The sequence below is a fragment of the Zingiber officinale genome, chromosome 5A (assembly GCF_018446385.1).
Source record: "Zingiber officinale cultivar Zhangliang chromosome 5A, Zo_v1.1, whole genome shotgun sequence".
Classification (NCBI taxonomy): Eukaryota; Viridiplantae; Streptophyta; class Magnoliopsida; order Zingiberales; family Zingiberaceae; genus Zingiber; species Zingiber officinale.
Window position 1 is genome coordinate 133,360,189 of NC_055994.1, and position 71,833 is coordinate 133,432,021.

At 37.9% G+C, this 71,833-nt stretch overlaps 5 protein-coding genes across 5 annotated transcripts; 3 read left to right on the forward strand and 2 right to left on the reverse strand.

Annotated features, from left to right (window-relative positions):
- Positions 1-19,596: 19,596 nt before the first annotated feature.
- LOC121981914 (RING-box protein 1a-like) lies at positions 19,597-23,773 on the forward strand. The gene is made up of 5 exons (XM_042534696.1): positions 19,597-19,829; positions 19,955-20,005; positions 20,144-20,203; positions 23,304-23,375; positions 23,474-23,773. Exons 1-5 carry the CDS (start codon positions 19,673-19,675, stop codon positions 23,509-23,511), a joined length of 378 nt encoding a protein of 125 aa, XP_042390630.1. The 5' UTR covers positions 19,597-19,672; the 3' UTR covers positions 23,512-23,773.
- Positions 23,774-25,712: 1,939 nt separating this feature from the next.
- On the forward strand, positions 25,713-26,525 carry LOC121980040. The gene has a single exon (XM_042532012.1). It carries the CDS (start codon positions 25,713-25,715, stop codon positions 26,523-26,525), a length of 813 nt encoding a protein of 270 aa, XP_042387946.1.
- A 2,266-nt stretch (positions 26,526-28,791) lies between these two features.
- On the reverse strand, positions 28,792-37,134 carry LOC121981915 (1-deoxy-D-xylulose 5-phosphate reductoisomerase, chloroplastic-like). Its single transcript, XM_042534698.1, has 13 exons — positions 37,012-37,134; positions 36,807-36,925; positions 36,127-36,311; positions 35,685-35,771; positions 35,479-35,604; positions 35,350-35,412; positions 34,353-34,502; positions 34,143-34,210; positions 33,804-33,915; positions 33,609-33,713; positions 33,336-33,457; positions 29,253-29,399; positions 28,792-29,128 (listed from the first exon to the last, which is right to left on the reverse strand). The coding sequence occupies exons 2-13, from the start codon at positions 36,889-36,891 to the stop codon at positions 28,960-28,962; spliced, it is 1,419 nt and encodes a 472-aa protein (XP_042390632.1). The 5' UTR covers positions 36,892-36,925; positions 37,012-37,134; the 3' UTR covers positions 28,792-28,959.
- A 928-nt stretch (positions 37,135-38,062) lies between these two features.
- Positions 38,063-41,527, reverse strand: LOC121981916 (serine/threonine/tyrosine-protein kinase HT1-like). The gene is made up of 4 exons (XM_042534699.1): positions 41,084-41,527; positions 40,565-40,930; positions 38,663-39,118; positions 38,063-38,510 (listed from the first exon to the last, which is right to left on the reverse strand). Exons 2-4 carry the CDS (start codon positions 40,928-40,930, stop codon positions 38,286-38,288), a joined length of 1,047 nt encoding a protein of 348 aa, XP_042390633.1. The 5' UTR covers positions 41,084-41,527; the 3' UTR covers positions 38,063-38,285.
- A 16,714-nt stretch (positions 41,528-58,241) lies between these two features.
- Positions 58,242-60,049, forward strand: LOC121983258 (formate dehydrogenase, mitochondrial-like). Its single transcript, XM_042536208.1, has 6 exons — positions 58,242-58,403; positions 58,492-58,663; positions 58,755-59,295; positions 59,385-59,509; positions 59,604-59,716; positions 59,819-60,049. Exons 1-6 carry the CDS (start codon positions 58,311-58,313, stop codon positions 59,930-59,932), a joined length of 1,158 nt encoding a protein of 385 aa, XP_042392142.1. The 5' UTR covers positions 58,242-58,310; the 3' UTR covers positions 59,933-60,049.
- Positions 60,050-71,833: the final 11,784 nt, after the last annotated feature.

Here is a 71,833-nt window from a genome sequence, read left to right on the forward strand (position 1 = left end):
TTTGTGTGATCCTATGACTATCCAGACAAGAGGTAGTATTGAATATTTCATCTATTTTATAGACAACTATTCAAGATACAAATAAATTTACTTAATGTACCACAAGACTAAGTACTTTGATTAGTTCAAAGAGTACAAGGCTGATGCGGAGAAATGTTAAAGTAAATGTCACTATGGTAAGATCGTAGTGGCAAGTACCTCTTGGGAGAATTTAGGAGTCACTTATCAAAAGTAGGGATTCAATCCCAACTAACTGCACCTGGTACACCCCAACAGAATGGTGTAGTAGAAAGAAGGTAAAGGACTCTTATGAAATAATTAGATAGATGATGAGTTATTTAGAAAATTACCAAATTTGTTTTAAGGATAAACTCTGATAACTAAAGTGAACATAGTACCTTCCAAGTTAGAACTCTCTACTCATATAGAATTGCTGAATAGGTGAAAACCTATTTTGAAGCATATTCGGATTCGGGTAATCCAGCACATATGTTAAAGAGAGACAATGATAAGTTGGATAGGAGTTCACTTGTTTGTAAGTTATCCTAGATAAACAAAAGTAGGTTTATAGTCTTAAAAATCAGAAGGTCATTGTTAGCATCAATGACTGATTTTTTAGAAAAGAACTATATAATGAACCACGTGCTCATAAGTAAATTTGTTCTTAAGGAAATAATAAAGGACATGTCTAACCTAGTACCAACTGTACAAGATGAGATACCACAAGAAAACTGCAACACATATCACAAATTGATACACAATTACAGAAAGTGTCTTATTGTAGTGGGAGGGTTGTTATGCAACCTAAATAGGTTCATGTTTTGGGAGAGTTTTTGGACTCGATCCCTGGAGGGCATGAACCTGATCTCCGGTCATATGATGAAGCACTCCAAGATAAAGATGCAGCATCTTGGCAAAGAGTAATGAATAAAAGAATTAGAATATATGTATTCTAATAAAATCTGGAAGCTTGTAGAATCACCAAATGGTGTAAAAGTCGTTGGGTATAAAAAGGTCTATAATAGGAAAAGAGGGATAGACAGGAAGGTAGTAACTTTCAAAGCAAGGCTTGATGAAAAAGGAAACTTTTTCACTGGTAGTCATGCTTAAGTCTATCTGGATTCTTTTATCTATTTGGCAAGAGGATGTCAAGACAACATTCCTTAATGGAAGTTTTGAAGAAAGCATCCATATAAAGCAACCAGAAGGGTTCATTGCAAAGGGCTAAGAGCATCTTGTGTAAGCTCAATCAGTCTATGGACTGAGGCAAAGCTTCAAGGTCTTAGAACATCCGGTTTATCAAAGTAATCCAGATCTATGGATTTATTTAGTAACTGGATAAGTCTTGTGTATACAAAAGGTGTGATGGAAGCGTGGTGGTATTTCTTGTACTATACGTAGATAACATTTTTGGTAGTTGGAAACAATATCAAAATGTTGTCAGAAGTAAGGGTATGGTTGTCCAAATAATTCGATATAAAGGACTTGGGAGAATGTATATATTTTTGAGATCAAAATAATAAGGGATCGAAAGAAAAATATATTTTACTTATCCCAAGCTTGATACATCGGAAAATCCTTGCTCGTTTTAAGCATGCAAAACTCCTCGAAAGGTTTCTTACTTTTTAAGGATGGAGTAACTTTATCTAAAGATATGTCTCTGTAGACATCAAAGGAGATAAAGGAAATAAAGGCAGTTCTTTATGCTACGGCTGTTGGAAGCCTAATGTATGCTATGTACGAGATCAGAAATCTGTTTTGCCAAAGGCATAGTTAGCAGATATCAAAGTAACCCTGGACAAGGACAGTGGACTGCAGTAAAGCATATATTGTAGTACCTTAGAGGCACTAGAGATTATATGCTAGCTTACAAGACAGTTAATTTGGTCCTTGTGGGTTGCATGGATTTTGACTTCCAATCGGATAGGGACAATAATAAGTCAACCTCGGGGTTTTGTGTTTACTTTAGGAGGTAAAGTCATAACTATGGAAGAGTGATAAGCATAGGTGTTTTTCTGGACTCCACCATAGAAGCTTAGTATATGGCAAGCCTCTGAGGTAGCTATAAAAGCTGAATGACTTAATAATCTCAAGATAGACTTAGATATGATTTCTGGTTTGTCCAAAGATTATTACAATTTATTGTAATAATATTGGTGCAGTAGCAAACTCGAAGAAACCATAAGTCTATAAAGGCAAGTAAACACAATAGAGCGCAAGTACCACCCAATACAAGAAATCGTATAAACGAGGAGAAGTTGTTGCTGCCTAGATTGCATCAGGTGATGACCTATAGATCCTTCCACCGAGGTCCTTAAGGCAAGAGCTTTTGATGGACATGTTGAAGGGTTAGGAATCAGATGTATGGCAGATATGGCAGCTTAGTCTTTTAGTATAAGTGGGAGATTGTTAGGGTGTATACTAAAAGCCTAGCTTTTGGTATAAACATTTATCTAGTAATAAGAATCACATTGGTCAAATATCTACATTTATGATAAATGTAGTTGTTCAATTAATTTATATTGTAGATAACATGGTGTGTGGTATCACACACAGAGGATCATGTTATCAGTACCTTATAAATTATAAACAGTAGCTCACGACCAAAATGGAAAGGAACAAACCATTAGAAGGTCGTAGTGTAATTAGGTATCAGTTTATCTTGACTGTATAATTACACTAGTACACTTAGAGTGTATTGAGAAGGACCATTTGAGGTCGTTTCTTTTATACTGATTTTATAAAGAAACAAAGACCTCGGTTATTATGGAAGTGTGTGCTCTTAATCCTAATATAATAACAAGCACATATATTTGATATTTATTTCTTTAATTTATCAATGGGTGAGATTTAGTTCGATGAATCAATAAGCCCGATAAGTTGGGAAATGGTATCACTTATAGTGTGTGTTGTTGATTATATAAGGAAACTGTGTCCTAGAGATACTAGGTTGATAATGTCCTCAAGAGGAGCTCATAAGGATTGTCATGTTAAACCCTGCAGGTGGACCTAGTCCGACATGATGATAAGGTTGAGTGGTACTACTCTTAGACTAAGATATTAATTAAATGAGTTGTCAGTAACTCACTTAATTAGTGGACATTCGATATCTTAAACACAGGGAGACTAACACACTCATGATAAGAAGGAGCCCAAAATGTAATTTGGGATTGGTGCGGTAGTTAAATAATAGTTCTCTAGTGGAATGAATTATTATTGATAAAATTAAGTTATGTGTTCGGGGTGAGCACGGGATGCTTAATTTTATCGGGAGACCAAAACCAATTCCTCCTCTCGGTCCCTATCGTAGCCTCTTGTATATAGAGATTTATACCCACCACATACCCACCTTCTTACCCAACCAATAGGGGCCGGCCAAGCTAAGCTTGAAGCTCAAGCTTAGGGTCGGCCAAGCCTAAAGGTTGGCCTTAAGGTGGCCGGCCAATAGCTTGGAGCCCAAGCTTAGGTGGCCGGCCACATCATATTAAAAAGGATTTTTTATTAAAATTATTTCTTATGTGGATATCATAGTTTTAAAAGAGAATTTAAAAATTAAATCTTTCCTTTTAAAAGCTTTCTACAAAAGATTAAGAAAAGATTTGAAATCTTTCCTTATTTGTAGATTGAAAGGAGATTTTATTTTTAAGAAAACTTTCCTTTTAACCATGATAATAATTTAAAAGAAGTTTAAAATTAAATATTCTCTTTTATTAGTTTTTACAAAAGATTAAGAAAAGATTTGATATCTTTCCTTATTTGTAGATTGAAAAGAGATTTTAATTTTAAGAGATAACTTTCCTTTTTGGAAATTATCCACATGTTTAAAGAAGAATTTTAATTTATAAAATTTCCTTTTTATTAACCACCATGAAGGGAAAATTATTGGAGAAATTTTTATAAATTTGGAGACAAATTAGGAAGTTTTAATTAATTAAAACTCTCCTTGTTTATAGCTTGATGGTGGCCGGCCATGTAAATTGAGAATAGGAAAATTATTTTTAATTAAATAAATTTTTCTTTTTCATGGCAAAAGAATTAAGGAAGTTTTTAATTAAATTTCCTTATTTGCCAAGACCAAGGATTATAAAAGAGGGGGTAGAGGTGCCTTCATGGGTGATCAACTCTATTATTCTTCTCCTCTCTTTTCCTCCTTGATGGCCGGCCCTTAGCTTCTTCCTCTTCTCTTCTTCTTATGGCCGGCGGCAACCTCTCTTGGAGCTCTTGATGGTGGCCGGTTCTAGCTAGGAGAAGAAGGAGAGAAAGGTGATTTGGGTCGAACGTGTTAAGTTCCGCAGGAGACCCAAGTCAAAACCTAAAAGAACGAATAGATTAAGTTTTGGATCAAACGTGTTAAGTTCCGCAGGCGATCCAAAATTTAATTTAAAAGAACACATGGTAGCTAGGAAAAGGTTCAGACCTTTGTACAAAATTTTTGTACAGTGGAACCTCTAGGTTTTCCGAGTAGCAACCAACAAAGTTGTTGCTCAACTTCAGAGACAAGTAGCGAGCAACAGCAAGTGATTGCCAATCTAATGGTCAATCAGAAGCCAGCTCCTTCCACTCCCCCAACCATTAATGTGGAGACCCCAGTGGTGACTGAAGTCCTATCGGTTGCCCTAGAAGTCGCCACAACACCTAGAAGACAAGAAGCATACCTCATCCAGTGACTGAAACTGAAACCAGAAAGATTCTCAAGCACGATTGAGCTCTGGGGTGCCCAGGCTTGGTTCAAGACACTTGAGAGCACAATGGAGCTTCTTGACTGACCAGAAGTCGAGAAGGGTAAGTGTGCCTCTTTCTGCCTATCTGGAAGTGCTTGTATGAGATGGGAGCGAGTTAAGAGTAAGAGAGCAGTCAGCCAGATGAGCTGGGTTGACTTTGAGACAGAGTTTTTTTCGAAGACGTCCTCTGTCAACGGATCACCAATAAATAGTATGAGGAGCTTATGGAATTCAGATAAGGTGACCTACCAGTAGAAGAAGCGGTCAAAAGATTTAATAGGCTAGCTCATCTTTGCCTAGAGTTAGTAAGTACAGTGAAAGAACGAGTCAGACTGATGCTCCTAATGCTGAGACCAGAAATAACACCTAATGTGAGTAGTGAAACTCACCGACCATAGATTGGTGAAGAGCTGGTCAGCAGGGCATTAGTGAGCACTATCTGAACAGCATCAAGACACAACAAACGCAACATAAGTCAGTCAAGATCGAAGACAAGACAGTGGGAAAACAGGGACCCCAGTCAAGAAATCAGAACTGGAAGGACAAAGATAACAAGAAAGACCCAAGCAGGAAGACGTTCGGGTAGTCTGTGTATTTCCAGAGGTATTTCTAGAAGAGCTACCTGGACTACCTCCCAACAGAGAAGCGGAGTTTGAAATTGAATTGGTTCCTGACGCCAGCCCAATTTCAAAAGCTCTGTACCAAATTTCTCTAGTAGAGATGAAAGAGTTACAAGAACAACTTCAGAAGCTGCTTGACAAAGGCCTCATCCGCCCTAGTCATTCACCATAGGGAGCTCCTGTGTTGTTTGTTAAGAAGAAAGACGGATCCGTGCTAATGTGCATTGATTTTAGAGTGTTGAGCGAAGTGACAGTTAAGAACAAGTACCCTCTTCCCAGAATAGATGATCTATTTGATCAGTTAAAGGGGGCAACAGTATTCTCGAAGATAGACCTGCGCTCTTGGTACCATCAGCTGAAGGTGTAAGAAAGAGACATACCCAGAACAACTTTCAGAACCAGATACGGACACTACGAGTTTGTAGTCATGCCTTTTGGTGTGACTAATGCACCAGCGGTCTTCATGGACTTAATGAACAGAGTGTTCAGATAATACCTTAACAAATTTGTCATCGTATTCATCGACGACATCCTGGTCTATTCAAGGACTCCAGAGGAGCATGACACGCACTTGAGGATAGTATTGTAGACCCTTCAGCAAAAGCAGCTGTATGCTAAATTCTCAAAGTGCGAGTTCTGGTTAGATCAAGTGGCATTTCTAGGTCACATAATTTCTAAAGAAGGTATTCAAGTGGACCCAACCAAAATAGAGGCGGTCAACAAATGGCATAGACCCAAGAACGCCAGGGAGATCAGAAGTTTCCTTAGTTTAGCTGGGTACTACAGGAAATTCGTGGAGGACTTTTCCAGGATAGCCTCTCCACTAACAGCCCTCACCAGGAAGAACAAGAAGTTTGAATGGTCAGATAAATGTGAGCAGAGTTTTCAAGAGTTCAAGAAGAGACTGACCAGTGCTCCTATCCTGACAGTTCCAGAGAGTGACAAGAGTTTTGACATCTACAGTGATGCTTCCAAGATGGGCTTAGGAGCTGTACTCATGCAAGAACGAAAAGTCATAGTCTATGCTTCCAAACAACTCAAAGACTACGAAAAGAACTATCCCACTCACGATCTTGAGCTGGCAGATGTGGTTTTTGCACTGAAACTCTAGCGACATTATTTGTATGGAGTTCAGTGTAGAATCTTCACAGATCATCAAAGTCTTAAGTACTTCTTCACTCAGAAGGATTTAAACATAAGACAGCGCAGGTGGCTGGAGTTAGTCCAAAATGGGCTTTATTAGTAGATGCTTTTTATATATCTAAAGACTTAGAAATTATTTCCTTAGAAGAATTATTTTCCACATTTGAAGTGCATGAATCGAGATGTGCAGGTACGAAGGAGACGAAGCACAATGTCACCCTCAAAGCATTGAGAGACAAAACTGAGTCAAAGTCTTCTCTCGATGATGAGGAACTGGTAATGATGGTAAGACACTTTAAAAAATTATGTAAATCTAGAAAAATTAACCATCCACAGGGTACAAATAAAAGGATGATTCGATACTACCACTACAATGAAGAAGGGCACGTCAAGGACAACTGCCCCAAGCTAAGAAACAAGGACAAAGGAAAGAAGTCTATCTAACCGAACAAATTCAAGACACTAAAAGTGACGTGGGATGATACATCGTCCGAATCGGAAGTCGAAGCTTTTTCCAGACTTGCATTAATGGCAAGTCATCAAGACGAGGACTACGATTCAAGATTATTCGAAATGAGCATCGAGAGCATCGATGAAGGGGGAGCTACGTTGGAAGAAAACAACAGTTCAGGGGGAGACACGAATAACGAGATCGACAAGGTAAGTCATGTACGATCTCTTCCTCTCAATAAATTATTTAAGTTCGTTAAATTATTAACTAAAGATTGCTACAAATTTGAAAAAGAGATTAAAAATTTAAAATTAATTCTAGCTAAATCTTGCCCATTAGAAGAGTTAGACAAAATAAAATTAGAAAAGACAAGTAGATAACTTGAAAAAGCATACATGTTCATCAAATACAAGCTTTAGAAAATTCACTAATTTAAATTGATATTATAGATATCATAACAGAAAAATTAGGAATATTTCAAAGAAATATGCCCCCAAAATGTTCTTAGCTAATCCAGTTTGTTGGAACCTATATTGGGTTCCAAAGTCTTGTCTACTTAAACTTTAATTAGACTTAGAGTTTTTAGCGAGAAAATTAAACATTTAATTTCTTTATGAGACTTTGTCTAGAAAGTGATTGTTGCTCCAATAACCAAGAAGGTCTAGTGTCTCGCCACTGCTTGAAAGTCAAGTACTAAAATAAAAAGTTTAATTGACTAACTGAAAAACATAAAATTGAAATTCAATAATGTTTTAAAGAGTTACTCAATTCGTTTGTAAATTTTCAAAAATATTTATGCTTACAAAAATTTATAAATTTTTTTCTAGAATATTTTTTGCAAAATTGTCTAAACTTAGGATTTTTTAACTTAGAATTTTTTTAAAAATTTTCTTTTACTTTGAAAGTTTTTTTCTAAAAAGTATTGAAATAAATTTCAAAATTATTACCCTTAGATTTTTTCTTGGTACCCCAATGTTTATGTGATCAAAGGGGGAGAAGGAAAAGGTTAAGTCTAGGGGAGGTATATTACAATTTTTTATTTTCTTGCACTTTATTGCAATATTAGTTGTTTTACTTTTATGTCTTTTTTCCCTAACTTAACTTAGGTTGCTCATATCAAAAATGGGGAGATTATTGGAACCCCAAGGTTGTTTTGATGTGATCAACAAGTTAAGTTAAGTCCTGTGGTGTTTTAACCTTGTGTCTAAGTGTACAAAAACTTAAGAACATAGGGAGTCGAGCAAAAGACGCAGGTAGCAAGAAGGATGACACAGGAGAGAGCCGACGGGCTTGGTGCGTCCGAGGGATGAGGCGCTGCTGAAGAGTACGCGGACGGACGAGAAGGAGGCGTGCAGCATTTCCGAGGGATGAGAAGCCAGAGTGGAAGGTGTTGGAACCCCTAGGTGTTTTGATGTGATCAAACAAATTAAGTTAGGTCCTGTTTTGTCTAACCTTTGTGTCTAAGTGTACAGGAGCTTAGGAACACAAGAAGTCGAGCGGAAGACGAGGCTAGCGAGAAGGACGGCACGGGGAGAGAGCCGACGAGCTCGGTGCGTCCAAGGGACAAAGTGATGGTGGAAGAGTACACCGGTGGACGAGAAGAACGTACGCGACGTTTGAGGGACGAGAAACTGGGAAGGAAGGCTGCTCGAGGAAAAGGCCGGAAGTTGGGTTCGGGTAAGCCCTATTTCGGATGGCCGAAATCACTCAAGCTAGCGGAGCCGGAGTTGAAGACCCGGACCGAGATGAGCTGAACCGAAGCAGAGCTAACGGACGGAAAAAGTTGACTTTTGGGTCTGGGGCACCCGGACCGAAGATTTTGACTAGATTGAGTTTTGACTCGATCTAATCGTTGGGGGATAAAATTTTATCCCCCCTAGGGCGCCCGGACCCTTCAGGGCGCCCCGAACAGTGCTATAAATATAACACTGATCTGCACAGTCTTTTCAATCAACTTGTAATCCATTTTCTCTGTGCTTTACTATTTTTTTATGTTGTCAACGCTGTAAGAGACTACTCCGCCCAGAGGAGATCATTAGATAGTGTGTCATCCTTTCCTTGGATTAGCAATCCTCTGATTGCAAATCAAGTAAACCCTCTGTGTCTGAGTTTGTTTTTAATTAGTCTCTTTTATTTAAAGTTACAAGTTTTATTATTAAGTTGAAAATCCGAGAAATGTGTGATTTATTTTTGTTGGGCAATTCACCCCTCCCCTCTTGCCGGCCTCCAAAGGGACCAACAAGTGGTATCAGAGCAAGGCGCTTCAGGAGGACTAACCGCTGATCGAAGCAACGAGATGGTCGGACCAAGCATTATTCCACAAAAATTCAAGGGGGACTTCACACACTGGAAGCGTCGTATGGAGGTATTCCTGAAAACTGATTTCGAAATTCGGTTAATTATAAAGTATGACTTTGTAGCTCCGATGAATCAGAATGGAGAAGAAAAAGAAGAGAGCCAGTGGACAAAGAAGGAGCAGAGTGATTTTGTAGCGAACAACCATACAGAATATCACCTGCTGAGCGTATTGCCGCCTCAAGAAGTCAACCGTATCGGAAGCTACTCGTCGGCCAAAGAACTCTGGGAGAAGTTCCTGGAACTCCACGAAGGGACATCCGAAGCAAAACTGGCTAGAAGAGACATCCTCCGGAACAAACTGATGAACATTCGTTTGGAAAAAGGTGAGAAGGTAGCCGATCTACACGCGAAGGTAAAGGAATTGATTACTGGTCTCGAGCACCTTGGTGAAACGGTAACAAACCGGGACACCATACGCTACGCACTCAATGCGTTTCCTAAAACTCCAAAATGGACGTCAATCATTGACACCTATTACATTTCAAAGGACCTGGAGGTAAGTACCTTAGAAGAATTGTTTTCCACTCTTGAATTACATGAAACCAGGTGTGCAGGGACAACTAAGGAATCAAGTCAAATAATGACACTAAACGTAACCAAGAAGGATGAACCCGAGTCAGACTCAGAAGAGGATCAGGAAGCGTATATGGTAAGAAATTTCAAAAAGTTCTTTAGATCTAATAAGTTTAAAGAAATGCAGAATAAGAAAAATCAAAGAAATAGAAGAATGGTTCATTGCTACCAGTGTCAAAAAGAAGGACACTTAAAAGAAGATTGCCCAGAACTCAAGAAGGGCAAGGTCAAGATACCCAAGAAGCACAAGAACCTAAAAGTCACTTGGGACAACACTTCAACATCTGAGTCCGAGATTCAAGAATATGTCGGGATAGCACTGATGACAAGCTATGAGGGGCAAAGTACATCAGAACCCAGCATCGATGAAGGGGGAGCGACCTCAGATGAATGCAGCAAAGTGGGGAGAATCAGACTTCAAGTTTGATATGGTAAGTGAGGTATGCCTCTTACCTCCTGATCAGCTTTACTTTGGCATTAAGGCTATGGCAAAATCCATGTATTTAAATTAGAAAATAAAAATACCAAATTAAAAAATAAAATTCTAGAAACAAAAAGAATTTTGGCAAAATCATGTTTAATAGAGGATTTTGATAAATTGAAACTTGAAAATGAAAAATTAAAAGAAGAAATAGAAAGATTGAGAAAGTCTAACGGTTCAAATATTTCTGCTTTTAAAAATTATAGAGGATTAAACTGGTACTATAGGTTTCACCAAAATCAAATCAGAAAAATATCAAAAGCCTATGTGCCTAGAAAATACATGACTAACCCTGTAGGAAGGAACCTCTATTAGGTTCCAAAAACTTGTTTAACTTAAAAATTAAAATTAGACTTAGTATTTTCAGCAAAAGAATTAAACATATAATTTCTTTATGCGACTTTGTCTAGAAAGTGGTTGTTGCTCCAATAACCAAGAAGGCCTAGTGCCTCGCCACTGCCTGGAAGCCAAGTATCGAAATGAAAAGTTTAATTGACTAACTGAAAAAGCATTAATTTAAATTACTTAATGCTTTAAAAGGGTTATTCAATTTGTTTTAAAAAACAGTTTCAAAAATATTCATGTTTAAAAAAAAATGGGAAAATTATATATTTTTTTTAAATTAGAATTTTTTCCCTATGTTTTTAACTTAGAAATTTTGAAAGTTTTCCATTGCATAAAATTTTTTTTGCTTAGGAATTTTTAAAAAAAAAATTGATTTTTTTTTTAAATTATGTTTTCAAAAACTTTGAAAATTTTTCTAGTGCAATTTGCCTTAGAATTTTTTATCACTTAAAATTTTTTTGAATTTGCCTTAGACTTGTTAGAAAGAACCACGTTTTTTTAGAAAATTAAAGTTTGAAATTTTCTTACTTGGAACTTTTTTTTGCAGATCCTTAAAAAAAATTTTTTAACTTCGATTAAGAAAGTGTTTAAAATCTTATTGCTTAAGGATTTTTTTTTAACCTTACACTTGTGTAGGAACCCCAATTTTTTATGTGATCAAAGGAGGAGGAGTATGTTAAGTGTTGTGCAAAGAGAGGGCAATACCTCTCAACCTTTCTGAACCGCGGAAGAAGAGGAAGAGAGAAAAGAGATCGCGCGGAACAACAAGACAAAGACGCACAAAAGAGAGCAAACACCAGGAAGGAGAAGAAGAAGAGAAAGAAAGAGAGTTACCGTGGTTCGGGGACTTGCCTACTCCACAAAACGGCCGAAGCTTTATTAGAATTCTCTTCTACACAAGAGAATCACATCTAATGATTCTTGTGTTGTCTAATCTACAATGGGTTTACAATGATCCCTATAAATACTGTTAAACCCCCAGACCCGGTAAAAACGTAACAGAATTTGTTATGAAAAACATAACAAAATTCTGTTATATAAAATCTTAACAGAATTTTATTACGAAAAATCTTAACAGATTTTTCTTCCATGACATCCCTTCATCCAAATATGTGTCACTCGTTAACAATCTCCACCTTGGCGAATATTCACCCCTTCGAAGAATACGAATATCTGGACAAAACTCCATCTGGATCTCTGGGTCTGGGCTTCCTTCCTCTAGCATCTAAAGATATGGATCAAGTTCAAGCAATGCTTAAACTTCTCTGTGGTCACTGGCTTTGTCAGCATATCTGCAGCATTGTCTGCAGTGTGAACCTTCTCAAGTTGAATTTCCCCGGAATCAATCAACTCTCTGATCTTGTGAAACCTCACATCAATGTGTTTGGTTCTCGCATGATACACCTGATTCTTCGCCAAATAGATAGCACTCTGACTATCGCATAACAACTTGACTCCACCTTGCTGAACACCCAGTTCTCTGACCAACCCTGTAAGCCATAAAGCTTCCTTCGCTGCTTCAGCTGCTGCCATGTACTCGGATTCCGTAGTAGACAATGCAACAATAGATTGTATCATAGATTTCCAACAAATAGGTCCTCCTGCCACAGTGAATACGTATCCTGTAGTAGACCTCCTGTTATCTAAATCTCCTGCATAGTCTGCATCTACGTACCCAGCAACTAAAGGATCTTCCGGTTGTCTACTGAACATGATGCCATAATTAGTTGTATTTCTCAAGTATCTGAAAATCCATTTCACTGCATCCCAATGTGGTCGACCAGGATTTGAGAGAAACTTGCTTACCATACTAACTGCTTGCGCCAAATCTGGTCTCGTGCAAACCATGGCATACATCAGACAACCAACTGCACTGGCATAAGGAACCTTTGACATCTCTTGGATCTCGTCATCCGTCTTTGGACACTGTGTACTGGATAACTTGAAGTGATGCGCCAGGGGTGTGCTCACCGACTTTGCATTCTTCATGTTGAACCTATCCAACACCTTCTCCACATAGCTACGTTGAGACAACCATAATCTCCCTGCAACTCTATTCCTATGAATCTCCATCCCAAGAATCTTCTTGGCCTCTCCCAAATCTTTCATGTCAAATTCCTTGCTCAGTAGCCTCTTCAATTTGTCAACCTCTCTCATCTTCTTCGCAACAATGAGCATGTCATCTACGTATAGTAGTAAGAAAATCAGTGATTCATCTTCAAGACCCTTCACATATATGCAGTAGTCATACTCGCATCTCCTATATCCGTTTTGAATCATGTATGAATCAAAACGTTTGTACCATTGCCTAGGAGATTGCTTCAGTCCATAGAGCGATTTCTTCAACTTACAAACCAACTGCTCATGTCCGGACTGACTAAATCCCTCAGGTTGTGACATAAAAATCTGCTCCTCCAAATTTCCATGAAGAAATGCCGTCTTCACATCCATTTGCTCCAAATACAAATCGTGATGTGCCACCAAAGCCAATACCGCTCTAATTGACGTATGTCTTACCACTGGAGAGAAAATTTCTTCATAGTCAATCCCCTTTCTTTGTGAATACCCCTTTGCTACCAACCGAACCTTAAACTTCACTTCTTCTCTCTCTGACATTGCTTCTTTCTTCTTGAATATCCACTTGCACCCTATAGCTTTCTCTCCTTCAGGAAGTTCCACTAGATCCCACGTTTGGTTCTTATGCAACGACTCCATCTCCTCTGCCATAGCACCCGTCCACCTGTCCTTCTCAGAGCTATGTATTGCCTCCTGAAAAGATGTAGGGTCTCCGCTACTAGTGGTAAGTGCATAAGATACCAAGTCTTCGAATCCGTATCTAGTGGGTGGTTTTACGACTCGTCTCGTTCTACCACTAGCTATAGTGCGATGCTCCATGTGCTCTGAGCTAGAATCATCGAAGTCATGAGTCTCTAGCTCCACCTGCACAATATCTTTCTCTTTGTTGCTTTGTGGTGTTTCCTTTCCTTCTTCCTGAGTACGTTGTAACATAGCTTTCTCGTCAAACACCACATCTCTGCTGATCACCACCTTGTTTGCCTTAGGATCCCAAAACTTGAAGCCTTTAACTCCTTTCTAATAGCCCAGAAAAATGCATTGCTTTGACTTTGCATCCAGCTTTGATCTTTCCTCACTAGATATGTGCATATAGGCTGGACATCCAAAAACTCGAAGATGAGAGTATTCTACTTGATTCCCTGTCCATACTTCCTCTGATACTTTGCCTTCTAGTGCTACCCTTGGTGATCTATTAATGAGATAACATGCCATGTTAACTGCTTCCGCCCAGAAATTCTTTGCAAGCCCTGCATTCAGCCTGAGACATCTTGCCTTCTCAATGATTGTCTTGTTCAACCTTTCCGCTACCCCATTCTGCTGAGGTGTCCTGCGAACCAAAATTCCTGAAACTTTGAATCTGTGTACTCAGTCCCATTATCGACCTAAGGCATTTGATCTTCCTTCCAGTCTGGTTCTCTACTTCAGTTTTCCACAATTTAAACTTTGCAAAAGTTTCGACTTGTGACGCATAAAGTATACCCATACCTTTCGTGAGAAATCATCAGAAAACTCACAAAATACAAGTGTCCTCCACGTGATGCTACACTGGCGGTCCCCAGAGATCCGTATGCACGTAGTCCGTAATCCCTCCGTCTTGTTTGTTGCCGTCTTAAATTGCACTTTGCTCTGTTTCCCAAGAACACAGAATTTATAGAATTCAAACTTGCACGTCTTGACACCCTTCAACAAATATCTCTTGTGAAGTTCTAGCATCCCACTCTCACCCATATGCCCTAGCCACATATGCCACATGATAGTACTATCTGATTCAGACTCCACTGAGGCGGCTCCACTTACAACTGTAGTCCCTATCAACTTGTAGATGTTTCTGCAACCTTTTGTCCTTTTATTACCGTTAGAGCTTCCTTGCTGACCTTCATTGCCCCTATTACTGATTTGTAATTGCAACAAATACCATCCAGTGTGGCTAGTGAGATCAAGTTCTTCCTTAGCTTTGGTATATATCTATCACATAAAGTTCTGATCACACCATCAAATATCTTGATTTTGATGTCCTCTATGTCGATAACTTTGCATGACACATCGTTTTCCATCAACACTGAACTAGAATCTACTGCCCTATAAGTGTCAAACCAATCCTTATTTGGAGTCATGTGATATGAACATGCAGAGTCTAAAATCCATGCATCCGTCAGCTGCTCCGAACTTGACATAACTGATAGCATATCTCCATCACCGCTTTCAATTTTCTTCTTCAACTATGTTTGCAGACTTTCTCAAACTACCTTTATTCTTTGCAGTATATTTCTTTATCTTTAGACAATCTCTCTTGATATGATATTTGCCTCCACATTTATAACACGTGATTACCTTCTTCCTTCTCGACTTAGAACAAATCTTGTTGTTGTCACCAGATCTGTCGAGATTTGCTCCTACCACGCTCTTGGTTGCTATTTACCACAAGTCCTTCTCCTTGAGAAATTTCATCGCTTGTTTTCTTCCTTTGGTGAAAACCTAGCAACGCACTTGTGATCTCCTCCAATTTGAGAGTTTCCTTACCCCACATCAAAGTAGTAACCAAATTCTCGTACGTAGGAGATGAAGGTAGAGAATTCAACAACATCAGCGCCTTGTCTTCGTCTTCGATCTTCACATCAATCCGCTTCAGATCACTTACAATCTGGTTGAATACGTTGATGTGCTGGCTCAGATCGGTTCCTTCTGTCATCTTCAGACCGAATAATTTCTGCTTGAGATACAGCTTGTTTGTCAATGATTTTGACATGTACCGGCTTTCCAGCTTTTGTCAAACTGTCACCGGTGACTCCTCGTCCATGACATGGTACATCACGTCATCCGTAAGACAAAGCCTGATTGTTGCTACTGCCTTCGCCTGAAGTTCTTCCCAATCTGATTTCTCCATGCTTTCCGGTTTTCTTTCTCCTAGCGCCTTCACCATGCCTTGTTGCACCAACAAGTCCTTGACCCTTCTCTGCCATAATCCAAAGTTTCCGGTTCCGTCAAACTTCACCATATCAAACTTCGCAGAAGTCGTCCCCGACATGTTGAAGAAATCTGCCAAAAACCTGGAGCTCTGATACCAATTGTTGTGCAAAGAGAGGGCAATACCTCTCAACCTTTCTGAACCGCGGAAGAAGAGGAAGAGAGAAAAGAGATCGCGCGGAACAACAAGACAAAGACACACAAAAGAGAGCAAACACCAGGAAGGAGAAGAAGAAGAGAAATAAAGAGAGTTACCGTGGTTCGGCGACTTGCCTACTCCACAAAACGGCCGAAGCTTTATTAGAATTCTCTTCTACACAAGAGAATCACATCTAATGATTCTTGTATTGTCTAATCTACAATGGGTTTACAATGATCCCTATAAATACTGCTAAACCCCCAGACCCGGTAAAAACGTAACAGAATTTGTTATGAAAAACATAACAAAATTCTGTTATATAAAATCCTAACAGAATTTTATTACGAAAAATCTTAACAGATTTTTCTTCCATCACATCCCTTCATCCAAATATGAGTCACTCGTCAACATTAAGTCTAGGGGGAGATATATAATTTTTGAATTGACAAATCTTTGGACTCATTTGCAAAATTATTTGTTTTTATTGCATTTGTTTACCCTAGCTTAACTTGGGTTGCTCACATCAAAAAGGGGAAAATTGTTGGAACCCCAAGGTGTTTTGATGTGATCAAACAAGTTAAGTTAGGTCCTGTTTTGTCTAACCCTTGTGTTTAAGTGTACAGGAGCTTAGGAACACAGGAAGTCGAGCGGAAGACGTGGCTAGCGAGAAGGACGACACCGGGAAAGAGTCGACGGGCTCGGTGCATTAGAGGGACGAGGTGACCGCAGAAGAGTACACCGGTGGACGAGAAGAACGTACACGAGGTTCGAGGGACGAGAAACCGTGAAGGAAGGCTGCTTGAGGAAAAAGCCAGAAGTTCGGTTCGGGTAAGCCCTATTCCGGATGGCCGAAATCACCCAAGCTAGCGGAGCCGGAGTTGAAGACATAGACCGAGACGAGTTGAACCGAAGCAGAGCTAACGGATGGAAAAAGTCAACCAAAGTTGACTTTTGGGTCCGGGGCACTCGGAGCTGACCGGGGCGCACGGACCCCTCTGGGGTGCCCGAAACATACCGGGGCGCCCGAACCGAAGATTTTGACCAAATCGAGTTTTGACTCGATCTGATCGTTGAGGGATAAAATTTTATCCCCCCAGGGCGCCCCGGACCCTTTAGGGCCCCCCGAACAGTGCTATAAATATAACACTGATATGCACAGTCTTTTCAATCAACTTGTCATCCATTTTCTCTGTGCTTTACTATTCTTTTGTGCTCTCAACACTGTAAGAGGCTACTCTGCCTAGAGGAGATCATCAGATAGTGCGTCATCCTTTCCTTGGATTAGCAATCGTCTGATTGCAAACCAAGTAAACCCTCTATGTCTGAGTTTGTTTTTAATTAGTCTCTTTTATTTAAAGTTACAAGTTTTATTATTAAGTTGAAAATCCGAGAAAGGTGTGATTTATTTTTGTAGGGCAATTCACCCGTCCCCTCTTGCCGACCTCCAAAAGGACCAACAGAAGGTTGCTCGAGAAGGCCAAAAGTCGGGTTCAGGTGAGCCCTATTCAAGATGACCGAGATCACCCCAAGCGAGCGGAGTCGGAGTGGAAGATCCAGACCGAGGCGAGTTGAACCGGAGCAGAGGGCCCAAACCAAAAAAGTCAATGAGGTCGACTTTAAGGGTCCGGGTGCTCTGAACCTCAAGTTTATCAATATCGATGTGGGCGTTGACGTTGCGTTGGAGATAAAGTTTTATCCCCTCCCGAGCGCCTGGAACCCTTCCAGATGCCCCGACCAAGACTATAAATATAGCCTTGGTCCTGAAGCTTCAAAATAGAACAAGAATTAGCAATACAATACTTCTGAGCTTCCATTTTTAGTTTAGTTTCTCTTTTTGTGTTGTCATTACTGTAAGAGGCTTCTCCGCCTGAAGGAGATCTTTTTAGTGTACGATTCATTCCTTTGATTAACAACCTCCCCGGTTATAACCAAATCAAGTTTGTGAGCCTCTTCTTTTAGTTTATTGCTTTCAATTTTATGCAAGCATTTAAGTTATAAATTTGAGAAGGGTATTTCATGTTTGTATTTTTTTAGGGTTATTCAACCCCCCTTCAATGTCCTTTTATAAAGGGTTTACCACTCAATGTCTTCTATGAGCATACCACTCATATGAGTGTTATTTAATTTGGTGAAGTCTAGATCTAGTGGGAGTTTATGCTATATATATTTGGTTATATTGCTAAAACTTATGTATTTACAGATTTTCTGATCAGATATAAAGTTCAATATTTACTTGATTATACTTTGTGTAACTTAAGTTAAAGTTTTGATCTCACTTTTATTAAGGAGGACCAGTTGAAAATTCACATGAAGAGATCACCTTGCATGTAATTTTCATGTCACATATTCATAATTGATCTATGTCATTTGATTATATTGATATATGTGACCATTGATGTTTTAGTTATGATAGATACAACAAAGACTACATTGATTCTACGTCTATATAATCAGTGAACGAGATTGTTAGGGAAACCTTATGGTTATGATGACAAAAGTTATGAGATCATTAAGGTTAACACATTTATAAGTTTATACATATGGTCCAGTAGGAGATTATTAGAATTGTAGGACTATAATTATAATTATAAATATCTAATGTCATCATCTAGATAAGTCATAAATTAATATGGTCAAATTTAGAATTAAGCAATATGACTTAAGGACTTAATTGTTATGAATATATCACATATATAATTTCTAATTTGTTGAGGAGTCAAATTAGAAATAGATAAACTTAGACTTATATAAATAAGGGTTATCGTCTCACTTTATAGGAATGATATATTTTGTTTTCCATAAGTAAAACTTGATATTAGGAAATCTGTAAATTGAATATCATTTCTAAATTAGATAGTAAATTATAAATTTTGGTATGCTTCTTTAATTCTAATAATTATGTTTATGATTTATTAAGATTTTATGTTGAACCATATTTTTCCGTCATCTGAAAGATGATGTTCCATTTACTGTGATTTCTCTTGAGAAGTTTTAGAGTTAATATCAACTCTTATTAGTTTCAGCTAGTCGCTTAAAATAATTTATTTATTTATTTATCATAAATCTCTTAGTTTTAATAATTACATTTTTTTAGTAGGAAAAATATTTTTTGAATTAAAAGCAGACACGACAGGGTTTTACAAATAATTTTTATATGGATTTCATAGTAAATACATTGCTCTCTTTATTTGTTCAAAATAATTAAGTTTTATACCTAAAAGAAAAAAAAATTTTGTACATGAATTTCACAATACGACGGTTTCTTTATTTTTTTTTTTTTGAAAGAATAACTAAGTATGATACATAAGAAATACAAATTTTTTTACATGGATCTCATAATGCAGCGGTTTCTTTATTTATACAGATTATAAAAAGAAAGAGGACCATATAAATAGTTATCAAGGAATTTTAACTAAAACTTTATAATGATTCAAAATAACTCATATGTTATTTATATAATTTTTATTTCATGAATTAAATGATATTTTTATTGAAAAGGATAATAAACTTTTGACTTAAGAAAATTTAGGAAAAAGAAAAGGTAATTTTATAAAGTTAGGAAATAAGAAACCAAAATAAAAAAAGCTACTATCAACTATTTTTTAATCACAATTTCCCTAAAGTTTTTTAAAAAAAAAAATCAACCTAACTAATAGACCAAGTCTAGATATGCTATTTTTTTTAAAAAAAAAAAATAATTAAATCCAACTTAAATTTCCCAAATCAAGCAGCTTATAAATAATTAGGGCAGCGCCCAAACTCCGCCTCGCTGCTTCCGGTTGTCCATCCTCCTCCGGATCCATGGCTTCTCTTGATACCGACGTCGACATGGTTCAAGGCGGTGAAGGTTCAATCGTCGCCGACGTTGTGTCGCCGTCTTCCATCGCTTCCTCCTCTAGTAAAAAGCCAAAGAGGTTCGAGATTAAGAAATGGAACGCTGTCGCCCTCTGGGCCTGGGGTAAGCGCTCAAGTATCACGTTTTCGTGAAATCCATTAAGGATTCTCGGCTTTTTACGCTTTAGTTTATTTTATTTTCTATGTTTGTCTCCCGGATCGATAGATATATTTGATGTTGTTTTGCAGATATCGTGGTGGACAACTGCGCTATTTGTAGGAATCACATCATGGATCTCTGTGAGTTCTCTCGATTTCCTTGATTTATTGGTTTTCATCAGCCCTTCTTTTAGTGTTTCTTCAGGTTAAGTTTGTACGATTAGGGTTTTGATTACTTGTTCACTGTTTGACTTTGTTGACTCTGTGATCTTTTTATAGGCATCGAGTGTCAGGCTAACCAGGCAAGTGCGACTAGTGAAGAGTGCACAGTGGCTTGGGGTATGCTTCTTGTTTCACTAGCTCTAGCAACAAATTGAAGGACTTTTTAGAGCATGGCACAACCTATAATTTTAGTAGTTTACAACGTTCTTTAAATTTTGGTTTAGTTTTATTTTTTGATTGCTTAAAAATAGCTTGAGGCAACAACTAAGCCTACAGATTGACCACGAATCATTCTGTCTCTCATATTATTATAAAGTTGAGCAAGTACCTCAGAGTGCAATTTGAGGAGAATTTTATCTGATTTAAGGGTGTATTGCTTGCAGTTGGATATGGAAAGAGTTAGAATTATCACTTCTAGTATTATGGCATACTGTATGTAGTGTATGCTGGGGGGATGATTTGGCGATCTAACTGATAATAAAAGTGCACAATAACATACAAGATGATTCCCCAGACTGCCTGATGCTTGAATAAGTTATGAGTAGAAATATAATGTCTCAATGAAATTTTCTAGGAAAGGGAAAGAAACATAAATATAGCTAAATCCTCCCTTTATGAGTAAATTTAGAGTATCTGATTTGGTATAGATGTTAATGATGGCTGCATCTGGATCTAAAAGGAGTCCTAGAGCTATGTAGAGTAGAGGGTGTTTTTCTGTTTTGTGTTCTCAACGCCTGTGGAACAAACATCTGATAGGAGCATTGTTTCGGACAGCATCTTAGATAGGTATTGGAGCTTGAATGAACTCTCGCTGTTTTATAATCTATTTATGGTTGGAATTTAAAAAATGATTGCAGTTTGATATGGTTGAGATAATTCGTACTTGAAGGGTCTACTCTCTCAGGGCCTTAGACTTCTTTTTTACAGGTAAAAGGCATTATATTTACAGTTTTCTGATAGGAAAAATCACATAAGTACAATGATTTTGACCTTTCTGTTAAAAATTCTTAGTTGTCAAGCTAATTATTAATAAATTAGCAACATCTGTTTACCAACTCAGACTTGGTGTTCCCCTTGAGTTGTCAACAACCATTGATTTTGCCCAACTATAGTTAGAATTTTAAAGGAATATCTTTATTCAGATGTCATAGAACTAAATTATAAATGGTATCTGATTCTTTCCCCATGATTTATCAACCAATTGTGGTATCCTTTGCGTCACTTTATGAGTTACACTATATAATTGTTTAGACTAACAAATTCAGTAGTTAAATTTTGTTGGCTGTACCGATATGTCATGGTTAAATATATGGTTTTATCCTTGCTACTGAGTGATTCTCATTGCATAGTATCTTCATCTTCCAATTTTCCAGTAAAGTGACTCTTCTAATTAACCTATGATTTTCTTTAAAAAGGAGTTATGATGCCTCACTAATGTTCTTGTTTCATGCTTTATATAGTAATAGGTGTTTCTAAAATGGTGTTTATGAAATCACGATGAAAGAACAATTTTACCATTATTTTCTTGCTCATCATTTATTTTCTTGCTCAGCATTGAAGGAGCTATGGAATATGGTTGAATCTAAGTTTTGTTTTGTTGAAAATTATTAGTAAAATGATTTCTTTCTATTGCCTTCTGTTGGCTTATATAAATGGAAATGATTTGAATCAAACCTCAAAATATTTTAAATCTGTGCAAATGGTTATGCTTTTCTGTTTTTTTAAAAGAAGTCAATTTTGATAAGCCAAGAGGCACTCATCAATATATTGTTCAATTGATTCCTTCACTATTTTGGCCATTTATTTTATTTCTTCCTGACTTTATTAATATTTTATTTTATAATTTAATACAGATAACAACCAAATGCCAAGATTGATGAAATATAAAATATTAAAATGGAATAAAATTTGAATTTTATTGTTTTACATTTAATGGAAAATCAAACATTTCAGTGTCGTCACTGAAAGAGAGAATAGAAAATTAAGATAAAACATGAAATCTAGAAATATATAAATTACAACTGAAGCATAATAAAAGTGGCTAAACATATAAATGTTATATGGAATTTCTAAAATTATACAATATAATACAGGAATTAAAAAAATCTGAAAAAGGCAATCGGCTTGGTTACCCACTGTGTTGGCTCTAGGTTCATGATTCATATGCGTTTGTATCACCGTAAATCATTGTCAATTCATTTTCATGTGCATAGAAATAATTTAAGTTCGGATTGCAACATAATAAAAATGTTTAGATAAATAATCGTATATGGAAGTTTAGATTGTGCATAATAAAAATGATTAGATAAAAATGTTTACACATTAAATATATAATTAAAAGAATTTTAAAAGGCAATGATGGTTGACCACATCTTGCTTTTGGGTCATTTATACACCAAAAAGTCGGCTACTTTCCTAGAAAATTTTAAGATATTTCTTTGGATAAAAAATTATGTTAAACAAATGAATTCTTACATTGCTAAAGGGCAACCCAGTGTACGAAGCTCCCACCAATACGGAGTCCCGAGGAATGGTCTATTGTAGCTTTGCAAGCGGCTATTTCTGAGACTTAAACCCATGATCTATAGGTCTCACGGCAGTAACTTTACCGTTGCGCCAAGCTCTCCTTCAATGCATACATTGCTAACTATGGAAATTCATTTTTACTAAACAATTGTCAGTATGGGATTTGAGACTCAATTCATTTTCTTCAATCCACCTTGTTTATGTCTGTTCAGATTAATCGACAAGAAAAAAAAGTGAAACTAGTTCCAAGTTGTACCACTATGCTTAGCAACACAACTCTTGGGATCTATAGTATGAGCTGGCCTATATTTGCTTTTATGATGGTTTGTTCAAAAGTAAAATACGGGCTGCTTAAATGTCCTTATGTGCTTCCAGTGAACTTTAAATGTATATTGTGTTTATACTGGTTTTCTTTTGTCATTTTTACACTGGCTTAGCGGAAACCGTGGATGGCTCTAGGACCATTGAGCCAATGGGAATATTTTGCACTTCTTGAACCATCATTGGCTTTCAGTATTTCTTATCCTAGCATTTATATGGATGCTTTTCATATGTAAAGAAACACTACTTTGGTATTGTTACACATCTACAACGTACGATGCTAATTGTTTCCTTTGATCATTCATCTATTTTGTCTTTTTTGCCTTTGCCTTTTTCATCTACTGTGTTCGACAATTATTGTTTGAAACAGGGGTTTGCAATCATGCCTTCCATTTCCATTGCATCAGCCGTTGGCTCAAAACTCGTCAAGTCTGCCCCTTGGGTAAAACAATCTCCCCCGCGCGCGCACACACAAATCTTAGGTTTTGCTGCTGCATTTGTCTCATACTTTTATCTGACAGTACCCTTTATTCATTTCAGACAACAGTGAGTGGGAGTTCCAGAAATATGGCCACTAGAATAGCTGTTGCTGTGCACAAGGTGCCTCCGTCACTGTATGGATTCTCTGCTGTTCTGATCATCCAGAGATACAAAAAATCGTATTTGCTTCACTCGCAATTAGTGTTTTTTTTTGTTATGCCAACTTGCTGAAAAATTCTCCAATACAAACTTATTTTCATGGCGGGGAAAGTCCTTGTTATGTTGTGGTTTAACGCTCTACTATTGCATTCCTTGTTCAGTTGGAAATATGTTTTAATATAACAAAATGTTTGTCCTGTATCTCCAATTTATACTCCGCTCTCAGTATGTTTTCTGGCACGAATCAATTGCCTGAATTTTATTTCTTTATTCATATTACTGTTAAATGTTGATTTAACGACAATCTTTTTTCATTCGGAATTGAGACAAGGAAAACTTTGGTCAATATAATAGTGCATTTTAATTGATTTGAATGTTCTTCAAAACAAGGACGTACTTCTTTCGTAGTTGTTTTAAAAAGATGGAAGTTTACTTTTTAACCTTGTCACATTCCGAGCGAGACTAGTATAAATAAATGCAAATTGCTTCTCCCCCCTCCCCCTGGCGTACGCACATCGAACTGTTTTATTTGTAATTTTTTGTTTTCAATTTTATTTAATTTTTATTTAATTTTTTAATCAATTTTATTTATTATTTTTTTAAATCAATTTTATTTATTTATTTTTATATAATTTTTAACATATGACACTCGTTATATGTCATATGTTTATTTATAGTACGAAGTAATAAATACACCTTCAAATACGTAGGAGCAAAATTTAAAGACAATATTAATTAAAATTTTTATTTTTATATATTTTGGTTTTTTTTATGTGTATTATTATATGTCCTCGGGAGGAGTAGATCTTCTGGTTAAAAAAAGTAGAGCAAGGGATAGACCACCCTTAATTACGGTTGGATCTTGAACGCGATCTGACCACAATTAATTGTAATATCTTTTTGGATTCACCGTCTCATCTAGATTGTAGTTTGTGTCGAAGCGGGCGGTTGGAGGTTGTCCGAAAGCCGCCTACGCTTGGCGCCCAGCAACCTAGCCACTTGCCCACCTTCGGTAGCTTTTAAGCAGTCTTCGGTCGCCCCGCTCCGACCCAAACTATAACCTGGAGGGTACGGTGAACCTAGGAAGGTATTGCAATCAATTATGGTCGGATCATGATCACGATCTAGCCACAATTAAAAGTGGTCCATCCTCTGGTCCACTTTTTTGTGAACCAGGAGATCTGACTCCATCCTCGGGGTTATATGCTACGGTAGGATATTTAAAGTATTACCCAGACATCCACGGTTCAATTCCTAACTTCTTAATTTATCCTGATAGTCGGTGGAAAGTTTCCATAGGACCAGATCGGTCATCTAGAGATAATCAATGAGACTAACTGAAATTATTATTTTTTTTATTTAAAAAAAATATTTATTTATAAGTTAATGTATTTACTATTATTTATTAGTATTTTTATTAGTTTTAAAATATATATATTATATTTTTTAAATTTTTACTAATAATAACTACTAAAATTTACCTAAAGATTACAAACATATAATTAAAAAAATTATTAAAAAAATTAAACAAACTAGTTAAAACAATCAAAGAGTATAATCGTAAATAAAATTAAAATTTGAGGTGGGGCCAACAAAAATATATGAGTGCAAAAAACATCTCTCCTAAATTATTCATCCTTTAATCCTTAATACATGTTAAAATATCATTCTTTTTTTAAACTACACTCTCTTTAACTCTGGACAAGAGCATTCATCCCTTTCCATTACCTCTTCCAAGTGAGATTGAAGGGTACAAGTGGAAGATTGAAGATGGGGGCCGGGAGGAGAGCGTGTCAGAGGGATGCGAAAAGCACCTCTCATAATAAATTATTATTTCAAGTAAGCGTTCTGGAAGATTGGTCACGTGATTGGCCGCACGCAACCAGGCAGAGCTAAACTTAAGCAACCACGTTCATTCGCCCGAAGGCACATCGCCCGTTCCACGCGGTCACAGAAACCAAAGCGGTTCCCAGTTTTCCACCATCGTATCAACGGCCCAGATTCGATATCTTCCACTTCTACGGGGGAGCAATCGCATCCTACGGCTGAGAATAACGAACTCCCCTTCAACGCCCTCCTCCCTCCTATATATCCGCCTTCTTCCGTCGTTTTCTCTCTCAAATAACATCGGAGAATTTATATGGCGGCCGAACGCCCGGAGCAGGCAAAGTTTCCCTACTTCTCTTCCTCCCCCAGCTTCGGAAGAGCACCCGTCGAGTACGACAAGAAGTCGTGCGATGGCCCCGACTCCCCTACCTTCGGCGGCGCTCACCGCGTGGAGCCACCGCTTCCGCCGGTCAAATCCGCTTCCCACGGCAACGAGGAAGACTACGACGCTTCCAGCGATGACTTCGAGTTTTCCATCGAATTGAAAAGTGCTGCTGGGTTTTCCTCCGTCGATGCCGACGAGATCTTCTCCGGCGGGCGGATGCTCCCCGTGTACCCTGTCTTCAATCGCGACCTCATCTGCCGCGGCCCGGCGGAATCGAAGGAGAGCGAGAAGGCTGACCCGATCCCCATCCAGGAGCTTCTGATCGAGGAGAAGGAGGCGGCCTCGGAGGAGCCCTCTCCGCCTCCACCGGTCCGATGCAAGAAGAGCGCCTCCACCGGGGCGCTGAGGAGCCTGCTCCGGAACTTGACGATAGGTCGGAGCCACAGCGACGGGAAGGAGAAGTTCGTGTTCATCGAAGCGTCTCGGCCGGAGTCGCCGTCAGCCTCATCGTCGGGGCCAGCAAAGAAGAAGGCCCCTAACAAGAGCGCGAAGAAGGGGCCGCGGACGGCGGAGGGAGATGTGGTCACCGCTCACCGTCCTTTGTACGGCAAGGGATTAAACGACAAGGCGGTGAAGGGACCGCGACGGTCATTCTTACCGTACAGGCAGGAGCTATTGGGGCTCTTCGCTCCGGTGAATGCTTTTGCCCATAATTCCAATAAAAGAAATTCCTATTATTAAAATTCATCCTTTTTCGTGTTATTTTGTAGAGAGAAATATTTATTATTGAAATTTATTCTGAGCGACATTTTTATAAAAATAACACCTTCTGTTTGTCAAATCATCTAATCATTACCAAATACCAATATGCTAATTATACTGTTCCGGCTCGGGGAAAAAAGAAAAAAGGGACTACAATTTCAATATAGTTTAATAGAAAATTTTAAAAATTAATATATTTTATTTAAAATATAGTATATTCTATATAATATATATTTCTTCATATTTTTCGAAAAGTACAACATCATATAAAATATATTTTCTAGTTTCTTCAAAAAGTATAATACTATAAATATAAAAAAATTAGGTATGAAATAATCATTAAAAAAATCTATATCTTCTGGTATTTTGAGAAACAAAATTATTAATAAAGCCTTCAAAATTAAGTTTTTTAATATCTTATTTTCGATTCATAAAATTGTTAAATCATTTATATTCAAATTATTATTATTATTTTCTCTCAATTCTTCTTGATCATGCGTTGCATGATTGTGATCATCATTTTCTCTCAATTCTTTCTGCTTATTGTATGATCATTTAATTTTTCTTGATTACTTAATTACTGCTCATTTGTTACATGACCATTTAATTCTTGATTTTTTTTCTTGTAATTCATCAACTGAATCCCAATTGAAGAGGTAGTTTTAAAAATATTACGAAGAACACCTTTGTGAGTTTTAATTCTACTTTTTTCCTGTTGTTTCTTTTCTGACTCTAAAATTATTATTATTTTTAAATATGTTTGTACTACTAATTTTAAGTGTAAAAATAAAACATATAAAATCAACAACAAAGCTAACAATGAAACAAACACAAACAGTGAAAATAATGTCAAAGAACAATAAGTCTGGTTTGTACTTGAAGCAATCGATATAATTCATTTTATTATGATTAAAATTGAGATTTATTTATTTAAACTCTTTCAAATTTATAAGAAAAATGATAAAATATTGACTCTAATATAATATTAAATATTGATAATAAGAAAAAAAATATAGATAAATAGGTAACTTACGTTATAAGTTTATATATTGATGAAACAAAAATTTAATTAGAAAAATAAAAATTTTCTAATTTAATTAGAAGTGATTTAAAGGAGAAAAAGGAAGGAAATTAGCTCTGGATTTATATTTTATTATTTAGAGTCTTACTACTTTTATAAACAAATTAATGAACTTCTATAAATAAATAAATTAAGAAAGAATTATATAAGAAGTAAAATCTTTGAAAGAAAAAATAAAAAATTGTTTACCTGTTTTTTTTTCTTTTTTAAATTTTCTTAAAATTTTTAATAGAATATATATATATATATAAACAATTTAATAATATATATTTTTAGACTTTATTAAAATAATCTAATAAAATATATTTTTTAAATTTTTATTAAAACAATCTAATTATATATAATATATATTATATATACATGTTAAATTTAAGGATCCTAAAAAATTAGGAGCACTTGGCTCTATGATATGTCTCAAGACCCGTCCTATGTATACCCACTATAGAATTTATTAAAAACTATCAATTTGAAGATCCATTCTCATTAATTTAAATCTGGAATTCTTAAGCAAATAGACAGTAACACTGATTGTGATAAAAAAATCTTATTAATTTCATTTAATCTTCTTTTTTAATGGTAGGTAAGAAGAATGACAGATGCCACAGATTACTTACACCTAAAATTGTGGCTTTTCTGAAAAGTTGTATATTAAAAAAAAAGGAGAATATATATTTATTTCATCTCATCGTGTTTATTATTTTTTTAAAATAAAGTTTCTTGTAAGTCAAGACAAATGGCATAGGTAACCTCGAGTACGGATTAGAAAAAAATATATAATTTAGAAGAAAAGTCATATTTAAATTTTGGAATAAAAAATTACAATTATTAAGTTAATTAAACCTCGCTTGATGATTTGATTATGGTTGTGTATAATAATAATTATTATTATTTATCTATTGTGTAAGACGACTAACTAAAGCTAAAGATAAGTAAATTCATGTTGATCTTATTCTTCAATTTTTAGAAAAACTGCAGTCAACTTAGTTGTATATATTCCTACAATAATTATTCCTCAGATGACGACTAATTAACTTATCTTTCTCAAAGTAATTTTTTATATATATTTATTCTTTTTTTTTCCATGCTTTGAAGTTGAAGAGTTCTTTGCCAAGAACTTGTCCAACTTGTGTTGGACGCTACGGAAACGAAGGAATTTCACAAAAGTTGACAATGGAGATATAAATTAATAAAACACTAAATAAGTACAAACAACATTAGGAAACTTAACATTGAGAAGCCAAATTTTTAACCCTAATAAAACACTAAATAATTATTCCTCAGATGACGACTAATTAACTTAGGACCAATCATTCTACATAAAGAAAATATGTCTCAAGCAGCAACAGGACTCCGGCCAGATGAGAGCTGTAAATTAGCAGCGTAGTCGCGAGCCCACAAATCGTAATGCACGATCTCCTCCAGCGAAGGGTTGGTGATGAGTTCACTTCTATGAGCATCACATGTAAGTTCCACCACCTTGAATATGTCCAGATAGTTGATTCTGTAAAATTGAAGCAAAATTCATCATCAGCATTTTCGAGTTCTAAAGCAACAGATGTGACAAGGTTGTTCAAAAACACTTTTCAAGGATTGAACTTCAAAGGAATGGCAAGAAAATTAAGTACTTTTCGTTGATGAACATCTCCACAGCCTTCTCATTAGCAGCGCTAAGGACTCCTGTCATTGTGCCGCCGGCTCGGCCAGCTGCGTAGGCTAGATCCATGGATGGGTACTTCACATTATCAGGAGCTTTAAATGTCAATAAGCCTTGCCTGCATCATTAAAACTACATTAAGATTACGAAAGATGATAATCATTTGAGGCATAATTGTGAATTCGCCAAGTACATGAATTTACACATGAGTTTCCTATTTGATTCACGACATGATTATATAGTGCATCACTAATCAATTGAAGTATAGTTGCAAATTTGCCAATATATGGGAATTTACACACGAGCTTTCTATTTGATTCACGACATGATTATATAGTGCATCACACATTGTCCTTAACAAATCCATGGCAAATTACGTGTAAAATACCATGTTCATGGATCAAAAAATGGTATTTGTCTTCTTGAAAACTAAAGTTCAGTAGTCACACATTAACATGAGTTTCAATTCTAGTTTCGTACATAAGAGTTTGCATGTAAAATACGGCACTCAAATAATAAATAAATAAATAAGGTTATTTGAGAAATAATCTTATTGGATTTTTCAAGAATTTTTAAGAAATTTTCAAAATTTAAACGGAGTCCGTATGACTCGTTTTAAGGGGATGAATCGGTGGAGCTAGATGGAGGCATGTTTGGAACACCATTAAGTGAAAGTTGATTGAGGAATTAACTTAAAGTTTGATTAAATTTAACCCTAAGTATATCCCTAATTCCCTATTCTTTTCCTTTCTTTCCCGATTTCTTTCCCCTTCGCGCGAGCTCCTTCCTCCCGAGCCCTTTTCTTGTGATTTCTTCCTCGGTCGATCGCCAACGCCAACGGAGGGCGAGTTCTTCCCCGACGCCGACGCCGACGCCACAAGGGAGTTAATCGCGGCGGCGCCATTTAGCCCACCGCCGGCCGAGCCACCCTCCTCCCTCTCCCTCTCGAGGCATGGAGTATTCCTCCTTTCTTGCGATTGGATTCACCGTCGATCGTCAAAATTCGAGCGGGGCAGCAGCAATTTCGTCAAGGAGGTCCAGCGTTCCTCTTCATCAGATCTTGGACAGAGAGGTCTAACATTGTCTTCATCTACCCTTTCTTGAAGCTGTGCCCTAGCTTCGATTCGTCGATGCTATGGAAAGGGGAGTGGGTTCCGATCCGTGCATTAGCGAGCGAAGATTGGTGTTGACATTGTTTGTTGTGATTCTCTCCTTCCTCCGATCACTGAGCCGTGTCGTAACGTCGTCGTCGTTCTCCTCTGTCCAGGATCGGCAATCACGGTAGTCTTGGATCTTTCATCGTGCAGCTACAAATCTGGATTTGGGGTGAGTTTTTGCAATGTGTTGGATCAATAGGTTTTGGTTTCACGTGCTGTAATGGGATATTGAGTTCGATTGGTTGACTAACCTTTGTAGCTCCGACCATCTTTGTTGAGGACGATCCACAGATTTGGTCTACCTATTTCTAGTCATGGATTCCTTTAATCGTGAGTTACCAGCAATCTACTTGGATTTGGGTAAGTTGAGAAGGTAAATTCGTGTATGAACTATATTGGATTTTAGTTGTGAAATGGTTACAGTGTCGCAATTCAAATTAGTTGTTATTTGTTGCTTGAGTGGATTTGGGTTTGTGTGTGATTATCATGTGGATGGATTGTTATTGAGATGAATGTTTATGGTTGATTTAGAGGAGTACATGATTGTTAATAGAATCATTAGATTGGTATCATGATTAGTATTGATGGATTGTGATGTTAATCGATTATTGTTGTGATAATGCTTATTGAAATAAATTAAGTGATTCATGATGATTATGAAGTTGTTTGTCTTCATGGATTAAATGATTTGTTATTTGATTATGGTGCTAGGTTTGGTTATATATGAGTTACTTAATATGAATATGATTTGGAAGATGAAACAATCAATTTTGATTGAGGATTGTTGGATTTATGTTGAATTGACTTATTAGTAATGGTTTGCTATATAAATCAATTAAAGAGTTGTTAAGGTTGGGTTAAATCTAATTTCCAATGGATTTGGGTGAATTGAGGTTCATAGTTGGATTAGGGTTTTTCCCTAATTAAGTTGGGTTTGGGTTTAGCTAGTTGTTGTTTATGAAATTAGTTAAATTGTACATCACGTGATTTGCAGGACGTTGGTTCGAGACGAACGTCACGATTTGGGTTTTAGTCAAGTACGATCGACAAATAAAGGCGGGTACTTCTTTGTTTTTTTAGTATATTGATCTTAGCGCATGAGCTATATATATTTGGAAAGCTACTGTGTTTATCTTGACTCTACTCGTATTTTTCCTGTGCTTGATGCTTATCCACTCAATCTTTGAGATACTCTTTTCTATATCTATACAGTCTCTCGTTGCTATCTATGATATTTAGTAGATACCATATACCAGATACTAGATATTAGTTATTGGATATATGAATACTAGATACCATGCTTACTTGCTTGAATGTTGTTATTTACACACCTTACTGAGCATGTTGGCTCCATGTAGCATACCTGTTTACTGTTTATATATATGATGACTATTGCATCTTGCGCATCATATCATGGCATGCATACTGATGACCATTGTCTCCCTTGTGGCGTGAGAGAGTCATCAGTCAGGGTCGCACACTCGGTCACTCATGGGTAGTGGTAGCTGGAGTGCGCCGCTTGTCTTGTCGTGCTCGCACTCGGTCACTCATGGATAGTGATAGCTGGAGTGTGCCGCTTGTCCTGTCGTGCTCGCACTCGCTCACTCATGGATAGTGATAGCTGGAGTGTGCCGCTTGTCCTGTCGTGCTCGCACTCGCTCACTCATGGGTAGTGATAGCTGGAGTTGCGAGCAACAGGGACCCCCGTTGCAGACGTAGCTAGTTAACTACTATGCAACTGTCCCCTCGACCACTCGAGAGTAGTGGTAGCTAGAGTGATGTACAGTCTGTCACTGACCTGACCTCTCGACCATACAGGGGTATGGTGCAGAGGGGTGGGCAGGAGTGACCATCCGTGCATACGCTGTTATTATTATACCTGCTGATGTTGTTGCTTACTTATGCTGCTATTGCTTATTTATGCTGCTGTTGCTTACTTATGCTGATATGCTCACATAGGTTGAGATATATACCTGAGGTATGAGTTTAGACACTGGTTTACCTATTGTTAACATGTATATACCTCACATGATACCTATGTAGTTATGAGCTATACTGTAGCAGGTCTTAGCTATACCTGACCTTCTATTACTAGCCTAGGATATGGTTTCAGGTATGGACACTTATTATGATGTCACTGTAGTATCTGCTATTTCTCCCTACGAGACTGTATACTTTTGTATATCTAGTTCTTTATTATGTTCATAAACTATCTGTCTATTACCTGCTGAGTCTTAGTACTCACCACCCCGTAAACTGATTTATTTCGCCAGGCAGCAAGTAAAGGATTTATGGGGTCGCCTGGAGATCCTCTCCGCCAGTCCCATGTCACATCGAGCTCTTCCTTCCGTTAGTGTTTCCGTTCACATTATTGGTTTTGTATTTGTTCTTGAATTTGTATCTTTTATATGCAGTTTAGCTTTGTGATATCTTGTATTTGGTTTGGTAATGATGTGTCAAGCCGAGCCGGCTCGCAGTTAGTTGTTTGGTTTGTTTTATGTTCGTTATTTTGTGATTTCCACTGTGTTTATGTTACAGTCGTGTGGGCTGTCTATTAAACTGCGTAGTTGTGTTTACTTCCAGCCGTGTGGGCTGTTATTAAACTGTGTGGTTGTGTTTTCATCCAGCCGTGTGGGTTGTTGTATATTGTTGATGAGTATGCTTGTGGATGTATTATATATGCCTTAGATTGTCACCGGTACAGGGGAGATGCTGTCAAAATTTTGTCGGTAGGGACTCTGGGACATGACATTGCATGTATTTTAACAATGTCACTATATAATTTTGACAATATATAGTTTTAATAGGTTAATCTTTGGCATACTGTTAATGTCAGTAACTCTGTAATTAGACATCATGTCTAGGTAAGATAAAAAAAAAAAAAAACGGAGCCATACTTGCAAAGATCAAGCCGAGGCCAAGTAGTCTCCGAGCAATATATTCTGTCAGGCCATGATAGTGTGTAAAGAATTGGTAGGCGCATATCAGGCCAGCCTAATTGAGCCAATACAGATGAGTCCTGCAAGATAAACACAAATCAGTTCAGTACTACAGATTTAACATTCTTTATGTCGGAATATTCAACATGTGAATTCAAGATTGAAAATATAAACAAAAGTAGAAGTTGTAGAACATGGACAGTTATTTTATGCAGAGGATCAACTTTTTACCTGTGTTTCAACCATAGAGTGTATTATAGATTGTGGATGAATCACAATCTCTATATTGTCATAATCAGCTCCAAACAAATAGTGCGCTTCTATAACTTCTAGCCCCTGAACAGCAAAGAATATTCAAGTTGAATCTGAAAATTTAGGATAAAGAATATAGTCGAGACTAGGGATGTGAATGATAATGCTTATTACCTTGTTGAACAGGGTAGCGGAATCGACAGTGATCTTTTTGCCCATGTTCCAGTTAGGGTGCTTCAAAGCATCAGCAACCTTCACATCTTTTAATTTTTCCACAGGCAAATCCCTATGACAAAATAGATAATAAACAAGAGGAAATGGATAATTGCATAAATGATATCTGCAAATGACAAACAGAGACAATAGGTTGATGGTACAGTCATTATGGGACTAAATCCATCAACCCATGGGGCACCACTCTTATCTAGAATTTGTTTAATTGTACGCCCTAACCAGAAAATTGTTAGTTCTTTGCATAAAAATTGAAATGAAAGTACTTTGCAGTTCTTATACCTGAAGGCCCCACCTGATGCAGTCAAAATTATGCGACGAAGTGCATCCTCTGGCAAGCCTTGAATACACTGGAAACGAAAATAATTCCTGAAGTCATCATTCTGGATAACTAAATCCAGTCTAAAAAGAAAATCAGATTTCTGGAGCAAAAGGAGATGCAATCACCAGCTGTTGACTGGATCAACTGTGATTATGTCAATAAATGAGTACCTGGAATATGGCAGAATGTTCTGAATCAGCAGGAAGAATTTTGACATTGTGTTTGTGCGCAAGAGGTAGCACAAAAGGACCTCCAGCAATAAGAGTTTCTTTATTTGCTAAGGCTATGTCTTTCCCAGCCTCAATAGCAGCAACTGTAGGCTGATCATATAAAAAAGGATTAATTTGAAGCACTGAGTTGAAAGTAGAGAGAAGAACTAACCGGTTATGATGTACTTTGCATCAGTATATGCATCTTTTTCTTTAATAATTCTAATTCAAAGATATGAAGCCATCATCCAAAATTTCAAATACCCAAAAAAAAAGTAGGGTTTGTAGAGAAATGAGGTAGAATACTTCAAAACTACCAAACGATATATTCTTCTTTTCCTGAATGTAGAACACTTAAAGCTCTAGTGATATTAAATTTCAGTCATTACATGCATCACAAGAACCATTGAAAAAGCACTCCCTGATGATAAATATGTTGATATGCTGAACATCGTTTAACTAGTTCATTGCGTACGTGAGTATTCAAAGCAAGTACATGCTCATCAATTGAATATCCAACAAATATTCTCTGCATTTCTAGTATGATTAAATCTGAAAAACGATTTGCAACCTAATACAAAGTCGAATGAACAAGTCAAAATCAATATCTCAACCAGTTGTAGTGCTTAAATCTTCAAAATTATGAAATGGTACTCAATGACTTTTCAAAAGGAAAAACTATATTAGTTTGCTATATAGTTGATCAACCATAAGGTAAATTATAAAAAGATATAGCTTGCTACAACAAAGATTATTCCATCCCGACTATCCACACTTAAGAGCGGCATGAATTACAACTAAAAAGGATCATTGCCTAATTTATTTACTTTCCATATCAATTTTTGATGTTTTAAGTGAGCATCATAATAGACCAAGGCATATGCTATTACAAAGTATGCATCAAGGTAAAATAAATTGCAAAATAACAGTGTCATTAAAGAATTAAGAAGATAATTACCTTTAGTCCAGCACATCCTACTATTCCTGTAACTACTGTGACAGCATCCGGATGGCGAGCAACCTAAGAATTCATATTGGAACAATGTTAAGAACAATTCATGATCTATGTACTCAGAGAGAAAATGACCTCTACTATGCCTTCCTCTCCAGGAATGATTTCAGGTTTGTGTTCAACATCCTCCAAGGCCATTTTAAGTTCAGCAACTAGTGACTCATTTCTCACTGATACCAATTGAGGTTTGAATGTCTTAATCTGGTCAAAGTGAAAAAAGGGGATTTGACTTTAGAAAGTACCATGAAATTAACAAAACCCCACAGGGTAAAGAGTGCTACCTGATCAGCGAGGAGTGTCACATTAGAACCAGCTGCAAGAGCAACAACCTTAAACTTGTCTGAATTTTCAGCAACTATATCCAACGTCTGTAACATAGAATTACGAAGGAAGATTCAGTCATCAAAGTGGTCATATGATTCAAAACAACAGTGCTGGCTTTTATCTCGGGTTCTTAAGGAAGCTTAGCAACAATGACCTGTGTGTTAATAGTCTAGCTGAGCTAGGTGATCAGGTAGACTCATCAAGAGCCACTTTTGGGTAAGACATAATCCTACAAGTTAGATTGACAACTTGTAGTTTCTAACAGAACGTCTAGAATAGGAAAAGTAAAAAATTCACAAGGTTCCTCAGGTAAATATTTCACCAATACGCCAATAGTATGATAAAATATTACAGGATATACAATAAAAGGAAATTTGTGTCATGTTTTCATCTTTATACCTGAGTTCCAATTGACCCAGTGGAACCAACAATAGAAATAGGCTTTGGTCCATCCCAAGACTTGCGTCCCGGTTCTGCAACAGCTTGGCCTGGCCATGCAGGTGGAGGTCCCTGCTGCATCGAGCAACATGTTCTCCAGAATTGAATTGTTGCTCCCTTTTGCTTTTGTCTCAAAGGAAGGCACACTGAGAAAGGAATTGCCACACAAAAAAAAAAAAAAATCACACTATTTGTTCGAACGCAAGTAACAAGTAACAAACTTCTACTCGTAAATCGTTTACAGAATATACGAAGCTCATTCTGCGATAACTTTGGGAATTATACCCCTTTTAAAGAATGTTTATTTTTTCATAAAAGTATTTGAAAAGATAAAGTACGGTTAAGAAAAAGATATCAGAAAATACCTAATAGTAGAAAAATTAAAAAAAAAAGAACCAATCTTTCTTCGAGTGAGATAGTTCATTTATGCAACAATAATCCATAGGCCGATAACCTAATCTCAGCCGTAGCAATAGCATGCGATCTAAATGCCGTATCTCCAGAAGGCTTGAACTTCATAAAAAAAAGGTCACAAATCAACGACGCGGAAAGGGAATCAGTCAGGGGTGCCAAATCCAACAACACAGTTCGTATCTTCAGATACAAACTTCCACAGACAAGGAAAAAAAAAAGGGCCACACCTTTGCGCCGGGTAAAGGCACCTCGGCTGGATTCCAAGAACGAGACACCTCCAATTTCTCCCGAAAGCGGCAGTCTGAGTGTCATCTTTACAATCCTCACCAACTTCGAACTCTGAAAACTAAAGGAGATCGGAGGAGGGATAAGACAAAGTGGGAATCTCGAAATGCGAGGATTGAAGCGAGGGGGATGCTTTAAATCTTATACCGCTACGACATCAGTGACAGTATTCAGCCCTTCTGCCACTGGAGTTCGGTGGCTACAGTGGTAATTGTCTGGCGTCTTTCTGTAACATCGTTCTATGTTCTGTAACAACATAGAACGATGTTACAGAACAACACACATATCACGTTATATGTTGTTGTATATGATACAATGAACGATGTTACATGTGTAACAATGATACATTACGACACATATCAGCGAATAGATCTGTGCTATTCTCATTGTGTCGGTTCGTCATTAACAACCTAGTGGGCAGATTTAATAACCATATCCACTGAAATGGTGGGAATAATTAGTGTATTGTGCATAATTAGTGTAATAATTTTTTGACAAAATTATTTCATGAGAATTCCTAAAAAAAATAATACAATTATTGTTGTTCTCATGAATCACGCACCATGAAAGTTACAATCAACCACAATTGACTTGGAAACATCCATGGCAAGACACGTTGTTTTTATAGTGGAATGTTACACATTCTTCTTGTGATTCATGTAATGCGACTTTTCTTTATTTTTTTTCCCTTTTTTTTTTGCACAAACAAATAATGTCGATATTTATCTAGATAACTATTTACCGTCACCAGCAAAGCTTCTTGTGAATACTGCTCTAGAAACTATGGAAAGTTTTAACACATTATTTCCCTTCGATAAGCTTTACTCATTTTATAATAGGAATGACAATGATGGGATTAGGATCGGATTCATATATTCCGTCAACATCTTTATTATATCTATATCCCAATCTCTATTTTCATTTTCATCTAATTTTTAATTTTAATTCTCATTCCTATATCCATCTTAATTGGATACCCCTCTTCACACTTATACCTATTAGAAGATCCATATATCCTCTGTTCAGAATTAATATCATAATTAAAAAAAAAACATAATAAAAAACCATCTAAAGTTAGAAATTTTTTTAATATATTATTTAATCTGAGTATTTAGATTATATATATATATATATATCTCGAAACGCATTCCAAACAATTTACAAATGAACAAAATAAACACAAAACTGCCAGCTTATGAAAGATTAATCACTTTTCTCATCAATTGTTTGGAGACAACAATATTATTTAACACCATCTTGGTTCTGTACATGGTCTTTAACATATAGAAGTGGGAAAAAGAGAAACAAAATAAACTTAGAAATAACATGCCATCAATTTCAGAGAGCATGAGATATGAAATATATATACACAAACACACGATACGGCAGTGAATTAGAGAAAATTTATTTGGATTAGACTTCTACAAAGCAATGCGCGGGGTAAAGCATCCAATCGGCCACAGCTGCTGTGAAGGCTTGTAAGATGAGAAAAATCTTGGGTCCAGTTTGAGAGATTCTTCATAGCTTTCGAGTATGGAAACAATTTCGTCAAATTGGAATCGGTTCACTGGGTTGGTGGCCCAGCACTTGCTCATGACATGGCTGAATGCCAGAGGGCAAGAGGCAGGTAGAGGTGGTCTGGCATTCTGCAGCAAGAATATACAATGTCATTAGTCGATAGTGACAAGAGCACTAATCCTCTGGTGACCCTATTGGAACATCTCCTAACGTTAAAGAGCCAACGAGCAAAAACAAAACCAAAAAAAGGCAATGCAAGAGTAGGAATCAAAATCATTACCTTGTGAGCTACAGCATAAGCAGCTTGCTCGGGAGTCATATCATGGAAGGGGATTTGCAACGTTACTAACTCCCATAGAACAATGCCAAAGCTGTACACATCAACTTTCCTTGTATGATTTTTCCCCTTGATCATTTCAGGAGCCATCCAACGATAGGTACTGGTGAAGCCTTTTCCACTACCACTCTGAAACTCCAGGCATGAAATTCCGAAGTCGGCTACCTTAACAGACAGGTCTTCACCAACAAGTATATTTTCTGACTTTAGATCCCTATGAATGATTCCCTGGGAATGAAGGTAACTCATTCCACGAGCAACATCGAGAGATAATTTCAGCACTAGATCATAAGGAAGCACATTAGACTCTTGTTCATGGAGAAATTTTCTGAGAGAGCCACCTGCCATGTACTCAGTGATGATGCAAAAGACAGGAGGTTTCTTGCAAGCGGCCACAAACTATGTGACGAAAAACAAATGATCAGTTTAAATTAGCAGAAGTTAAGGTTACCGCAAAAAGTTTGAATAAAGAGAGAGAAAAAAGAACAATCCGGTGCACGAAGCTCCCATCATGCGGGGTCCCGGGGAAGGATCAATTGTACGCAGTCTTATCTTGTTTTTTGTAAGAGGTTGTTTTCAGGATTCGAACCCGTGACCTTTTGGTCACATGGCAACAACTTTACCGTTGCGCCAAGGCACCCCTTCTGAATAAAGAGAGAGATGGACAACAATTATGAGACAAAGTGGTCTTTTGCTGCCAAGAAAAAAACAATGGATTTCTTTACTGTTTTCAGGTAAAAAAAAGCTGCACCATCTATCACATGTTTCGTAGTTTCAGGGAATCAATGAAAATATAACAAACTTGAGTTACCTATCTATGCAGAGAAAAACTAGTTATTTTGCTACCAGAAAAAATTCAGTCCCAAATCACATATACCTAATATTTATGCATCTCTAACAATCTATTCATTAGAAGACAAAGCCAACCACAAAGCCAACCAATTAAAACAACAACAAGCCATCTTAGCCTTAACTATTTGGGATTGCAACATGGATCCAAGCACTCCTATTAAAATTAAATTCAATGCAAGGTTGTACAACAACAACAACCAAGCCTTGTCCCACTAGGTGAGGTCGGCTAATGCAAGGCTGTACATTAATAATATTTAATGATACTTAAAGTCAATTCTAATTACATAAGTAGAGGCTCCATTTAATTATGCAAGCAAGAAAATTTTCTTAACTAGGGTGATGCCCCAATGTAAGTAGATTGTCACAGAAAATAGCTGCATGTTTCCTCTAGTTTCCAACACAGATCAGGCTGAAGATAATGAATCAAATTTAGAATAGCCAAGGCAGGATGAAATATAGTTCCACTAGACAATGACTTCCAGTTATATCCTTAGATGATATTTGATCAAATAAAGTAGGTCAACTACCTCAAAGGAGTATCCTGAATGTGTGGTAAAGAAATGAGATCGATTTGAGCAAAACAGTTAATGCCAAGTGTAATCTTCTGAGCTGAATGGATGATAACTATGGCAGATATTTAGAGGGCAACAATTAGTAGATTCACTAAAAACCCTGGCTTCTTGTATCCAAGTGAGATCTTTATACGTGGTATAAAAGGATCAAGAAAATGGATGACTGCCTTAAGGAGGTGTGACAACTACATAATTCAAGAAAGAAGGCACTTTAAGTTAATAATATTAAACAAACAAGATAGAAAACTTATTTAATTACAATCCAGCAGATGGAAAAGGGATACCAGAAATTAATTTAAAAGTAGCACTTTTCTTGAACGTTGATTAAGGTTGATCAAGAAAAGAAGAAGAGCAAGAACTCATAGAATCAGCAAACTCAAAGAGCCTTTTCTGTCACAAACAAGTAGGAACAAGTGGTTACCGTGATTATATTAGGATGACGGAGGTGAAACAGCAAAGAAGACTCTGAGGTGAACTGCTGCTCCAGAGCAGCAGCCATGGCGGGGTCTTGCTCAGGCTGGCTCATCAGCTTAATGGCCACCTCCCTTCCCTTGTATCTGCCGTGATAGATCCGGCTATGTCGCCCTGTGGCAAACTTATTCCCTATGAGCAACTGTGACATATCCGCGCTCCATTGTTCTTCCAAGCCCCCTTTGATCTCTCCGCCGGAGGACACCAAGTACTTGGACCATGACACCGCCCTTCGGTACTCACCAAGAGACAACCTTCTCTGCGTCCGGCCACTCGCCATCGATTTATTCTCCTTAAAGCAATTGAAGACCTTCATCTGGTACGATTGCCAAATCAACACAATAAGCCCCCAATTTTACCACTGTACCACATGCCCCTACTAAATTAGCCCCCTCAAAAAAACTGAAATTTACTCCATGAAGAATCGAATCAAGCTCAGAAAAGAAGCAAAACGAGCAAATATTTTCACTTTTCCGGTAACTCAAGCCGACTGCAGCGACTACTATCTCCGCTCGCCTACATTTCGCAGGTCCTAGGGTTATCGATACGATCCGGCACCCGGCAGCTCCATAATGCCTCAGCGGATAGCATGGATAAGAGGAGCCGATCAAAATGACAGCTTTGCGTCAAAACCAAGAAGATATCTCCGGAAAGTTCATAGATCATACAGTTAAATTTGCGAAGACTCCAAGGAGCACAGCTATATCCTGTGAATATGCTTTGGCTTTCCAGCTTTGTTGCTCCGCGAGTACAGAAAGGAACAAGAAGTTGGAGAGTTTAATTAATACGAGAGCAGGGCTCTAGGGATGAGGAGGGGACAGTGGGAGTAACGTGGGAGGACGCCTGCCATGGCGGGCAATAGATCGGCAAGATTAGACCATGAAGGGTAAGATGGATACCGAAGATACTGAGAATGAACAAGATTTAAGGCAAATTTATTTTGCTCCACGCATTTTTTTTCTTCTTTCATTTTATCCATTTATAATTTAAAATATTTTTTTTATCTCCGATAAAAATAAAATATCTTAACCTTAAGGTCTTTTCTTCTCTTGTATAAGTCAATATTTTTTTTTTATGAGGATAGTTAATAAAACATAAAATAAATAAATTTAAGAATAAGGTTGAAATAGGAAAATTTTCAGAAAAACACTGAACAATTCTATAAGTAAATACAAATAAATTTCAATTTTACTTTATTTAATTATTGTCCAATTATGTAGGGGTATTTTATTTTTGTTTCACAAATTATGGAGATAAAACATAATAATTTAAGCTTTATAAGGTAAAATAAAAAGTATATAAGGGACAAGATAAAATTCTATCCCCTCAAGAAGTTTTAATTGATTATTAATAGGGTGGAAAATTATTTTAAAATATATTTTTAAAACAGGGTAAATGTTTGCAATGATTAATAAAGAAAGAAGCGTGTAAATTCAACTTTAGTGAATAGTTGTATTCGTAATGATAAAACGTAGTACGGATTTTTTAGCTAATGAGATTCAAATTTTACTAAAGGTGTATTATGGTTGGGGACTTGGAAAATTTATGATAATGGATCAATTTGTACTTTCTAATTTATTTTGATGAGTAAAAACTTTGTATAGAGTTAAATTGAGAGTAAAGTAGAGAAAAATCTTCAATTACAATTTAAATTTTGTATGCAATCCCCACTCATAAAAAACTTTATTTCCACTCCCTGCATGTAAAGTTTTATTTGCTTCAACTCCCTCATGCAAATATTATGACCTAATTTCCTCTCAAATTTTTTAGATACAAAAGGTCCAAAAATGAGTATAATTCCTCTTAAATTCAGCAATTTATATTAGAATCGAGTATATTTTCTATTAAATTGAGCATATTTTTTTTTGTTTTAATATAATTCCTCCTAAATTCAGCACCATATAAAAAGAAAATCTAGTATATTTTCTATCCAATTAAGTATTATTTAAAGAAAATCTAGTATATTTTCTATCCAATTAAGTATCATTTAAAGAAAATCTAGTATATTCGAATATATTTTCTATTAAAATTCTCCTTCTTATTTAGATATAAATAATCTAAAAATGAATATAATTCCTATTAAATTCAGCATTTTAAACTAGAATCGAGTATATTTTCTATTAAATTGAGTACGAATTTTTTCCTATTTAATATAATTCCTCCTAAATTCAATACCATTTGAAAAAAATCTAATATATTTTTTATCCAATTGAGTATCATTTAAAGAAAATCTAGTATATTTTCTATCCAATTGAGTACCATTTAAAGAAAATCTAGTATATTTTCCATCCAATTGAGGTAGAAAAAGAATCGTACTCAATTTGATAGAAAATATACTAGATTTTAGTTTAATGTACTGAATTTAAGAGGATTTATACTCATTTTTAGATTTTTTTTTTATACTTAAAATATCAGGGGCAATTAGGTAAGTATATTAGACTAGAGAGTGAAAACAAAGATTTTTTCCAATGAAGAGTGCATGCAAAATTATATTTGTCAATGGAGGCTGCATGCAAATTTTCCCAATAATTGATCATCTTCAAACATTATTCGAATAGTAAAACCTAAATACCTAGTTGACCAGGAAAAAAAAAAACTTTAGTGAATAGCTAAAAGGAAGCATATATTTTTTAAAATGCCCATTTGCCCAATTGCTTGCTTGATCAATTATCACATGACTTGGATATAATTCTAGTTGATTGAATATAATTGCAATCAATTGGATGTTATTTGTTAAAAAAATTGGTCAAAAATGTTTGATAACTTATAAAGTTTCAAATTAGAAAAAAACAATGATCACGGACAAATTCAAAGGATACTACATGTGCAACGATGTGCATTTAGCACAAATTTAAGCCCTCTAAAACCATTAAATGATTTTAGTAAAAAGTATATAATGACTTTATAAGGCTTAAAATTCGAAAACTTTGATGTAAATGGATTGAAGAGAATACAATGATAATTTGACATAAATCTAAAAGTTATAGAGTCATTAGGTATTTTTAGCTAAAAGAAATGGTTTACACTTTTGGGATATTAGAAATATATTTGCACTCATTACTTTTAATCAAAAATGCTTGAGAGTCAAACCCTAACAGAAAAAAAAACATAAACACTGTCAAAGGAACACACAACAATATCTGTTCAACACAAACCGGAGGTTTTTTAAGTCATTAAATACTTTTGTGAGGCTAATTGTGATGAACCTTAGTTAAATACGATTCAAGCTAGGTTGGATCAACGTAGCTTGACCTAGACTAAAAATAAATAAAAATAAACTTAATTAGGTATTAGGATAAATCGAGAAACATTCACGACAGACGGTCTAGAAATTCAGCATCCTTGGTTGTGTGCCCCCATTTGAAGAAATTTTTTTTATAAATTCGTTATAGTTGAAGATCAGGGCGTCTGGATGATAACTTGAATATCCTACTGTTACACCATAGTCAGGGACGACTTGACCTAGATTTAAGTTTTAAGACTAAATGAATATTAGGTAACATTCAAATATTTTAAAACACTTATTTAGTATTAAATAGATCATTACACTCCTAATATATCTAAATTGCATACAATCAATTGGGATTATGCCTAATTAATTGCAACGGTTGAATGGGCGATAATAGATCAGATGAAGCGGATCGGTGAGGAGCATTTATAATTCAACAATTAATTAAAGGACATATCTAAAGTTACGGGATTGTCCAAGGTTACACCCAACTTTTAAATTTTTTAAAAGGCACATTTATTTTTTATTTTATCTCTTCCGCTAATTACTATGGTATTTCATTATAAAAATTAATACAGTATAATGTTGCATTTTAGAAATAACACCACTTTGATTTACATTAAAATAACGGTAATTTATCAAAAGACGTATTTAGATTTATAAATTGATCAAAAAAATACCATACTTCGATATTTATCAAATAGTGCATACTCAATTTTTTATTCTTCCCATTCTACCCTCAATCATTTGTCAATCTCTCTTTTTTTTTTTTTTTTTTTTTGCATACAAGGCATCCTCTCTTCTCATCCTCCCATCTTCTCTTTCCTTACTCTTTTGGAGATATGCATGCATGTAAAGTATAATATGGGCTGATATTATTTCATATCAAGCCCACAGAATTAGAGTTTAACATGTTTTCTTTAATAATATTTTAATACCTTTGGAGAAGTCGAAATATGAAATGGACGACACCGTTGGACTCCTTGAAGTCTCAGAAATTTATAGGACCTGAAATGAGTCCAATCCGAGATCTCTAGGTCCATAAGTAAATTTCGACCAAAATCCACTAATGGACCTAGAGACCTCGGATTGGACTCATTTCAGGTCCTGTAGATTTATGAAGCTGCAAGGAGTCCAACGGTGATGTCCATTTTATATTTCGACATCTCTGAAGGTGTTAAAATATGATCAAAATAATCGGTTAAAACAACCTAATGTGGACCTGATATGAACCATGGGCCTGATATGGTTCTATATCAGACCCACGTTGTGAAGATGGATAAACGTCATCTATTCCAGAGGTAGATGCTGTGGAACTACCATCCCTTAGATAATGGGATTGATAGCAAACATACCCATCACTGGCCATAGACCTAGTTCCACTGGATTTCCCAGTATCTAATAAAATTTCCTCCATTTCCAGAACCATTTCATCATATACATCATTATTATTTATTAATCATGGAAACAACTGAATTGCATATTTAAATTTGGTAAAAGTTCAAGTTCCATTAAGTAATACTCTCAAGGCTTAAGGCACAAAACTTTACCTATTGCTAAAAGAAGTCAAATCACTAGGGAAATGATCATATTTTAAATAACATCAAGAAGTTGGATCAGCAATTTAGACAAACTAGAGAACAATTTTCCTGATTGATCAAAATTGGATGGTATGTACCGATTGATAATGATTAGAACCTATCTATATCCCAACATAAACTAAATAATAATAATACTAAGCAGACATTTTCTATTAACTATGTGGTTTAATGCGAAAGGGATTGCCTTTCAGTGAATTATAGGATTGCAAACTACTTTAGAATTTAAGTTGATTTAAATGCAATTTAATTTTGGGTTAGATATAAAATCTAATCAGTTTGATTGTTAATTAGAGGCCCAATGTTTAAAAACAAATCTAACTAAAAAAGATGAAGTTATGCTTGTTTTGGAGGATACACTAATTAGTACTATTAAGTACTAAAATAATGTTGACCTTACTAGTTAATTAGAGGAAGTGTTATAAGCATAGTATACTAAAAATAGCAAACTTGCCAGATATTTGTTAAATGGAGAAATAGGTTGCCTTCCTCGCTTCCTGAATGCAAAGCATATAGTAGAATGGGCCTGACTACGAATTTACGTACAACTCTTTGAGTCTTTGGAACCATATCAGACCCCGATATGAACCATGGGCCTGATATAAACCATATCAAATCCAACATGGGCCTGATATGAACCATATCAAGCCCATGTTGGGTTATGTTAGCTGATTTTTTCTATAACATTTTAACACCTCTGGATCAGTCAAAATATATAATGGACGACACCATTCAATTCCTTGCAATCTCATAAATCTATAGGACTTGAAATAAGTGCAATCTAAGGTCTCTAGGTCCATCAGTGGATTTTGACCGAAATCCACTAATGGACCTAGAGACCTCAGATTGCACTCATTTCAAGTCCTATGAATTTCTGAGATTGCAAGAAGTTCAAATATGCTATCCATTGTTTATTTCAGCTTCTCAGAGGTGTTATAATATAAGAAGAAAGAATCTGTAAAAATTTTCACAATGGACCTTAAACATGTATCAGAAGTTAATTCTTTTCCCTATCAAATCTCGACAACTAGATTTATGAATGCCCACTATCAAAAGTCCACCCTCCTGATATGGTTCACTGGAATTGCATATAGGTATCCAATTCTCAAAATTTCTTTAATCAGGCATCCAATTCTCAACTAACATAATCTGAACTTATCCTGAATCATCCAATTCGCTTCGCTCACATGCTACAAGAACAAACAAGTAAATGGGGCTACCTTTAGGAGGGTGGACTTCTGATAGGGGAAAAGAATTGCATATAAGTAACACTAAAATTTTTCTACCTAGCAATTAGAGCAGGCATTGCATCTTTTCTTGGTACAAATATTTATTTGGCTCTCCATTAAACCTCAGTTACATCATATCCACTAAAGTTGACAAAATATAGTATAATAATATCAACTAAACTCAAAAGAAAACCAGAATTATTAAAAGACAATCTCCACCATGAGATAAATCAAACCTAATATGGGCCTGATATGGAACCATATCAGACCCAACGTGGGCCTGATATTAACCATATCAGGGCCACGTTGGGTTGTTTTAGCTATTTTTCTATAACATTTAATACTTTCAGACAAGTCAAAATATGCAATGGATGTCACCATTCTATTCCTTGCAACCTCAGAAATCCACAAGACTTGAAATGAGTGCAATCTGAGGTCTCTAGGTCCTTAAGTGGGTTTTGACTAAAATCCACTAATAGACCTAGAGACCTCAGATTGCACCCATTTAAGTTCCTATGGATTTATGAGATTTCAAGGAGTTAAAATATGCTATCAATTGTTTATTTCGGCTTTTCGGAGGTGATATAATGTAATATGGAAAAATCTCCATGATTACTATGTTGTGATTTTTATCCTTGCTGATATATGTTTACTGTATTATGATTCTTCCTCAAAGTTCGTTAGTGAAAGAGGATTAGCACCTTATGCTCCTCACCTATGCTTGCTAACTTTAGATATCCAAAAAAAAGGTCTAAAATGAACCAAAGATGTCAGTCTAAAGAAGAATTCAATAACATCAGATTCATTTTCTTTCCTTTCATCTGTTAGATTGGTAGCATTACATTGTTCTATCTCTATATCTTCTCAAAGTCATCATGTAGTCATATCGATTTCCTAATTTTTTTTGGCTATTCTTTTTATACAAGTCTTACTTCTTTAGCATCAGATATTAGAATGAATAATTTAGATGACATGTAAAGTACAATCAAGATAATTCAAAACTACTTTATGCTAATCACTATGTAGAGAGGCTAATTTAGCAAATGTTGCTTTAGTTGTGTTGCTAAAAAATTGTGTAGCAGAATAGATCTGTTCACTTTCATCCCGAGTTAAAGTAGTAATAATCAATATGTTATTGAAAGATGAATAGGAAGACTGATAATTGATGTACAACCCTAGTTAATAAGCATTGACTAGTTGTCGAGATTTGATAGGGGAAAAGCATTAACTTCTGATACATGTGTTGGATCGAGAAGCGCTAGAGGGGGGGGGGGGGGGGGAATAGCGCTCGTGGCTATTTTGTTCGATTTAAAACGTATCGAGTAAAACAGCGAAAATTAATAAAAGAAACACACGCTAACATAGGTTGTTTACTTGGTTCGGAGCCTATGGCGACTCCTACTTCAAGGCCCAAGTTCGTTGAACTTTTACTGCGGGCAACAACTATAATATCGTAAAATTATTATAAGTTAAATACACACAGTATAAGAGTTATATACCAACGACAATGGGAAAAAGAAATTTGGAAGCTCCAGGTCGTCGGCGTCGAGTTATAGCTTCGTTGGGCTGTCTTGTTAGCAGCTTATTGGAGAAAGGTTGCTTGTTCGTTGATCATCTAAGCTGCTGCTTCGAGTCCTCTTTTATAGCATACTGGAGGCGCCTCAAGGCCCCATTGAGACGCCTCAAACATGAAGCTTTATCCTGTTTTCGCCGCTGAGATGAGCTTCGAATCGCTGACTTTTATCCACCTTGAGGCGCCTCAAACAACCATCTGAGGTGCCTCAAATCCTGCATCCAAGGCGCATCAGCCTTACTTTGAGGCACCTCAAAGCTTGCTTCGCAGCCAGCTTATCCTTTGCACCTGAGGCGCCTCCAAGCTCCATGGAGGCGCCTCGAACACTGTTCATCCGAGGCTTAAGGTTGCTCCTTTATACCTGCAAGATACGTTAGTTCCAAAAATACCCTGCAATACAAAGTTAGTACATAATATCATAAGTATGATAAATTAAGTAATTGACAGTCACCAGACTGTCCGGTTCTGACTTCGGATTTTCACCCGGAAATCCTAGGTCGAACCGACGCCTACTGTTCCCTCTTCCGGGGAACGCGTCCTTCCGGGGAACGCGTCAAAGCGGGCCGACTCCCCCTCTTGGTATTCCTTGAGCGCGGCATGGGCGGCATCGCTGGCGGCTTGGAGCTCTGCCAAATCTCCGTCGAATCTTTGGAGATCCGCCGAGCGGCCCTCCTTCTCGGTGGCCAGCAGGGCGTCCAAGTCTTTGATGCGTTGTTCCAACCCCCTGATCTCCACCTTCATACGGTCCATATCATTGATGGTCTGTTGCTTCCGAGTGGTCGCCGTTTTGAGCTCCTTCTCTCGTTACTTGATCATCGTTTCAAGCCGAACGACTTTGCTCGCCAAATCGTTAGCCCTTTTCCGTTCGGCATCCAGCGATTTTTTGGCCTTCTCCAGAGCGGCAGCCGACTGCCTGTTACCCCCCGCGGTTTTTTGTTTTTTCAACTCGTCCTCCAGCTCGGCCAATCGATCGCTAATAGCGATCTGCTCCACCCAGTTCTACCAACAAATGTCCACAGGTTAGAAACCTAATTCGAATATGCAAACAAAGAAAAGGAGAGCATACCCCGGTGGCCTGTTGAAGGTTGCTATCGCCGAGCTGCCCGGGAGTCATCTTGGCTATGCGACGCCGAGCATCTATCCAAGCTTGGGCAAGAGGGCCCGTCAGAGTAATCTGCTGCTCGGGGACCATTGGCCGGTCAGCAGCAGCCATGTACGCCTCTGAGGGGAGGCGAAGAACGGTCTTTATCAAATTCTGGCCGCTCGGCTCGCTCGGAGAAGCAGCGGCCTTATCGGACGGCCCACCGGCAGAAGAGGAGGGAAGCTCACCCATACGCCTGATACGGCGCAAAGTTCTGGAAGGGCTGGACGGTGGCACCTCAGAGCTGGCCCTCGGAGAACCCTGAGGGATTGGGGTACTCTCGAGGGAAACCGTCCCGGACAGCACCGGTGCGCCCGCGCTCCGCTCGGGCAGTGGCTCATCAAGTTTAGAGGCAGGGGCAGATTCTGGTCGTCGGCGCTTCCGAGTGCGTAGCGGCACATCATCGGCCGAACGACCCTCTACCTCAGCCTCGGTAGGAGGTTCCAGGTCGCCCGCGGCCTCATTGTGAAAGGCAGGGACATCTGAGGCTTCGGGGACAGTTGGTGCCCCCTCACCTTCTCCGCCGGCCGGATCAGATGGAGCAAGGCCCCGCTCGGCGGCCTCCTTGTTCGTCACCTCCTCAATCTGAGCGGCCTTCAGTTTGAGCTTCTCGGTAGCTCTGGCACGCCAGACTGCAGAGCAAAAAATAAATCAGTTAGAACAAAACAAATGGGAAGATAAGGAAACTTACTCATGCTGTAGGGCAGATCGGCTGGGATAGAAGACAAGCCGAATATATGCATTACTCCCGGAAGGAGCATCTCGTCAATATGATAGCGCTGACCGACTAGCCGTTCGGCTGCATGGAGATAGTCCGCGTCGCCTCTAAACTTGCCGAGCTCCGGTTGCGCGGGCATAGCCGTCTGCCACTTGGTGCGGAAAGTCGGCCGCTCGGGAAAACGTATATAGAAAAAATGCTCCTTCCAATGTTTGTTGGAGCTCGGCATATGATCAAAAAGCACGAAGCCTATCCTAGACTGGAAAACAAAGGTACCCCACTCGGCTTGCTTGGGATAGTAAAAGTAGTGGAATATTTTTGGGTCCAAGGGGATGTTGTTCAGCTTGAACAAAACTATCACTCCGCCCAGCAGCCTAATAGAGTTGGGAACTACCTGGCCGAGCAGAATGCGGAAACAGTTGCAGACTTCTAAGAAAAATTTGTGAGGTGGAAAACGCAGTCCGGCCAGAAATTGGTCTCGGAAGAAAAGCACTGTGCCGGACGGCGGTTCATGAGGCCGATCGGCCGGTGTGGCTAACACTATTTGGTAGTCGGTCGGCAGGTCATAAGTCCGGACGAGACGCAAGGCGTCTTCCTCATCAAAACGGCTCTCCATGGTCGTGTACCATAGACCTGGAGCGCCGCCGGTCGACTGTGAAGTGCTAGTCATGGTCAAGGGACGAGAATATAGGATTCCGAGGGAAGGGGTGAGCAAAGAATGGAGAAAAGCCGATTGAAGGAAACGGGTAACAAAAAGAAGAAAGCGCTGGGAACAAGAAAAAAGGCCTTACAAACAAAGAAGATGATCGACGAAGGGCCGAGGTTTGCCGAAGAGTTGAGGGGCGAGGTCGCCGGAAGAGAAAACGAGCAGAGAAGTGCCGGAGGAGAATGAAGCAGCGAGGCGGCGGCGGAAGCGGAGCCGCAAGCTTTATATTGCCGCACGGAAGCAACCTCCTCTGTCCGATCCAGGTCGTTGATAACGAGGTCATCATCCAGCCGTTCATTTCAAACGGCGGCTGTCCCATCGGAAGTGACGCCACCGCCATGCGCTGACAAGCGCACGATCGCCACGCGTCAGCGAGATACTGGCCGCATTTAATGAGCTCCCCTTACCGTGCGCAGTGCACGTGATAAACAGTGGGGGGGAGCATTGGACATGGATTCCGAGAGAAGCACAAGGCACGGACAAGATACTGCCGAACGGATGAGCATCCTTATGCCTGGCCGAGCGGATTAATGCAAGGATCATTGCTCAGTCAGATCAGCAGTCCAGTCAGTCGGACTTCGCCTCCTTCGACTAGACTCGAGGGGGAGGCAAGTGATCCGGTGGTAAGAATCCGGAACCCCATAACGAGGGATCAACACCACGGGGAGGTTAAAGGGCCCAGTGGCCCGCCGGAGAAGGATGAGCCGACCGTATTTAGAAGAAAGGGACATCTGGTAGTAAAAGGCACCCTGGTAGGGACTAGGGTTCCGACGCTCAATGAAACAGTACATAATGACCGAGCGGAGGGACGGGCCGCCCGGCCGACGCAGGGAATTAAGGTCGTCCGGACGACGTTCTTCGCCCGGTCGGCCGGACGGACGTCCCGGCCGGGCGGTGGGTAAAGGAAGGGAACACCCTCTGACAGCCGTCAAGTCGTATGGCTACGCCATACCCCTAGTCTGGCGACGGGGTGTCCTGTTGTCCCATCGAAGATATGCTCGGACTGTAGCAGTATGGTGTCAGGTAAGCTCTCTGACAAGTACATACCGAGGTATGGGTTGCTGACACGTCTGCACCTCGGTGAACGTGCATTAGTTCTCTCCAGGCTCTATATATAGAGCCTCTTAGTTCGCCGCAGGTACGCGAAAAATCATCTCTGGAGCCACCTTTTGCATTATTTGCTTGCCTGACTTGAGCGTCGGAGGGTCGACGCCGGGAACCCTTCCCGGCCCGACTTCTGTGCAGGTTCGCCGGAGATTCGTGTGACCAGACGGAGGCCTACGTCCTCGACTAGGAGTGCGCCACGTGCCCAGCGTCCTTTGGTTCGGTGATTCGGACAAGATCAGGATTTTTAACTAAATTTTTCAAATATTTTTTTTTTCAAATAGATTTCAAAGGATTTCAAATAATTTTTCAAAGGATTTTAACTAAAATTTTCAAATAAGTTTTTAAAATAGTTTTCAAAGGATTTCAAATAAATTTTCAAAGGATTTTTAACTAAAATTTTCAAATAAGTTTTTCAAATAGTTTTTCAAAGGGTTTCAAATAATTTTTCAAAGGATTTTTAACTAAAATTTTCAAATAATTTTTTCAAATAGTTTTTCAAAGGATTTCAGATAATTTTTCAAAGGATTTTTAACTAAATTTTTCAAATAAGTTTTTCAAATCGTTTTTCAAAAGATTTCAAATAATTTTTCAAAGGATTTTTAACTAAATATTTCAAATAATTTTTTCAAATAGTTTTTCAAAGGATTTCAAATAATTTTTCAAAAATTTTTTAAATAAAATTTTCAAATAATTTTTAAATGATTTTACATTATTGACTTATTGGAATTAATTAAATTAATTAGGTTTAGTTGATTATGACTAAGTTCATCCTAGATTCATCTCACCCGATTCTAAGTTATCAATCAGGTAATCTTAAGTAATTTTGTGAGATGGTTATCTTAATTTAGGTTATTTCTAAGGATTAATTTACATTTGAGTTAAAATTAGGTTTTCCAATTAGTCAATTAAATATGTCTTTCCATGATTGATTCACAGGTCAGGGCGAGGCTCTAGGCCTTCTTTGTTGGGGTTGCAAGGTTACAAACATAGTCCCATATTGAAAACACATGGAAAAAGATCATGGGTTTATAAGAGAAAGATATCTCCATTGACATGAGGCCTTTTGGGGAGAGCCCAAGAGCAAAACCATGAGGGCTTAGGCCCAAAGTGGACAATATCATGCTATTGTGGAGATATCTAAATTCTTTTCGATCCAACAAGTGGTATCAGAGCCCGGACTGCCAGAAGGTTTAACCGCCGACTGTGCACAAGAGCTATGGTCTGATTGAACCATGTGAGTACAATATTGACCTCGAACAAAGAAAGTGGGGGCTCCTATGTTCGGATCAAGAGGACCAGACACCAGGCAGAAAGTCCTAGTAGGTCGGGTGGACCGAGGGGTAGGAAGTCCTAGTAGGTCGGGTGGACCGAGGGGCAGGAAGTCCTAGTTGCGGCTAGGCAAGGAAGTCCTAGTAGGTCGGGTAGACCGAGGGGCAGGAAGTCCTAGTAGGTCGGGTAGACCGAGGGACAGGAAGACCTGGTGGGTCGAGGATCGGACGTGGGAAGCCCATGGTCCTTTGTTTGAGGGGGGGATTGTTGGGGTTGCAAGGTTGCAAACATAGTCCCATATTGAAAACACATGGAAAAAGATCATGGGTTTATAAGAGAAAGATATCTCCATTGACATGAGGCCTTTTGGGGAGAGCCCAAGAGCAAAACCATGAGGGCTTAGGCCCAAAGTGGACAATATCATGCTATTGTGGAGATATCTAAATTCTTTTCGATCCAACATTCTTGAGTATGGGATCATCCACCCCTTCCTAGACAGAACCGCTCAAAGAAATATATATTTAATTTTCTTTTTGAAACTCCTAGATTTAACTAGCAAGTGTAAATTACGCCTAGATCCTTAAGCTATCCTAGTCTAAGCATGCATATTGCAAGGAAAATAAATAAACAAGCATCAATCAATTTTATCTATTTGTTGAGATAGTTTTTCTATTAGCTCCCTCCTGGATCATAGTCTCGATATGGTCTATCAAGGAAATGGATCTGATCCTTGGGGACCCAATAGTGACCAGGTCTAACTTAATTAACCAAGTTTGACTTGGGGACCTATGCTTGAATTATGTTTCTATTATTTCTATTTACTAGAGATAGATATGATTTATACTTGCTTTTGGTTTTGAATCCAAGTCCAGACTTGCTGTAAACGACTCGCTATTTTCCAAGAATCAGATCCAGATTCTTGGAACCCATGGTGAACCGTTCCAACGTGTCCTTGAGTTCTTTAATTTGAGTTTTCAAATTGGAATTTTCTTCCTCAAGTTGTTGGACTTGAGTTGAACTTCCAATTTGAACTTGCTTAGTTAAAGAACTCGAGTCAGTCGCTTCCTTAAGGGTTGTTACCTCCTTTTGGAGCGACTAGACCCGGATGTTGGATTTTGCCAATTTTTTTAACAAGTAAGATACTAATTCTTGCAATTCATCTAAATGAGTTTCGGCGAGTAGGGCACTTACAGTGAGGTTCGGTCCTTCGGAAACGGATGCGGATCCATGGCTTCGCTTGGACTCGGTGTTTGACTCACTCTCGGTTTTGTCAAGGTTTACTTGTACTGGCAACGTGAGGAAGCTTGTCGGTTCTTCTTCGTCGCACCCGGATTCATCTAATGACTCGGACCAGGTTGCCTGCAACACCTTCTTCCTTTGTTGCTTTCGATTTGGACAGTCCGGCTTGTAGTGCCCCTTCTGGTTACAGCCGTAGCAAGTGACTCTAGTCTTGTCCTTTGTGTTCGTTTGAGTTACCTTTTTCGACTTGCATATCTTCTGTACGAGCTTTATCAGTTCGGAAGTAACTTCGTCTTCGTCCTCTGTGTTTGATTCGTCTTTGGACTTGGGTTTGGTTTTGCGCCTTGATGTCGGTTTGCGCGTTCTGCTAGTACCTGCAACAAAAGTTATACCCTTTTCGACCAGGTGTGCATTATTCTGCTTATGCAACTCGAATTCAGAAAACATTTTGTGTAATTTAATAGAGGAAAGATCCTTGGAAATCTTGTAAGCATTTACCATGGATGCCCACAAGGTATTCCTTGGAAAGGCGTTTAAGGCATACCTTATGACGTCCCTGTTTTCCACCCTTTGGCCGATCGCATGAAGCCCGTTAAGTAGGTCCTGGATGCGTGCATGGAGCTGGCTGCCCATTTCACCTTCATGCATTTTAATATTGTATAATTTATTGAAAATTAAGTCGCGCTTACTTACTTTAGCATCGGAGGTGCCCTCGTGCAACTCGATTAGTTTGTTTCACAACTCTTTTGCACTTGAGAATGGTCTGACTCTGTTTAGTTCTTCTTTTGTCAACCCACATTGTAGCATGCAGGTTGCTTTGGCATTAGCTTCAACCTTCTTTTTTATGCTGATGTCCTAGTTGGTGCATGAAACTAATTCTCCGGTGCCGTCACATGGAAGATCGAGACCGGTTTTGATAATAATCCACATCTCGACTTGCGTCTTAAGGTGATATTCCATCCGGTTCTTCCAATAGCCAAAATCATCTCCGGTGAAAAGTGGGGGTTGAACTATGCTAAAGCCTTCTTGGAGGGCCATTTAAAACTTGCACAAAAAGACAGAAAAAGAATGTCCCAGGACTTGATCCTGGATTAGTAGTGTGATTTGAAAAATAAAAAATGAACTCGAGTGGTGTTGCACCAACTTCGAGCAAAGAATTCGATTACGAAAAACTTGATCGGAAGACGGCAGGAATATCGATTCCGATCAACTTCGAAAATCTAAAAAATACCACGAAAAAATTTGCTTGACTGGTGGTTGCACCAAATCGAAGCGACCCCGCTCTGATACCAATTGTTGAATCGAGAAGCGCTGGAGGGGGGGATGAATAGCGCTCGTGGCTATTTCGTTCGATTTAAAACGTATCGAGTAAAACGCAGTGGAAATTAATAAAAGAAACACACGCTAACACAGGTTGTTTACTTGGTTCGGAGCCTGTGGCGACTCATACTCCAATGTCCAAGTTCATAGAACTTTTACTGCAGGCAACAACTATAATATCGTAAAATTATTACAAGTTACACACAGCATAAGAGTTATACCAATGACAATGGGAAAAAGAAATTTGGAAGCTCCGAGTCGTCGGCGTTGAGTTATTGCTTCGTTGGACTGTCTTGTTAGCAGCTTATCGGAGAAAGGTTGCTTATTCGTTGATCATCTAAGCTGCTGCTTCGAGTCCTCTTTTATAGCTTACTAGAGGCGCCTCAAGGCCCCATTGAGGTGCCTCAAACATGAAGCTTTATCCCATTTTTGCCACTGAGATGAGCTTCGAATCGCTGACTTTTATCCACCTTGAGGCGCCTCAAACAACCATCTGAGGCGCCTCAAATCCTGCATCCAAGGCGCCTCAAAGCTTGCTTCACAGCCAACTTATCCTTTGCACCCGAGGCGCCTCCAAGCTCCATGGAGCCGCCTCAGACACTATTCATCCGAGGCTTAAGGTTGCTCTTTTGTTCCTGCAAGATACGTTAGTTCCAAAAATACCCTGCAACACAAAGTTAGCACATAATATCATAAGTATGATAAATTAAGTAATTGACAGTCACCGGACTGTCCGATTCTGACTTCGAATTTCCACCCAGAAATCCTAGGTCGAACCGACGCCTACTGTTTCATCTTCCGGGGAACGCGTCCTCACCACTCCACTCAGGAGAGTTTACCTTTGCTCAGCGTACGGTCCGGTGCTTCCGGTTTTCATGTTGGACGTCTGGTCCACGATCCGTCCAGACTTCTACTCGGTTCGCGACACCAGGATTTCAACCTAGGGTTACCACCCCTTAGGATTTTTGCCCGAAGCTCTAACCCGCCAAGACTTTCCGCATAGGGTTACCACCCCCTATGACCTAGGGTTACCACCCCCTAGGGTTTTCCACTTGCCTAACCGTAGTCAGGACTTTCCTGAAACACTTAATCATACACATTAGATAACAATTAAACTTAACTTTGAATCCCTTTGTCATTATCAAAACTTGAGTTCGATCATTGGATGTTTCCCGCACCAACAAACAACATGTTTAAGGTCCAACGTGAAAATTTTTATAGATTCTTTCTTATTATATTATTACACCTTCGAGAAGCTGTAATAAACAATCGATATCATATTTGAACTCCTTGCAACCTCAGAAATTCACAGGACTTGAAATGAGTGAAATCTGAGATCTCTAGGTCCATCAATGGGCTTCGATCAAAATCCACTAATGGACTTAGAGACCTCAGATTGCACCCATTTCAAGTCCTATAGATTTATGAGGTTGCAAGGAATTGAATGGTGTCGTCCATTGCATATTTTGATTGATCCAGAGGTATTAAAATGTTATAGAAAAAGAGAAGACAGGAGGAAAGAGAAGATAGGAGGAAAGAAAAGAGAGGATGCGTTGAATGTAAAAAAAAAAAAAAAGAGATCGACAAATGATTGAGGGGTAAAATGGGAAGAATAGAAAATTAAGTATGCTATTTGGTAAATATCACAATATGATATATTTTTTGATCAATCCATAAATCTAAATATGTCTTTTGATAAATTACCATAAAAATAAAGAAGTTAGAGTGTTTTTAGAAAATAGTACCATAATAATGGTTATGGATTTCAAAAATAAACACCTCGAATGCTTTGGAAAATGTAAAATTTAATCAGCCGCTTACGGAAAGAATAAAATGAAAAATAATTACATCTTTTAAAAAATTCTAAAAATTAGGTGCGTCTTTTAAGACTTCCCCATCTTTAATGCCTTCTTTAATCAAATCAATTACCGTTTATGGTTCAAGTTGATTATGTTGAAAGAAATAGTTTGTTATTTTATTTTACGACTAATTATTTTGCATATACTTCATTCTTCATATTAAGATAATCAATCCACTCAAGCTCAACTAATTAATTGGATTAGAGAGCTAGCCAAGACAATCGATTAATTAGGCCCAATGAGCTAGACAAATTGAGTTCCCCCTACTCGTACAAAACTGATCGAGATGAATATGACATCAGCCAGATCAAACAAATTAATAAGGGCAGACAGACAGGTCGATCAGACAATTTTGACGCACTGATTGAATTAGATAAATTAGTCTAACTAATTGGTTCGATACGTGTCCGACCAGCAGACGTATCCAATTTGAACATCAGTAAGCATTACTAGTTCCTTTCAAAAGGAACTCTTTGTGGCGTAAGAGCGTCGCCAAGAGGCATTGTGCCCGTTGGCTTGCACATGCTCCATCTTCGGCCGCCTGTCACGTGCTGCTTTCCCTAGCTCCTTTGCCGCCCTTTAAGCCTCTCCAAGTCACAATTGCCTTCAGCACTCTTCTATAAATTGACTCGCCGCTTCGCTTTGTTTCATCGCTCAATACCTCTTATTTTTGTACACGATCGATTGCCACACTAGTAATTAAGGAAGATGGCGATGCTTAGGGCTGCAGCCAAGCAGGCGATGACAGTCGTCAGAACTGGAGCTCCGCAGGCCGTGTCTGCATTCTCCAGGACGCTTCATGTAATCCCACTACAACTCGGGTTATTTAATTTGGAGTCATAACGCCATGGCATGTATCTGATTTGTGATAGCCATACGTGTACCGCAGGCTTCGCCGGACAATAAGAAGATCGTCGGCGTTTTCTACAAGGCCAACGAGTACGCTTCTCTGAATCCTAAATTTGTAGGGTGCGTGGAAGCCGCCTTGGACATTCGGGACTGGCTAGAATCGAAAGGCCACCAATACATTGTAACTGATGACAAAGAAGGCCCAAATTGCGGTTCGTATGCTTAATTTCTCTGATTGTTAGTCATCGAATTAGAACGGATATTGGGCTAATTTAATTTAGCTGCTTTATTTTCTTATGGCAGAGTTAGAGAAACACATTCACGACATGCATGTTTTGATCACGACTCCCTTCCATCCGGTTTACGTGACCGCGGAGAAGATAAAGAAAGCCAAAAACCTACAACTTCTTCTGACCGCTGGGGTTGGCTCGGACCACATCGATCTGAAAGCGGCAGCCAACGCAGGAATCACTGTAGCAGAAATCACCGGAAGCAATGTTGTCTCGGTGGCAGAGGATGAATTGATGCGGATTCTCATCCTCGTCCGAAACTTCTTACCTGCTCATCAACAGGTGATCAACGGTGACTGGAACGTCGCAGGAATTGCGCACAGGGCTTACGATCTTGAGGGTAAGACTGTCGGCACTGTTGGAGCGGGGCGCATCGGGAAGCTTTTGCTTCAGCGCCTGAAACCTTTCAACTGCAATATGCTTTACCATGACCGCCTCGCGATTTCACCTGAACTGGAGAAAGAGACTGGGGCCAAGTTTGAGGAAGATCTTGATGCGATGCTCCCAAAGTGTGACGTCGTCGTCATAAACATGCCTCTTACCGAGAAAACCAGGTATCATTTTTCTTCTTCTTCTTCTGATGACTGATCAGACATTTGATCGACGACTCCAGAAATTAATGCTCTCTCTCTGTTTCCTTCAGAGGATTGTTTGATAAGGAGAGGATCGGGAAACTGAAGAAGGGAGTTCTCATCGTTAATAATGCTCGAGCTGCTATCATGGACACCCAAGCAGTCGTAGATGCTTGCTCTAGTGGGCATATTGCAGGTTCATATGATAACTATTCATTAAATAAATGAATTCGATCAGAAGATTTTATTGCTAAATAAATGAATCCATCCCTTTGGCTCTGATCATTCAGGTTACAGTGGCGACGTTTGGAATCCCCAGCCAGCTCCTAGAGATCATCCATGGCGGTACATGCCGAATCAAGCAATGACTCCCCATATATCTGGCACCACCATTGACGGTCAAGTAGGTTTTCTTACCAGTTTCTTTAGGCACATTCAATTTGCTTCTTCTTTCCTTTGGTTGGACTTGATGATTAATTAACATGGTTAAATCTAAATTGTGCAGTTGAGATATGCAGATGGAGTGAAAGACACACTCGATAAGTACTTCAAAGGAGAGGAATTTCCTGCTCAAAACTACATTGTCAAGGAGGGAAAACTTGCAAGCCAATACCAATGAAACGAATGATGACCTCTTTTTTATATATCTTCTCAGTTCAAGAATGTTTGCATGTTGTGTTATGCGGTTTTTGCAACTAGTATTACAATAAGAGGAGATGATTTGTGTCTTTGATCATTAGGGGACCTGCTCAAGCCCTAAACGAAAAAGAAAATTTTATGTCTTTAACATTGTTTTTTTTAAAAAAAAAAATTTCACCTTTATCATTGACTTGGGACCAATAATTGTAGGTTTATTTTTTTAAAACAAATTAGAATATTATTTTTTTAAAAAATAAATTTTTATATAAAATTTATTTTTTTATCATTTTCTAATGCAAAATTTTTAATTGAAATTTTATATTCAAATTTTGATAATAAATTTTTTCAATTAATAAAATTATTAAATTATTTAATCTTTCTAAAAACAACTCTTATAAAAAAAGGAACCAAATTTAAAAAACAAGAACCATAAAATAAGCAACAATAAAAAAAAATCATGCTTACATCTTGAATTCATCATATCTACTAAGCACACAAAATAAATAAATAAAAAACACATTAACAAATTGACAAAACTCAATACAATTTCTAGAAAATGAAGGTCACAGTAAGACCAAATTGACCATTATCATTTATCAAGAACTAAATGAGTCTTTTTAGGCAAAAAAAAAAAAAAAAATTAAAAACTATATTTTTCACCATCTAAACCAGAATAGGTTTACGAGCGGACTCATAAGTGATGTGGAAGTCAAAGTTAAAGTTAGGTGACAGTCAAAGTCAAGGTGATGTGGTAGTCAAAGTGCTACTTTCATCAGGGCTTAACTCCTCACTCGACACTAGGGCCTTCGGTATAAGGATAACGAGCCTAAAAGCCTACCGTTCTTGAAAGATCTAGTATTCCACTTATAAACAATTGACTGACACAAAAGCCGGTCAAAATCATGGCCAATACTGCATAACTTTGTTATATACCCATCCAACACAAAGGCTGACCGGTCATATTTAAGCTTAGCATTCACTCTTAATATATGGATAAATGTTTTTGTAATCGAATGGGCTTAATAGACCTATCTCTCCATTCAAGGCCAAGACATACAGACTAAATTAGAATGACCCTGAAGTCGATTGTGTTGGAAGTAATCTTCAAGTCCGATGTGACCATGAGTTTTGATACTTGGACAAAGAGTTTAAGTTAGGGTTACCCTTGTATTTGATATGTGTATTTGAGTTGTATAGGTTTACAGGATACACATATGACTCAGTTTGATTACTTCGGGTCCGGTGAAGGATGGAGCATCCCAGGGACCATGGACAAGGCAACAAGGACAAGAACAAGAACTGAGGAAAGCACACTTTGAGGCATACACGAAAGATGGTATTAGGACAAGCCACGGGCTTGAATGCCTCTAAGAGATGAGAGCCAAAGGAAGAATGCTTGAAGGCAAGAGGTCAAGGTTGTGATGAAAAGTCAAGTGAGTCGTGAGAGTCTAAGTGCAAGAGAAATATTCTCGGAAAGGAAAACTCTAAGTTTAGGATTTTACCAGTTGACTGGTGTATGTACCAATCGACTGGTGGTCGAGCTGGGGAGAACATAATGTTTTTGTTATCTCAGCCGAAGTGGACCAGTCGACTGGTCTTGACACCAGTCGACTGGTATCGAGCTGTTGAGACTATAACAGTTAAATTCCACAGAGAACCAGTTAACTAGTAACGGTATAATCAGCTTGACTATTTTCCCCAAGCTCTATATAATGAAACTTAGGGTGGCTGGCAATAATTGATGAAATTAGTGGTGGTTAACTCTAATGAGTAGTCATCAAAGTCTCAAGTGCTCATTATGTTCCAAGAGGTCTTGTTAAGAGTTGTGGTGAGGTTTTTCCACCCACAAGGAGACTTGAGATATTCAGAGTTTACTTGGGGCTAATTCACCGACGGATCGGGATCGTCCACCTTACAAATAGCTGTGGAGTAGGAGCTTTATCTCTGAACCACATAAATAAACTTGTTAACGGTTTGGTGTTCTTCCTTATTGTGTAGCTTTGTTTATTTGTATTTCTGCTGTGCAACTTGTTGGATCGAAAGCACTAGAGGGAGGGGGGGGGGGGGTGAATAGCGCTCGTGGCTTTCACTCGTTTCGGATTCGTAAAAACGTACGAGTAAATGCAGTGGAATTAGAAAGAGAACAACACACGAACACAAGCTATTTACTTGGTTCGGAGCCTTGAGCGACTCCTACTCCAAGGCCCACGCTCATTGAGCGTTTACGTTGGGAAACAACTATAATCTCGTAAAGTTCAGCACAAGTATGAAGTACAATGTTAAAATTAAAACAACAATTACACCGACGATGAAAAATAACAATCTTGAAGCTTCGGATCATCAGGGACTTGTCGTAGCTCAACCGGAATGTCTCATTCGCAGCGTACTTGAAGAAGAATCGATTTGGAAGTGCTGAAGTGAAGTGTTATTCGAGATGTCTTTAAATAGCCTGCTTGAGGCGCCTCAAAGCCCCATTGAGGCGCCTCAAACATGGAGGCTTATCCCGCATTTTGTGCTGCGATGATCTTCTCGTCAATGCCTCTTATCTGCTTGGAGGCACCTTAATCACACTCTGAGGTGCCTCAAAGGAAGCATTCAAGGCGCCTCAACCTCTATTCAAGGTGCCTCAAAGCCTGCAGCGTGCAACGTCTGCTCCTTTGCACCCGAGGCGCCTCCAAGCTCCATGGAGGCGCTTCGGACACTGTTCATCCGAGGCTTGACTTGCTCTTTTGTCCCTGCAAGACATGTTAGTCCACAAAACACACACATACCCTGCAAAACAAAGTTATCACACATAAAATATGACAATAGAATATTCTGACAGTCTCCGGACTGTCCGGTTCTGACTTCAGATTTCCTACCGGAAATCCTAGGTCGAACCGACGCCAACTGTTCCCTCTACAGGGAATGCGTCCTCACCTATTCCACTCAGGAGATTTACCTTTTGCCAGTTCGATCCTCCAGACCGACTGGACTTTTGCTCAGTGTCCTAAGTTTCCGGTCTTCATGCTGGATGTTCGGTCCTCGACCCATCCAGACTTCTACCCGGTTCGCGACACCAGGATTTTAACCTAGGGTTACCACGCCCTAGGATTTTTGCCCAAGCTCCGACCCGCCAAGACTTTCCGCATAAGGTTACCACCCCCTATGACCTAGGGTTACCATCCCCTAAGGTTTTTCACTTGCCTAACCACAGCTAGGACTTTTCTGAAATACTCAATCATACACATTATATAACAATTAAGCTTAACTTTGAATCCCTTTTCCATTATCAAAACTAAGGTTCGATCGTCGGATGCTTCCCGCACCAACACAACTAACACGTGTAGGAAGAGAGAACTCTGAATTGGGGGCACCAAGCTATTCAACCACCATTTTAGCTGGCCATTGATTCTTAACAAGTAGTATTAGAGCGAGGTCATACTTCACTGGACTAACCGCCAAGAAGAGCAACTTCAAGAAGATGATCGGCTTGATTGAACCTCCATAGTATGAAGGAGGAAGTCTATGGGACATCACATATTGGATGATGAAGATGAATGCTTTCTTTGAGACAGTTTGGGACACCATGATGGTTGTCAAGAAGCTATTCGAAGTCTCAAGAGACAAGAAAGGGAAGAGACTTCAACTACAATATTGGACAGAAGAGCAAGCCTCATAATCAAAGGTAAATTCAAAGGTAATATCAATTTTAATCGATATTATACCTAATGATATGATGAGTCATGTAGGTGAGTATGAGAACACCCATGATTTTTGGAGCAAAGTGAAGATGGTTCTAGGGGAAGAACCAAAGCCTATACAAGAAGAAGAAAATTCCGAAGAAAGAGATGAAGTGGCTCAAATAGAGGTGGAGCAATCAAAAGTTGACTCATGTTCAACATCCGAGGAGGAGAAGGATGAGGAAATGCCATCCACAAGTGTGGATGAGGAAACATCATCAAGGGTTGAAGAAGAAGCTAAGATTGATGAATAAGAGGTCTTGGAAGTAGTCAACCTAGTGAGCACCTCCACCGAAGTAAAGTCAAAAGACTACATTATTTGCTTCGGGTGTAATGAGAAGGGATACTACAAGAGTAGGTATTCAATGGATAAGAAGAATGTAACTCCTAAACTCAATTCAATTCTTTTAGAATCTAATTTGAGTTGTAGGAAGAAAAAGGAGAAGAAGTACATTAGATGCTTCTTGTGTGGTGAAATGAGCCACTACAATACCAAATGCCCTAAGAAGAGGGAGGTCAAGAAGTTGGAGCATTTGAAGAAATGAGAAAAGAAGAAGAGCTCAAGTCAAAGGGGAGCTTCAAGGATGAGGGAGGTATACCCTAATTTAAAATGCAATTCAAATTGTTATTTTTTCATGCATGTTAGAAATAATTTTCAATATTTACCCATGCATAACTTTAGTTTTAATATTATGATAGAAATAGGGTAAATGTAGATCATAATCTTAAGAGACCTATTCATGGTAGACCTAAGGAGAACCTAGACATTAATCCCAAAAAGAAGAGATACATGCCTAGAAAGATGGGTAGGTCTAGGAATGTCTAATGTGAATAAGTCAATTATAGGGTGAAGAACCTAGAAAAGAAAAATCAAGCTTTGAAGGCAAAGCTTGATAGTTTGGAGAAAACCCTAGCAAGATTCACGGTTGGATCTAGAGGATTAGATATGATGTTGGGTAGTCAAAAACCCAACAATGATAGATCGGATTTGGGATATTGATCTAATGTCTCCAAGGCTAAGGGAAAGTCTTATGCTAGGGTTGCATATGACTATAGTAAGGAGAAGTTAAGAAATGGCAAGGGAAAGTCATTTAAAGGCAAGGAGAAACTAACCAAGGACAAGGTGTCTAAGGTTAAAAATGTTAAGTTTGTAGGCCAAGTGCTACCTAAGGTGCATTGATGTGATGTAGTAATTGTGGATGAGTCACCTAGAGAGGTGGCTAAGGTTAGAGCTCTAGGGGGAGCTCAAAGAGTCTTTGGGACATATGGTAAATAAATCTCAAGTGGATATTACTTGAGAGTCTAGATAAGGCATGGAATGTGCCAAAGTGGTTTGGAGACGGACTTGAATCTCAAATCTAGAGAATTTACACATATGGGTTGAGTTTCATGCATGAAAATATGACATTAGGGGTCATATGACATGAAAATTAGTTTTAGATGTATAGATTGTTGGTTGATACTCGAAATATCGTACCGGTTCCCCTGTACAAAAATTTTGTATAAGTCTTGAATCATTCCTAACAACCTATTGTGTTCTTTAGAAATTAAATTAGGAATCGCAAGCGGAACTTAACATTATTGATTCCAAATTTAACTTATCTGTTCTTAGAGGTTTAGACTTTGATCACAAACGATGCTTAACATTATTAATCCAACCCTATGTTACAAAGTTGATTAAATATTTATTTCTAGAATTGGCTTTCAGGTTAAACATGGCGAGACACTAGGCCTTCTTGGTTATGGGATCATTCACCACTTTCTTGATAAAGCCTTTTAAAGAATTCAATATTCAATCTCCTTATAGTAACCCTAGGTTTAACCAATAAGAACAATCAAATCACAAGATCGAAAAAGAAAAGAAAAGAACACAAACTCGAATTACAAATTCGAAACCTAGAATCATATGCCTCTTGTGTTTGGAATTCATACAAAGAAAACTAGTATGATGCGGAAAATAATTACTAGTTATACCTTTCTTTGTAAGCAACAACCTCTTGATCTTCTATCGTATTCCTCTTCTTATCTTGGACGTTGTGTGGGCAACGATCTACTGAGATGAGAATCCACCAAGCCTCCTTCTTCCTTCTTCCAAGTTTCGGCCAAGCACCTTTCTCCAAGAGATAGCAAGTCTCGGCCACCAACCAAGCTCCAAGGGATGCAAGAGCAAAGCCTCCTTTCTCTCCTTCTTCTCCTAGCAAGAACCGACCACCACAAGAACTCCAAGAAGGGGATGCACAGGCCACTAAAGAAGAAGAGAAAAGGAGAAGGGAATAGGGCCGACCACACACCAAGGAAGAGAGGAGAAACTATAGAAGATATCTTGTGTGAGGTGAGGCACCTCTACCCCCTATTTTATATTCTTTAGTCTTGGCATATAAGGAAATTTAATTATAATTAAAATTCCCTTATTCTCCTTGCCATTGGTTAATAAGGAAAATTTAATTAAAAATTCCTTTTAACCCTTTACATGGCCAGCCACCTCATGTGCTCCAAATAAGGCAAGTTTTAAACACAAAATTAAAACTTCCTTATTTGTTTTCGAAAATTTTTAACATAAAAATTTCTCTAATAATTTTCCCCTTCATGGTTGGTTATAAAAGAAAATTTTATAAATTAAAATGTCTCTATTAAAACATGTGGATGATTTTCAAAAAGGAAAGTTATCTCTAAAATTAAAATCTTCCTTTCAATCTACAAATAAGGAAAGATATCAAATCTTTTCTTAATCTTTTGTAGAAACTATTAAAGGAAAGATTTAATTTTAAAACTCTCTTTTAAAATCATGAAGATGGTTTCATAAAAGGAAAGTTTTATAAAAAATTAAAATCTTCCTTTTAACTACAAATAAGGGAAGATATCAAACCTTTCTCTTAATCTTTTGTAGAAAGCTATAAAAGGAAAGATTTAAATTTTAAACTCTCTTTTAAAACCATGACTTTCACATATGGAAAGATTTTAAATAAAATCTCTTTTATTCTTTATATGGCCGGCTACACCAAGCTTGGGCTGACCACCTTTACTTAGCTCAACCTTTGGCTTGGCCGACCCAAGCTTGAACTCCAAGCTTGCTTGGCCGGCCACCTAAGGTTGGTTAGGAAGGTGGGTATAACATTTTATAAATAAGAAGCTACGATAAGGATCGAGAGGAGGAATTTGTTTTGGTCTTCCAATGAAATTAAGCTTGCCATGTTCGCCCCGAACACCTAACTTAATTTCATCAATAATAATTCATACCACTAAAGAATTATTATTGAACTACCGCACCAATCCCAACTTACATTTTGGGCTCCTTCTTATCATGAGTGTGTTAATTTCCCTGTGTTTAAGATATCGAATGCCCACTAATTAAATGAGTTACTGACAACTCACTTAATTAATATCTAGCTCCAAGAGTAGTACCACTCAACCTTATCATCATGTCGGACTAAGTCCACCTGCAGGGTTTACATGACAATCCTTATGAGCTTCTCTTGGGGACATTATCAACCTAGATTCCTAGGACACAGTTTCCTTCTATAATCAACAACACACACTATAAATAATATCATTTCCCAACTCATTGGGCCTCTTGATTTATCGAGCTAAATCTCACCCTTTGATAAGTCAAAGAAATAAATACTAAGTACACGTGCTTGTTACTATATCGGGATTAAGAGCACACACTTCCATAATAACAAAGGTCTTGTTTTTTTATTAAGTCAGTATAAAAAGAACTTACCTTAAATGGTTCTGCTTAATACACTCAAAGTGTACTAGTGTGATTTATTAGTCAAGATAAACTAATACTTAATTACACTATGACTATTCCAATGGTTTGTTCCTTTCCATCTCAATCGTGAGCTACTGTTTATAATTTATAAAGAATTGATAACATTATTTTCTATGTGTGACACCACACACTATGTTATCTACAATATAAATTAATTGAACAACTACACTTAGCTTATAAATGTAGATATTTGACCAATATGATTCTTATTTCTAAGTAAATGTTTATACAAAAAGCTAGGCTTTTAGTATACATTCCAATAATTTTCCACTTATACTAAAAGACTATGTTGCCATATACCCTGCCATACATCTGATTCCCAACCCTTCAACATGCCCATCAAAAGCTCTTGCCTTAAGGGCTTTAGTGAAAGGATCTTCCAGGTTATCACCTGATGCAATCTAGGCGGTAACAACTTCTTCTCGTTATACGATGTCTCGTATTGGGTGGTACTTGCGCTCTATTATGTTTACTTGCCTTATGGACTTATGGTTTCTTCGAGTTTGTTACTGCACTGCTATTATTACAATAAATTGTAATAATTTTTGGGTAAACTAGAAATCATGTCTAAGTTCATCATGAGGTTTCTGAGCCATATAACTTCTATGGCTGCCTCAGAGGCTACCACATCAGCTTCTATGGTGGAGTCCGAAAAATATCTATGCTTATCACTTTTCGATTGATATGACTTTACCTCCTAAAGTAAACACAAAATCCTGAGGTCGATTTACTATTGTCCCTATCTGATTGGAAGTCAAAATTCGTGTAACCCACAGGGATCAACTCATCTGCCTTGAAAACTAGCATATAATCTCTAGTCCTTCTCAGGTACTTTAATATTTGCTTTACGACAGTCCAGTGTCCCAGTCCTGGGTTACTTTAATATCTGCTAACCATGCTCACAGCAAAACAGATATCTGGTCTCGTTCACAACATAGCATACATTAGGCTTCCTACAGCTGAAGCATAAGGAACTACCTTCTATCTCTTTTGATGTCTTCGGAGACATCTCTTTAGATAAAGCTACTCCATCCCTAAAAGGTAGAAAACCTTTCTTGGAGTCTTGCATGCTAAAATGAGATAGGATTATATCGATATATGAAGCTCGGGATAAGCACAACATTCTTTTCTTGTGATCCCTTATTACTTTGATCGCAAGAAAATGTGTGCATTCTCCCAAGTCCTTCATATTGAATTGCTTGGACAACCATACCCTTACTTCTGACAACACTTTGATATTGTTTCCAACTACAAAAAATGTCATCTACGTATAGTACAAGAAATGCCACCACGTTTCCATCACACTTCTTGTATACACAAGACTCATCCCAGACACTGAATAAATCCATAGGTATGTATTACTTCATTAATCCGGATGTTCTAAGACCTTGAAGCTTTGCTTCAGTCCATAGACCGATTGAGCTTTCATACAAGATGCTCTTTGCCCTTTGTAATGAGCCCCTCTGGTTGTTTCATATGGATGCTTTCTTCAAGACTTTCTTTAAGGAAATCTATCTTGACATCCACTTGCCATATCTCATAATCCATATGAGTAGTAATAGATAAAAGAATTCGGATAGAGTTAAGCATAACTACCGGTAAAAAAGGTTTCCTTATAATCGATACCCTTTTTCCAACAAGCATTGCTTTGAAAGTTTCCACCTACCCGTCTGTTCTTCTTTTTCTATTATAGACCTAATGACTTTTACACTATTTGGTGATTCTACAAGCTCCCAGACTTTATTAGAATACATATATTCTAATTCTTTATTCATTGCTCTTTGCTTAGATACTGCATCTTTATCTTGGAGTGTTTCGTCATATGTCCGGGGATCAGGTTCATGTTCACCAGGGTTCAAGTCCTGAAGATTCTCCCAAAAACATGAATATTTGAAGTTGTCTCACAACCCTCCCACTACGACGAGGCACTGTTTGTAACTGTGCATCATTTGTGACACGTATTGCAGTTTCTTGTGATATTTCATCTTGTACTGTTGGTACTAAAGTAGGCATGCCCTCTCTCATTTCTTCTAGAACAATTTCACTCATGGGCTTATGATTTATTTACATAATATTCTTCTAAAAATTGAGCATTGATGTTAACAATGATCTTCTGATTTTTAGAATTATAAAACAAGCCACCTTTCATTCCCTTAGGATATCCTACAAATAGATAAACTTCTATACGTGATTCCAACTTGTCAGTATCTCCCTTTAGCACATGTGTTGGACTACCCCATATCCGAATATGATTAGGCTTACGCCCATTCCACAATTCCATGGGAGTAAAGGATACTGATTTAGAAGGTACCATATTCAGAATGTACACCACTGTTTCCAGAGCATATCCCTAAAACGAATTTGGTAATTCTGAATAACTCATCATCGATCTCACCATTTTCATAAGAGTCCTATTCCTTCGTTCTGCCACACCATTCTGTTGGGGTGTACCAGGTGCAAACAATTGGGATTGAATCTCAGCCTCTGATAAGTAATTTCTAAACTCTCCAAAGAGGTATTCACCACCACGATCAGACTGTAGTGTCTTGATACTTTTACCATGACGTTTCTCCACATCATCCTTGTACTCTTTGAACTTATCAAAGTATTCAGACTTGCGGCGCATCAGGTAAATGTATCCATATCTCGAATAGTCATCTATAAAAGAGACAAAATATTCAAAACCACCTCTTGCCTGGATAGATATAGGACCACACAAATCAGAATGAACTAGTTCCAACACATCTTTAGCTCTATACACCTTGGCCTTAAAAAGGTCTCTTGGTCATTTTAGGTTCCAAGCAAGATTCACAAGTTGAAAAGTTTTTCAACACTAATGAATCCAAGAGTTCATTGGCTATTAGCCTTTGAATCCTACTCAAGTTAATATGACCTAGCCTTAGATGCCAAAGATATGTTTGATTCATTTCCGAAGGTTCCTTTCTCTTATTAGAATTAGAAGATGTATTATTAATTTCCATTTGTTGCATCGTGGGAGTTATTGGATTTAGAGTATACAAATTGCCAACGAACGTACCAGAACAGATAACTTCCCTATTTATCTTAATAACACCTTTGCTATCATAGACAGAATATCCATCCTTGTATTGTTTAGAAACTGAAATCAAGTTCTTTCTAAAATTTGGTACGTAAAGACAATTTCTTAAAACCAATATTTTATTCCTATAAACATCTCCCACTGCAACAGCTGCTACTTCTATAGCATTGCCCTTGTAAACAGTGATTTCTCTTTCGTGTAGTTGTCGGGTTTCCTGGAATCCCTGCAATGATTTGCAGAGATGATCAGTGGTTATCATATCTACACGCCAGGTACCAGTAGATAACACCACTAAACATGTTCCAACTACTATACCTATATTATTCTCTTCCTATGAGGACAGTCCACCTTAATGTCCAAGTCTTATTTCCAATCATTATAATTGAGACTACTAAGTCTATTCTATAGTACAATAGCTAGGGGATTAACAAACATTTGAAATCCTAAGAATCACAAAAATATTTGGTCAAGACCAACACCTCAAAATCCCCATGAATTTGTATGCCACGTTAGTGTGGACGTATACAAATTCAAACTTTAAGAGGAGATTTTATCTATTAATTTTATCTTGTCAACCTAACTTTATGACAAATAAAATTAATAGTTGGTCTGTCTTTGATCAAATATTTGGTCAAAATTTTGAATTTAAAATAATATTGATTCCTCAAACAATATCATTTAAATTCACCAACACCTCAAACACCGTGAATATTGTATGCCACGATAGTGTGGACGTATACAAATTCAAACATTTGTAAGAGGAGGGTTTTACCCATTAATTATCTTGTCAACCTCTCTTTATGATAAATAAAATTACCTCAAACACCGTGAATTTTGTATGCCACGATAGTATGGGCGTATACAAATCCAAACATTTGTAAGAGGAGTTTTACCCATTAATTTTATTTTCTTGTCAACCTGACAAATAAAATTACCTCATCCACCGTGAATTTTGTATGCCACAATAGTGTGGCCGTATACAAAATCACACATTTGTAAGAGGGGGTTTTAATTTTATTATCTTGTAACCTATCTTTATGACAAATTAATAGTTAGCTTTCCTTCGGTCACACAAATAATAGCAGTGACTCCGATGGGGAGGATACTATTAAATGTGCCTAAGTGTATACCATTACTTGATATTTAGTCCATTAAATAAGATTGTGCCCCTTCCGATGGGGAAGATCATACACTCCTAATTAATTTCCTATAACCATCCATAAAGGAAGTTTGATCTAGTGATCTGCAAACAAACTCATCCGATGGGGAGGGAGGCACTCAGAGCCAACACGCAAGTTTGTCGCATCACTTACAAACTAGTAATGGAGA

Coding starts and splice junctions, on each gene's coding strand:
- LOC121981914 (XM_042534696.1), top strand. CDS start 19,673: ATGGCTTCTCTTGATACCGACGTCGACATGGTTCAAGGCGGTGAAGGT. Junction 20,006..20,143: donor GAATCACATCATGGATCTCT/GTGAGTTCTCTC, acceptor ATCTTTTTATAG/GCATCGAGTGTCAGGCTAAC. Junction 23,376..23,473: donor TCGTCAAGTCTGCCCCTTGG/GTAAAACAATCT, acceptor TATTCATTTCAG/ACAACAGTGAGTGGGAGTTC.
- LOC121980040 (XM_042532012.1), top strand. CDS start 25,713: ATGGCGGCCGAACGCCCGGAGCAGGCAAAGTTTCCCTACTTCTCTTCC.
- LOC121981915 (XM_042534698.1), bottom strand. CDS start 36,891: ATGACACTCAGACTGCCGCTTTCGGGAGAAATTGGAGGTGTCTCGTTC. Junction 33,714..33,803: donor CCGCTACCCTGTTCAACAAG/GTAATAAGCATT, acceptor TTTGCTGTTCAG/GGGCTAGAAGTTATAGAAGC. Junction 29,129..29,252: donor GAGATGTTCATCAACGAAAA/GTACTTAATTTT, acceptor TCAATTTTACAG/AATCAACTATCTGGACATAT.
- LOC121981916 (XM_042534699.1), bottom strand. CDS start 40,930: ATGAAGGTCTTCAATTGCTTTAAGGAGAATAAATCGATGGCGAGTGGC. Junction 39,119..40,564: donor GTCATCCTAATATAATCACG/GTAACCACTTGT, acceptor TTCGTCACATAG/TTTGTGGCCGCTTGCAAGAA. Junction 38,511..38,662: donor CTTATGCTGTAGCTCACAAG/GTAATGATTTTG, acceptor TTCTTGCTGCAG/AATGCCAGACCACCTCTACC.
- LOC121983258 (XM_042536208.1), top strand. CDS start 58,311: ATGGCGATGCTTAGGGCTGCAGCCAAGCAGGCGATGACAGTCGTCAGA. Junction 58,664..58,754: donor CAAAGAAGGCCCAAATTGCG/GTTCGTATGCTT, acceptor TTCTTATGGCAG/AGTTAGAGAAACACATTCAC. Junction 59,510..59,603: donor CTCTAGTGGGCATATTGCAG/GTTCATATGATA, acceptor CTGATCATTCAG/GTTACAGTGGCGACGTTTGG.